The sequence below is a fragment of the Elaeis guineensis genome, chromosome 9 (genome assembly GCF_000442705.2).
Source record: "Elaeis guineensis isolate ETL-2024a chromosome 9, EG11, whole genome shotgun sequence".
Lineage (NCBI taxonomy): Eukaryota > Viridiplantae > Streptophyta > Magnoliopsida > Arecales > Arecaceae > Elaeis > Elaeis guineensis.
This window is the reverse complement of record NC_026001.2, coordinates 20344513-20405460: the sequence shown is the minus strand read 5'-3', so window position 1 is coordinate 20405460 and position 60948 is coordinate 20344513. Positions and strand designations below refer to the sequence as shown.

The 60948-nt window shown below is 36.4% G+C and overlaps 3 protein-coding genes across 11 annotated transcripts; 1 reads left to right on the top strand and 2 right to left on the bottom strand.

Moving 5' to 3' along the window:
• The first annotated feature begins 1580 nt into the window (after nucleotides 1–1580).
• Nucleotides 1581–10268, top strand: LOC105051324 (succinate dehydrogenase [ubiquinone] iron-sulfur subunit 1, mitochondrial). Its single transcript, XM_010931697.4, has 3 exons — nucleotides 1581–2201; nucleotides 7806–7816; nucleotides 9932–10268. Exons 1-3 carry the CDS (start codon nucleotides 1768–1770, stop codon nucleotides 10087–10089), a joined length of 603 nt encoding a protein of 200 aa, XP_010929999.1. The 5' UTR covers nucleotides 1581–1767; the 3' UTR covers nucleotides 10090–10268.
• A 2832-nt stretch (nucleotides 10269–13100) lies between these two features.
• Nucleotides 13101–20815, bottom strand: LOC105051325 (uncharacterized). 9 transcript variants are annotated; one of them, XR_003801788.2, is made up of 10 exons: nucleotides 20615–20815; nucleotides 18373–18431; nucleotides 17960–18268; nucleotides 17139–17199; nucleotides 15926–16050; nucleotides 15538–15600; nucleotides 15164–15288; nucleotides 14655–14718; nucleotides 13761–13867; nucleotides 13101–13471 (listed from the first exon to the last, which is right to left on the bottom strand). XR_003801788.2 is itself a non-coding variant. In XM_029266535.2 (9 exons), the coding sequence occupies exons 1-8, from the start codon at nucleotides 20697–20699 to the stop codon at nucleotides 14673–14675; spliced, it is 873 nt and encodes a 290-aa protein (XP_029122368.1). In that variant the 5' UTR covers nucleotides 20700–20815; the 3' UTR covers nucleotides 13101–13437; nucleotides 14655–14672. The 9 variants fall into 9 exon arrangements, 4 of the variants coding, with proteins under 4 accessions (XP_029122368.1, XP_029122367.1, XP_029122366.1 ...); XR_012134285.1 differs by having other exon boundaries at nucleotides 13778–13867; XR_833215.4 differs by having other exon boundaries at nucleotides 14655–14813; nucleotides 20615–20810.
• A 5819-nt stretch (nucleotides 20816–26634) lies between these two features.
• Nucleotides 26635–51086, bottom strand: LOC105051326 (trans-Golgi network-localized SYP41-interacting protein 1). The gene is given in 9 exon segments (XM_010931700.4): nucleotides 26635–26856; nucleotides 27819–27900; nucleotides 27984–28128; nucleotides 33670–33953; nucleotides 33956–34318; nucleotides 34418–35267; nucleotides 46535–49915; nucleotides 49992–50282; nucleotides 50376–51086. Coding segments are annotated over 9 exon segments (5730 nt in total). The 5' UTR covers nucleotides 50607–51086; the 3' UTR covers nucleotides 26635–26753.
• Between the last annotated feature and the right edge of the window lie 9862 nt (nucleotides 51087–60948).

The window sequence follows — 60948 nt, the reverse complement described above, 5'->3', positions numbered from 1 at the left end:
TCATTCAAAATTTCAAACAAAAAAGTAGAACTGAGGATATTAAATGAACATTAAATGTACGTTGGAAAGCGGTGGCTATGTGATCTAATAGGATGAAGCGATGTGTTCCACATCAGATTTTCTACACTGCAGACAGTGTACAAATAATTAGATTGATTGATAGTTCATTGAGGTTTTATCTTGCTCAATTAGGGCTGGAAGTGGGCTCGAGCCAGTTCGAGGCCCATCAGGCTGATGAGCCGGCTTCGAGTCGGGCTTTGGACTCGGCCTGAAACCATTCAAGTCGGGCTTGGATCAAAAAAATGAGGTTCATTTTACTTTCAGACCGGTCTCAAGCTGATCTTTGGCCTAGTCCGGACCCGATCATGAGCTCGATTTCTGGTCCTAGCCCAATTCTCCACTTAAATGCTTCCATCCGGCATTCCATCCTTCGATCTTCCTTCCGACTTCCGAGTCCTGACTTTCCCCAATCCTTATCGAGGTCTCGAAGAGCCCTAGCCCCTATCCATCGACCATCACCGTCCTCACTCCTCCATCTTCTCCCATAGCCAACGGCGATGCTGGCCTTGTTTCTTCCCCCATCAGTCATCCCCATCTTTGATTTTTCATTTTTCCCCGTCAGTTATCGCTGACGCAATGACGCCACTCTTCCGACCTCCCTCATCGGCCATCATCAACGCCGGTCTCCCTCTCGATCGGAGGGAGCCGCTATCGAGAAAAGACGATGCGCCGATGCCGGAGGTGGAGGCGGCAGTGGATTTGGCTGCAGGAGACAACGACTGTAGTGGAGGGGAGTCGGAGGCCCCTTGTCCGGATCGCCTTGCCCGGATCCTCTCGGAAGGGGTTCGAAAAGACGACCATGAGCCGTGACAGATTGCTTACGATCCACAACAGATTTCATTGTGTGGTATCCCAAACAGGCTCCGTCAGTGTGTTGGGCGGCGACCTGAAGCCATCGGCCGCGATGCCGCTGTGGGAGCTCTCGGTGGAGGGGATGCTTGGTAGCACGGCCTCCCCCTCCTCCATTCCCCCGTCGACCTCTCCCTCCTCCACTCCTCTCTCCTCTTTCTTGCCTCCGACCGTCCTCTCCCTCGCTTATCCCCTTCCTTCCTCCACAACAAGTTCGTCCAAGCCCGATTGGGTTCGGGCCTGATGCGGATTTGGATGCGGATCGGCCTGATTGAGTTTGGGTCGGTTTCAGATTCAAGCTCAGATCGGATTTGGATCTATATTTTTCAAAAAAATCAGATCTAAATTCAGCTCAAAATCTGAAAAATTATTTCGAATTAAACTCGAACAGGATAGCATCCAGTCCGGCCCGACTCAGTTCGAGCCCTATGCTCAATCCTGTCTCATCGCCACCCGCTTTTGAACGAGAGAGACGAAGGAGTTGAAGCAGTGCAACATTGTTGCCCAGCGGCTAATGCCGGCATAGCATGCCATATGAGGCCCACTACCGGCATAGCATGCCATATGAGGCCCACTACATTCTAGTGGGCCCCGCTCTGCCACGTCACCATTCTCGTTTGCATCCCCCACCACCCCCCCCCCCCACCCTTCTCTGACCATGGCCGCGGCGGCCTCTCCGCCCCCGCCTCCCACGCCGCCCTGGCGGCGAGGCTCCTCAGGGCGCAGGCCCACACGTCGCAGGCGGAGGCTGACAAGCCAAAGCGAATCAAGACCTTCTCCATCTACCGCTGGAACCCCGACGACCCCTCCAAACCCAATCTCCAAGACTACCAGATCGACCTCTCCGAGTGCGGGCCCATGGTTCTCGACGCCCTCATCAAAATCAAGAACGAGCTCGACCCCTCCCTCACCTTCCGCCGCTCTTGCCGCGAGGGCATTTGCGGATCCTGCGCCATGAACATTGACGGCGACAACGGGCTCGCCTGCCTCACCAAGATCCCCTTCTCCTCCGCCACCAGCATTACGCCTCTCCCTCACATGTTCGTGATCAAGGATATGGTGGTCGACATGACCAATTTCTATAGCCAGTACAAGAGCGTGGAGCCCTGGCTCAAGCGGAAGGACCCCCCGCTGGCGGCAGGGAAGGAGATCCTGCAGAGCAAGAAGGACCGGGCCAAGCTGGACGGGATGTACGAGTGCATTCTATGCGCCTGCTGCAGCACCTCCTGCCCGAGCTACTGGTGGAACCTCGAGTCGTATCTCGGCCCCGCGGCGCTCCTCCATGCCCCCAGGTTTGTGCCGTTTCCTTCGATTTTCTTTGTAGCTTGTAGGGTTTGAGTGGAATTTAGATGTTAGTGTTGGAAAAATTAGATTTTTCTTATGTGATACCGTCCATGTTCCTTCTTTTCCTTTGATTTTGTTGCCAGCTGTTGTGATTTGAGTTTGTTCGATATTACTTGAGTGAATTTAACTGTTATTGATGAAAAAATTAGATTTTTCTGATGGGGGATTGTTCATGTTCGTTCTTTTGCTCTGGTTTTGTTGCTAACTGATATGATCTAGTTTTTTATTGCCGATTATTCTTCATTTGGTTGTTTTATGAACTGGACCCGCTGTTAGATGTGAGATTGGTGATTTTTGTGATCAGTTGTGTGGTATTTGGGTGCCTGGTTGATGTTTATCTTTTGTTACGTCCATGGATAGTGGTCATTTGCTTCTTATGTAATGATTTTTGCTAGTAGAGGAATGTGGATAGCGTATAATGTTTTTGATTTGGTAATCAATTTCAGTAAGTTGTGGGTTGATGATAGGTTTATATGATTGCTGGAATTTGGTATTTGTTTGACTGATTTTGAATATCATTGCCAAGGTTCACCATCTCGATATAGGATCCTGTACCGTGCTATGCTATTACAGTGTCGGTATGCAATTCGATATATTACAAGACAACATACCGAGTGCTAGCACAGTACGATACACCATATAGGTAAGGTACCATTGCAGTACGGTATGCCCCGATACTAGATGGTATGGAGTGGTACACCTGTTATGGGGCAGTACAGGAAACCATGATCATTGCTGGATGATTGGGCTTGTGAGTTATTTTTGTTGGTGGGTCAATAGGTTAGTTGAAAGTGGAAAGCGATAGGCTTCTTGTTTGATGTGTAACTATGTGGTAATTTTAATTGCCAACCTATGGGATCACTAGTCAGTGATTTATTAAGTGGTAGTGCTATATTTATCTTGTCAAAATAAAAGATTGCAAATATTTTTTGGTTTGATTGATATCTATAAGGTCTTTATATATATATGTATGTATGTATATATATATTTATATATATGTAGATACACACACATATATACATATGTATGTATGTATGTATGTATATATGCATATTAGTATATAGATGTATGTATATATATGTATATGAAATCAGTTTATGAACAAAGAACTTTGAACCGAGGTTGTCGCAAAAGATATGACTAGGGGTGGCAATTTTAGCCAACCTGCAAGGTATCCGATCCAGCCTGATCCAAATGGGGCGAGTTTTATCCGACCCAATTGGAACTTGAGATGGGTATGGATTCTAGAAAAAATACACAAAGCAGATTCGGAATGGATATAGGTAATGATATGCGCCGATCCGATATAACCTTAATATATATCGTCCATTCAAAATTATAATAATTTTATATTGTTTACATATACCCGATCCGACTCAACCCGACCCAAGGCGGATACGGGGTGGGTATGGGTATGGGGTTTTTTACTTACGAGTGGGTATGGATATGGGCCGACTCGATCTGTACCCGACCCGTTGCCATCCCGAGATATGACTGAATGGCAAGGTCTTGTTAACATGTTCCTAGAGGTTGCATTTTTGTTGGTTTACTTAATCCTCACAACCCACTCTTATGAGATGGACTTTGGAGTGGTCACTATTGTGTGCTATTATTATTTGCCTATGGTACGACACATCAGCATAGGTCCATAACAAGGTATTGTAAGATTGTGGAAATCATGGACATCTAAACATGTATACTTACTGAGCACAAGTTCATGTGTCCATGTAAAATGGTTGATTGCTCTTAACATATCAACTTAAATGTCTAAGCTTATATCGATTAATGTGATATTTTGTATTACTATAGCACCGCTAAAAATGATAAACTTCACATTTAACTGCAAATTGCTTCTACACTTGTATCTATGAGTGTCCATTTGTTCCTGATTTAATTGTAAAAAATGGTAATGATTTTGCTAACTTTATTGTAGTCATGTTTTATATCAGTGCTGGTATTCGCAATGTTTCACCTTCTTCAATTAGTCTGCATTGAGACAGAAGTTCTGCTTTAAGACTTGGGTTATTTTTTGATTTAAGTGAATGCAAAATAAATGTATGGATGACATTGACGTAAATGCATGATCAGGATGAGCAATCTCTTGCAAACATTGTGTTTTGTGGAGAAGTTGGAGATATATATTGGTGTCATTAGTGTTAATAGTTTATGTACATTCTACTTTCCTTCCTTTGTGGGGTGTGTTGTGGGGTGTTGATCTTACCCTCTCTAATTTGTTCAACCATGTTGCTGCTCATAGTGAATTCATATGCTACTTCAATCCCCAACACCCTTAAATGTTAAAAGAGCAAACTTTAATATTCTCAATTACTCTGACTTAGAGGTTACAAGAAAAGATAAATTCCATTGTAGTTTAGAAGAAGCATAAGATGATAAGACAATGTAAATGATCTATCAATTAGAGTTAACAAAATAATCAACTGACAAAAAGATATTCTTGATTCGTCATGCTCTTGTATCTTCAAGAATGTAAAAGATCACATTTCACATCATGACCTCTCTTGTCATGTCATAGAAGCCGTTTGAATTATGTTACCCTCATCCATATAGATGCTTAATTTTTTTTTGATATATTATTTGATAATTCTTATTTTGGCAGCATTTCATTGTTGTTGCCAAAGTACCTTCTAAAGTTTTAGTTGTGTTAATTACTTTGTCATATGCATAGAGTATGCCTTCTAAGTTTTGGTTGTGTTAACCACTTTTTTCCCCTTAAAGTAAAGTTTGTATTTATCTTTAAAACTTTTTTAGGGCATCCCATGAATTGATTAGAGATGGTTTACTGGAATCATATTTTTCAGATTATGATCTACATGTGTTGTGCACAGATTAAGTCATTTACTAATGTATGTTAGGCATTTTCTACGACTTAGGTTGTTTAGAAAAGAGTTCAGTAAGCATGAGAAATTAGAACTATGTTTTGTTGGAAATTGCTGAATAGAAGTCTGTCCTTGCACTCAATATGGGCTTCATGATCTCAGTATCTTCATTTTCTTCCTTCTTGCCTATCTTCTTCATCGTAAATTCGATCATTCATCCTATAATTCGTGATCCTAGCCTTGGTTACATCTATGTCTCTTTGAGCAGCTCCAAGATTTTTTTGGCAGCTTGTTCATATGCAGTATGTTCATGTGAATTTTTTATGATGATCCACTGAACAATTTCAAGTCATTTATTAGTAGCTTGTCATTGTCCTTTGGAGGCATTTTGTTATTCAGACCTGTTAAATAGCCTTGTCTACTCCAAAAGCTTGCACCTAACATGATGATGATGTTTCAAATAAGTTGATCTTTGCCCTTCGCAGTAGAGAACATTCAAAGCTCTGGTGGAAATTAAGTAATTAACCTACCAAGAATGGTGTTTCACCAGTCTGTCCATTTGTTTTGAGAAACTAGGACTAAAATATTGTTACTCTTGAGTTTTACTCTAATAACATGGTCAATTCTCCATTGTAATATGCAATGTTTATTAAAGTAGGAACATGCAATATTTATCAGACTCACTGTCATAAATTTCATAGTTTTCAATACACTCGGATAGGGAGATTGAGTGTTTCTAGTTTTAGGAGGAATATAATCTAATATAAATTCAGCCAGTGCAATTTCTTGGTTGGGACTGGGAAATGACTGAAATAGTAAGAAGCAAGTTAATTCTAGTTGGGAGAGAACAGAGAAGTAGGTTCTTCCTCCTAATAACCACTAAAAGAAGTCTTGTAGAAGGGAATATTTAATACTTTGCCTTTTTTTTGGGAACAATAGAAGACCTACAGAACTAATGCCTTGGATTTTTTACTTGGTCTTCAATGTTTAGCAATGTGGGAATAAATCTGCAATGGATCATGAATTGTTTGCGACCCTAGGAACACATTGTTTGCTATATTGTTTCTTGGAATAAGAGTGGTTTAGCTTTGGGTGATCTTGAGAGAAACCATGAGTGATGAGGAGCTTGGTGGCTTTCTTTGACATATCTCCTTTGTATCAGACAGAGACGAGAGACTCTTCAAGTTTGTGAAGCATAGAGGCAGAAAGTTCAGTTGAGCTGTGTTTTTTGGTGTTGGCCAATAATTTATGGAGTACAGGTGAAAATTTTTCTCCTTGTCCTGTAAATTCATAAGTGGACTTCATGGCTCTGTTTGGGTATTTTTTGGGCCTACCAACACCCAAAAAGGGTGGGGGTGGGGATTAGGTGGATGGGGCAGGGTGTTTTTGGAAATATTTGGTATGTACCAAGAGTAGTAGGATGGACTGATTGCCTTGTAAAAAGATAAAAATGTTGACCAGTTTTTCTTTTAAGAGTAGAGAAGGTGTCATTACACATGTGATGGAAGTCTTGTCCCAAACATTGGTTAAACAATTGGACTGGCATTTCTTTGTGCTGGAAGCTATGACAAAGGATATGGAATAGCTTAAAATAACACCAGAGATAGCTTAAACTAAGGAATTAGTTGCGAACTAGGATTTGTAATGTTGAGTTGTTGGCTCCAGATAGTTGCAGCAAGCTTAGATGGTTGTGGTTATAATTCTCTAAGCACAATTTTATCTTAGAATTTGCTAGCAAGATTTCATTTATTCATGTATTTGAATCACGTGCTTCAATTTGGTTTGTGCTTGTTGAGGAGAGAAGCTTCTGATAGGCATTACATGCAGTCTTATGGATACAAATTCTAATGATATTTCAGTACTAGCATTGTAAGGCAAGTAATGGTTGATACATCCATGAGGATTATCTTTGATTGGATTTGAGGTAAAGTGGAGATTTGAATTTCAAGTCCCTGTAGAGGGGACCTAATCTTGGTCAAGCTATTAAAACATGCAGGTTATGTGCATCTCTTCCAAGTAAGGGGATTAGGGGTCGTTCAGATGATGTTGATCAGCTATCTCTGTTTTTACACACATGTGTGTAGTAGGAGCAAGTATAATTTATCATTTGTTAATTTATTTCTGTCCATTCCAACATGCCACTATAGTTCTAAATTTTTGGAGTGAGATGGGCATAATTGATCTTATGAACAGACTTTTATAAACATTATAGAGACCATTTATTATGCATTTAACTTCTGAGTCTCAACAAATGAGTTCTATATCTGGTGGTTATTATAGGATCTTTGATTTGGTGGACATTTTATTTGTCCGAAAGTCATCAGAAGAAGTCTTGAGAGTTGAGATTTGAAACTGTTTGGATTGTTATAAATCACTAAAGGATATTTAGGAATTAAGGGAGTTGTTAGAGTTTATTTTATTATATTTATTGTAGTTTGTGTTACTAGAACTTTGACATGATTGATTGTCTTGGAAAGTGAAAACTATTGCATTTTGTGTCTTCAATGTTCCTATTCTACAGCCATTGCTATCGTACAGGATAATTTTAGAATCAAGGGGTGTCTGTAGTCCACTTGAGCATGGTATACATTCACTGTGCTGCTCTGGAAAAGAATTGAATGAGAAAGATTCCTTAACATGTTTTACTTAAATTGAAATAAATAATCTGCCATCTTGATTTGTCCCAGAAAAATTATGATACAGGCAATCTTTGAGGTGGGGCCAAGGTCAAAAGGAGAGTGAGGGTGGTTACTCTGTTTTTTTCAAGCTTTCTCCCCACAGTCGAATCACTGCAGGATAAAGCAAAGGTATAGGGTCCAAGTTGAATGGAGCTAGAATAGGACTTTGGGACAATTAGGGTGGGGCAGGTGTAGATTTTGTTGGTTTTAGATTGGCAGGATGGCGCAATAATTAAAAAAGAAAGAACATATCAAATGATTTAGTGTTCTTTATCATTTATTTCTCTTGTTTGTATTATGGTTTGTGCATGTGGACTTTGAAAAGCCTGCTCGTCTTTTTACACATCGTCACTGTATCAGTTATATGATATGTTTCATCTGAGGAAGACCATGGAAGTGTCCAGGTTGATCCTGAAGTACATACTGATCTGATTATGATATTTGAGTTGCAATTTGATACTGCATGGGAATATAAGCACTGGAGGATGATGTTCATTTTTTAAATAAGGTTACAAGTTAAAAGCATGGGATTTTTTGATGCATCACTATTATTTATTCAGGAATGCAAATACGCTACAACCCTAGCTGTAGGACATTGTGACCAAGGCCGGCCGTGGGGCAGGTCAAACTGGGCGACCGCCCCAGGCCCCAGGCCTAGACCTTGTATTGATGTTCCAATAGGGTGCAAGGATGGCTTTCTACAATATTATAATAAGAAAAATAATTAAATAGGTTAATGATGGGTTTTATACACTGCTTAACGAATATATCTATAGAAAATTATTGCACGTAGATTAATTTTTCAATGATAATTAATATTTAAAGTATGTTAATTTTTAATAGAAAAGGTCTCATTTTTTCATTTAGTCCTAGGTCTAAAAAATGTCAGGACCGACCCTGATTGTGACAATGGGGGTACATTGCAAAATTTTTATTGCCTCTGCAATTATGGCCCACGTCTAGTACAACAGGGAGGTTGGTTATGAATAGAAAAAGAATCTCATTCATATTCTTTTGTACCCAAGCAAACTCTGCCATGTACGATTTTTCGCATCTTCCAAGGGCTTGTCCAAGTCCTAGCCTAATTCCTAATCTGTTAGTCTGCAAAAAGGATTATAGAGATCTTTTTATTTCTCCCACAGGATTCAAGCTGAGAGATGTGGGGTTGATAGCTTAAATGGGTGGCCCAATCCACGAATCCAATAGGAAATTTAGACAATCCTACTGAATTAGCCAAACAGATTAAGGAAATTCTTTATATACCGCACCCAGTGTAAAAAAAATACACCGCCCTATCTGATTGGGCCACGTAGCCACTGCTTTTCAATGCGCATTTAATGCTTGCAGTTCCGTTTTTTCATTTGAAATTTTGAATAATGAAAATACTCCTTTTCTGAAAAAATTAGAACATTTTGTGATCATATTATGACATCCTGCGGTCAAATTATGGCTTCCAGCATAGGATGTTATAATTTTTCTTTCAGAAGTCATAAAGAAGAAACCCTCTCTTATAACATTATGTAGCCAAATTATGACATCCTGTGTAGTTAGTCATAATTTCATCGTAAGATGTCATAATTTTTTTAAAAGAGGAGGGGTATTTTCATCATTCAACATTTCAAACGAAAAAGCGGAATTGCAAGGATTAAATACGTATTGAAAAGTGGCGGCTACATGGCCCAATCAGATAGAGCGGCGTATTTTTTGTACACCGGATGCGGTGTGCAAAAAATTTCTCCACAAATTATTATAGTTACTAGCATATAAACCTTTTTGTTGTGTTTTAGCCTTGAAATGCATCCTAGTATGGGGTTGAATATTGTCTCACGATAGCAGGTAAACTCCTTGGAAATTTTCTTGGGGAATGTGTTGAATCATGAGGAATGCTAAGAGGTAGAAATGCCTGGAGACCAGCTAATACAATTTTTTTTTCCCGTGTTATTTCTGATTGTCATGCACTTTTTGGTGATCTTTTTTCCACTTAATTCCTGGTATTCTATTGTCCATTGCAATCGTGGAAACCTTAACAAAATCCACTTGCATTTATGCTTGTTTCTGTTATATCTGATTAATTATTTCGGCAGATGTTACCTTTGTTCTTATATTTATAAAATTCTTTGACACCTCTGAGATTTGTTTCCCTTATTATGCAGGTGGATACAGGACAGCGTGACCAGCACACAAAGGAGCGTCTTGAGACCATAAACGATGAGTTCAAGCTATATCGCTGCCACACTATAATGAACTGTGCTCATGCCTGCCCCAAGGGATTGAACCCTGCAAAGCAAATTGAATCAATTAAGAAGCTCCAACTTCAGTAGACATTCATGGAGTAAAATTTTCATATTCCTGCATTTCTAAATTTAGATCTCCATCTTGAGATGTTTTTACCACTCTTTGAACTGCTGTCTGCGTCAATAATAACCAAAGATTGACCGCATCTTGCTGCAGTTCCTACTGCACGTTTTGTACTAAAAGAAACAAAGGCTTGTACTTTTAACTGCTGCTGTCAGCTTTCAGCTGTCTCATTCATGCTCTTTCTCAAATGGCTTTTCATGTTCTTCATTTAATTCTTGACTTGGCAGCATGCAGTGAAATTCTTGAACCCTACTTTCTGTCCATTATCTTGATAAATTGGAGTGGTTTGAGGATAAAAATTTTGGTGATCTTTGGAAAAATCTACTATAGTGGTTGAAATTTGTCACATTTGTTTATTAGAGTTCAATCATTTTAGTGGATGATCACAAAACCGTACTTTGTATGTGATCTTACATGCCATTTTCTGGGCCAGTTAGAATCAATAATTCCACATTTTTGATGATTTGTTTTATATCATGAGGAAGTATCTTGTGTGAATCTACGATATTCATAGAACTCTGAAACGTCTCTTAATTAACTTTGGTTAAAACTTTTCTGCCTTTCTGGGTGTGCTTTTAGAACTCCGCCAATGACATACTTATGCAGGTAGAATCATAATATGCTGTCCTTGAGAAAAATAATACGTTAAGAGTTTTTTTTTTTTTTTTTTTCCCATCTATTGTTGGTATCAGCAGTATAGATGCCTCGATAACATTATCATTCCATGACATTTTCTGCTGTTATTTTTTTCACTAGATGGCTGGACATAGTTTGAGATCTGATTTGGTTGATTTGCATGTATACCTGGGTTTTGCAGGCACAGTTTTGGGTGCAGCTTAATCAAGGTTCCGTTTATACTTTGGAGTAAGAATATTAAGTTTAATTTCCAACCTAAATAACCTCATTGGGTAGCCAAATCAAACCATTATGCCACAACTCATTCTCTGTCCAAAAAATGTCATTGAATCTTTGAAGAATTAAGGAGTAAAAGCACAAACAATTACATCACACCTGACCGTCGTTTTAATTGGTACTGGATACTGGATAATCAATAGATGCCACAAGATCCACACCAGAAAATATTTAATGTCGCAAAGAGGGATAAGTAGGTGAAATAACTCTTGTTCCTTCCTAAATCCAACCTACAAGATGAGACTAGAAACAATAACAGACCTACAAATATCCCACTAAACCCACATGACAACCCACAGGTCAAACACCAAGTGCCCGATAATATTCACAAAGTGTGGTCAAGGCTGTTGCGATGAATTCATGCAGCTCAATCGTTCTTCTTTTGGCCTTGCTTCTCAGGTCTGGCTCTGTACCAGTAAGCACTGCTGCCATCGCTGCTTCCCCTAAGCATCCTTACCTAATTAACCCTCGGGAGCTTCCTGCATCCGAATATTTACTCATAACTGGTAAGCAACCAAACTTCTTTTAATCCCAAAATCCAGAATCTGATATCTGCATCCAAGTGGCGTGGCCCCATCTTGGTTGCCACCCTCCTTTTCAGCTTCCCTTCTCAAACAATCCTTACCATGTAACAGGACACATTATGATTGCACTTGCTGACAAGCCAGCAAGTCTGCTGGTATCGATAATTCATGTTTCAGAAAATGTAGCCTGCAAGTAAACTAATATTGTCTCATCATGCATGCAACATAAGGATGTGGCTGCTCCCTGATATGGAAGGGTTTTAGACTGGTAGTCCAGGTGGATTGTGCTAGCTGATAAGGTCTTAATTTCTGAATCACAGCTGTTCATGAAGACTAAGAAGCAAAATTCTCAAAAAGAAACATTTAAAGTAGGAACAACAAGAAGTAGGTGTGGGACTCAGATGTTGGCATTCTAAAGTCCAGGCACTTAGGGCAAGATTTCAGCTAATAAGGATTGAGATTAAGAAGTATGGATAAATACAGTGGCTGATTTATTCGTCATATTAACAAGAAGCTAACATAAATGGACTCTTCAGAATCTTTTCCTGACAGTAATCGATTTTCCAAATGGCGATTGAACTGCAAAATGAGACAAAGTTGTTGTGCATCAAATCCAAAAAGAACTCAATCACATTGCACCCTCTCTTCACCCTTTGATGTTATATGGTCAGGTATAATCGATTTTCCAGGCTATCCTTGTCACCTTGGTTTGTAGGGCCTCTCCTACTCGATAACTTTGTCATGGTTTTGAGGATCTGTGCCTCCTTCCTCCTCAAAAAGGTACTATGAGACGTCAAACAGTGGGTCGGTGAATTCCACAATGCGACGGTCCTTGGGTAGCAAGCAGTCTATCATGGCTCATGCATATTTTGCATCAGCTTGTTTCTGACACAGTAGTGCCATGTTATGAGGATTATGAATTTGAGCTTTGTATAAGCCAGGGCTCACCCCAAGCTTTAGAACCTCTCCTCTTTTCAGTTCAAATTGTTGCAGGTGGAATACTCATGTAGAATCAAAGAATGAAAATTAGACACCTTGAAATTTTCCTCCTGGATTTGATTCCTCCTCTAAAATGTGGTGGTATGCAATATTCTTACACTTGATTTATAATCTAAATAGCAGCATTAAAGGTTCCTAATATATTTGTAATCTCTAATTGCATTCAGATATCAAATGTCCACCACAGTTCTAAATAAAAGGGTATTGTAACATCATAAACTCTTCTTAATACTGGTCCTGTGGATGAGGTTCTTATTATGACTACTTTCAGACGTACAAATGAAACTTTTAAACATGAACTACTGAGATAAACGGTTGTTGTTAAGCCTGTAGATTAAATCACCTCATGTTGAAGTAGTTAGAAATGCAACAGCCAATAGCAAAAGGACATGAAAGCGGCACAAAGGCATAAGGAGAGGGAGATTGATGGAGGGATGATTACCATATCCTGCAACAGAGTCACCAGGAATAAAACACTTAATCAATGAGTTATAACTCAGTTCTAGTTGATAACATCATATAGTCATCCATTAAGCCAGTTACATAACAGGAGTTTTCCAATCAATATCATGAGCAATGGCAATTTTTCAACTCAACATGTTTTTCGGGCTGGCACTAAGGCAGCCAAATAGGTCATGTTTTATGAGATACAAAAAGAAAGGAACAACTTACTATGATTTCGTAGTTGTAGTCTACAGCTGGTGTATATGCTTGATGTATATAGAGATGGTACATAATTACATATACATGCAGGTGAATGTGTTGCATCAATTTGCAAGACAATGCAAACCTTCCAGCACACTATAATTCGTTCATCTCTGGCAGATCCTGTGGAAAGATATACTTATCTGTGAATTTTGCACCAGCATCATGGTCCTGCGGATCCATCTGTTATGATCAATGCTTAGGTCTGCAAAAGGAATTTTGCTTAAACTTGTTTGTATTAGTTAATTAGCTACAGAATGTGTCAGGAAAAACCAAGTCACATAACATATGAATACAACTAACATGCTTTGAGTGTCAAAATGTAAAATCATAGCTTACAAAACGCTAGTTGGGTAGATGTTCATAATTTTGCTTCATAAATAATTGATTTCTGCCTTAAGGTTGCTATTACAAACTATCCATGTAAAGATGCTGAATGTACATGAGAGAATATATCAAACTTCCATACTTAAATGCATATAATGTGGACTGACATTTGAGCTTATCTTGCCTCATGTAGGTTGCAATAATAACTGTGACATAGCTTGCTGCTATTGTAATATCCACAAATTTCCCCCATTTTGTGAGAAGTGCTGTGCACCTTCATAGAAATGGCAATCTGATAAGTATCCGGCAAAGAGATATGCTTTTCAGCACAGCATTCATTAAGATGGTCCAAACCACAATATCAATATGACATTCCACTATCTTACTGTAACTTCCAGGTGCAGTTTTTCGGTTCGAGGTATCACAACAATGCCTACGTATGTATGACATAACCTTTTATGTAAAAGTTGCTTCACAAAATTTTTCGTTTACAAAGATATTGTAGCAAGTATGAAGCAATCAAAAAGGTTCTATAATTAGAGTTGGAAAGAGTTATAGACAAAGGAGAAAAATGAGAAAGTTTGATACAAGGAACAGCATTTTTGTTTGAGAGACTTCAATTGTGATATCTTGCATAAAGCAAAAGAAAAAAAAATTCTGGCTGAACTAATACATAAAAAAGCTTCATCTGTAAAGCAAGGCAGAGTTGATAGTTTGGAAAAAATGGGTAGAACATTAGGGTGAAATATTGAAGGGGTTGGATTTGTTTGTCCAACAGCCTGTCTGCAGTAACAATATAAGGACATACAAATAAGTTGTCATCTACAGCACCAAGGACAATGATCTGAATTATATTAGAAAGTTAGGCCAAGATAACAATGCTTCCTAATTCCCTAAACAAAAAATATCAATGACATGAGAAAAGCACCGCTCTGTAAGTGTGTGCCAGTCCAATCTAAATGGAAATAAACAGAATAATGACAGAGTATTTACATAAATGACATAATACAGTACACAGAAAATAGTACACAGTAGTGTTTTAATTGTAAAAAAAGTCTTACCATGAATGATAGAATTATTCATTTTTCTGCTCTGAAGTGGATGTGAGGCGCCACAGGAGGCCTCCTACAAGATTGTTTAACGAATGCGAGATCATTGCAACTAGAACACTTGAGGAGATAATTGTTGCTACACCATAGGCAAGGCCAACAAATGTTGCCCTGAACAATTCACAATACAAGAAGTTGTTTACAAGATTTTAATGGAGCTATTGTTTGGATGGAAGTTCGGTAAGCACCAGCTAGTAATTTTGAACAAAAAAGAAGGGCAAGGCTAAATCCAAGATGGTCAGCTTAGAATTATATATTTAATGCAACTCCTGCCATGTGTTCCGGAGGGGTGGGGTGAGGGTGCACAGTGGGTGTGATGCGACACATGCCCGTCATGAGCTCAGCCCTATCTTGGCCTTATCCAAGACATCAAGATTCCAGGAAGAAACTTCAAAAGGAAATTTTCAAATTTCTACATATTGCTAATCTCTGCAGAACCTTTGAGATGCATAACTATTTACCAGATTGCATAAGAATATCTTCGGCCACCGCCCAAGTGAAGACCTCCAAAAATAGCACCAATTGCGAGGGCACTTTTCCAGTTAAGGCCAAAGAGTGGCAGCAGTGCCCCACGGAAAAGCAGCTCCTATGAAATCATTAGTTGATGTCATATGGCCATATAATATGGGTGAAGTTCAGAACCAAAAACTACAATTCAATACATAGCTTCAGCTATGTGTTAGCAATTTTGCATGGAAGGGCAGGGAAAAATGGGTTACATGGTAATACAGATAAAAAATTATACATTTGTCAAAGATGATACATAATGAAAAGATACAAACATTGAATTATTGATTATAGGGAAACTGATTTATTTTCTTGAAAAAATGACTACCTCACTGATCCCAGGCAGAAATGCCACAATAACACAATCCAAAGGTTGTAGCGGACCAAGGATCTGAAATTTAAAAATTGAAAAGCTTTAGAAAACTGAAGCTTCACCAGATTTTCATTCAGCAGTCAGTAGACAGTTGAAATTCTTCTTTCTTGTTCTGTTATTTCTTTTACTGATATACAAATTTTCCGTCCTGATGTGTGAAATTTCAGTTATGCTCTTACAAAAAATTAAATGGAAGCACTAGGGGTTTCTTTATGCTTCTTCAGCGGATAAATGATTAAAATATTAGATATTAGTATGTACTTTCCTAGTTTACACTTAAATGATTAATGACAAATAAAAAGGAAAAAGAGAAAGAAAGCAGAAAGACAAATGCCAAGCATACTTGTTGGTTGGCGGCTTCGCTGGACTCTGAAAAATCTGGCCATATCCTCAGTAGGATATATCGACTAGATGATATCAATATAACCAATCCTATGATTAATTCAATATGCCACGTCTCAAAACCAACTGCAGCAAACCAAGTGGTGGCAGAAAAAGAGAAAGAAAATTAAAAACTCTGATCATGAAACAATCAACAATGTCGTAAAGAATAAATTGGAAACAAGTGTATGCAATGCCCATTTGAGCATAGTTAAATAATAATATTATTATTATTATTAAAGCATAAAAATCACTGACCTATAATTTAGCCACCATAATTCATACCTTAAAAGGAGGGTCAAACATTCGGCATTTTATAACACGCAAAGCTGGGATATTTAAAAACCGAAGTTGCCATTTAGTCATTTCCTTAGATGTTAGTTAAACATCAGAAAGAATTAGTCACATGAACAGCTATAATTTTCAAGTTAGTCAGGTAGAGAAAAAGCATCGCACAGAAAATGAACCATGGATGTGAATAAGATATGTACAAGAATAAGCAAACATGATTATACATAGAATTTGAATAATCTGACAGGGATATGTATAATTGTGTTTGAATAACTAAACAATGATATGTAAAAGTTGGCACACAAAATATATCCTATTCAGGCCAAGCCATTGTGGCCAGCATCCGGTATCTAGAAAGAAGGATGGATCTATTGAATCAGAAGTGCTTTCCTGCAAGGCAAAACGAAAATTTGGTATGACCTTTAACATAGGTTGAATTCAGAACTGTACAAATAATATAAAAAATGGCTTTGGCAAACACACAGGTTATTGATCAAGAGGGTTAAACCTAGGATCCTAAGATTCATTTGACAAAGTAAGGAACTACAAGTATGACAATGAACAGGAGTATGTGAGAAGGCAACATGCCATCAATCTGCAAGAGAACATGAAGCCTAGAACTCCAGTTTAGACATAATCATGCTTCGCTCCCCAGCTTAGCACCCAAATAGCGCTGATGCAGTGGCGAGTGTCATAAATAGCTAAAACAACTAGCAGTTTAATTTGTAAGCCTTTTAATGCTCCATTGGTAGCTTTTTAAACTATCTTTTGTGAATATGCCAAGGCCTTGACAAGTCACATAATTCATATAAAAAGAACATGTAATAAATGAATATTTTTTCTTAAAATTTTATATTGAAGGATCAAAGAGCATAAAAGCTTACATGATACTTCTCTATACGAGTCAAAAATTGCCCACCCTTCCATAGACGCAACATGGGAGGCCTGAATGTCAAAACAGGTAAGGAAAAGTAATCATTTATTCATACATATAGTACAATGTTAGACAATGCACGAGCACAAAGTGCCAAGTGCCAAACAACTGGGTCCAATCGGTTAGCTTGTAAGATCAGCTACAAGGTTGATAGCTGAGAATCATACAATTATGAACTGTTTTTTAGACAGACGTAAGCGCGGGGGGGATAAGGCTTTGTACATCTCACCCTCCCTAAACATTACAGTGGTGGAAGCCTCGTGCATTGAGATGCCCTTTTTCTATCATAGATTAGTTTAATCACTCATCAAATAAGAAGACTGCAGAAATCTATTGACATCTATCATACGTATCATATAAAAACCATGTAATGCCATACTAGGCTAAACCACCCGATACACCACATACAGTACCGTACTAGTCTTGTATTGGTATGCCATCTCATACCATACCAACACTTAATATACCATCTCATACTGTACTGAACCACATACCGACAGTATAATAGGATAGTACCAATATGAGGTCCGATACCGAGACAGCAACTTTGGTAGAAACTAATTGCTTATCTTTGCTTATATGGGTACATCTAGTTTGCGTACAGTATCATCTTTTGAAATAACAAAATCTTTTCTAGTAGCTTACTACTTACAATTACAATGGGAATTATTTCATTAGTTGGTCCAAAGGGATGACGACAAGAATCCCTACATCTAATAGATGAAGTAATTTAAAACATTCTAGCATAGAAAAAAAATGAAAAAAACCAACCTGTCGAATTATTGCACCCAAAGCAAGTATCAGGCCAGAGGTGACAATGCAAGCTTGAAGCACAGCACCTCTAGTAGGGCGTGCAGTTAGATCATTTTCATTCAAGTTACCACTAATTGATTCAACACTAGGGTCAAAAGTATTGTCATTTCTTGTTAGAATCTTATCTGACAAATCCACAGAATCTTCCAAAGAAAGTTGTTTGCTTTGCTGCGAAGTTTTACTTTTAGTCTTGGATAAATTCAAATAATTTCTTGCTTTCTTCTCAGATTTCTGTGATGCAAAGGCTCTAAATTGTAGCCCAAAACCCTACAGGAAGAAATTGCCAAGTTATTTGCATTAACAATGCTGATCAAATCGTGATGACCCAAACAAAATGGCATCAATCAAACGAGATGCAGAGTAGCACTTACACTGCACACATTAGCAGGCAGAGATTTCCTTGTAGAAATGAGGACATTATACTTCCTACCTGGTCAAATACAAGTTGACCAATTAAGGAAGCCAGATCAAGACATAATGAATAATTCTTTTTTTTTTTTTGCAAAATTAAAAAAGAGTTTTGAGAAAAAAAGACCTTCAACTGTTGGAAAAAAAAGATGCAGAAGCATGTTAACAGTGCATTAGAACATAATCAATGTAAATTCTCAAAACTGTAAATTGCATAAATCAAAGCCAAAAAATATGATTAAATGCAGCTCATGTTTTATAGCAGCAAACATCTGATCATGTGATAATGAAGGTAAGTTGTAATTAGGTAGTTGCAAGTAATTAAACCACTTCTTTGCAAGCAGGGCCTTCAAATTGCTTTTGCTTTTTCCCTAATGGAATTGTGTTAATATTTTTAATCTAGTGATGCAGGGATCCAAAAATCATGCTATACATGTAGAATTTTCATGGCTACCTATTCCATATAATTACAGTCCAAAAGGTACCTAAGACTTTCAAGAACTAGCATACTACCATAAAACAACTAGATACAACCAAGAAATCAAAGACCAGCCTTCTGCTCCTAAAAGCATATGTTACAAGTACACCCTTGTCTTCTAGTGATTTCTGCTCTTATTCAGTTGTTCTGATTTCCATTTGAACTCCAACAGGATTTAACAATGTGAGTCAACAGGAAATTTTGGTCTCAAAAGCAATGGTTGTCTAAGGGCCAAGGGTTGCAAAGCTTTGAAAAGCCTTCAGGCTTCAGCAATATGATCCATGTCTATTAACTATACTCATACACAACTATTTCTAAAAGAGGGAATAAATGTGTATCCCAATGAACCATGTACCATCTGAAATTCAATAAACCTAAAAAGTAATGAAGTGTAAGAGTTATGTATCGAAAGAAGTATATGTATGTGTCGCTAATTGTTGCTTTCCCTTTAACATATATTTAGCCGACACAAAGCGGAGGACAGATAGATCATTAAATTAATAAAACCAAGGTTAGTGTAGGCTCCAACAGCGTCACGATTTTGCAACTAAACATGAAAAATCCTTCCTAAATTATGGTGGCACTACTGAAACTGGCAAGTTATTGTTCCTGATGCAGGACTTCAACTAGAACTTTCAATTTTTAGTTTCTATGAGTAGGATCATATCAGCCAATTTGATTCTTTGCATTATTATACAAGACTTTGGATTTCATGTCAAATCGCCAGCTTTATCTTTGAATAACTTGGCAGCAGTTCAGCATTGTACTCCTTGAAGGTAGTGTGGGCAGACAAGTTGTTAATGTGGCTTGAATTTTGGATATTTTTTATGGGCTCGAACTATGATCCGATTCGAAAAATCTGCGTTGCGACTTGAATAAAATTTTTTGGGAGGTCTGTGGTGGTAGTGGAGGGCATGGCCCAATCTCGGCAGTTTTGTGAGAGAGGTTTGGGAAATCAAATTGCGGTTAGGATTTGGAGAGTTCTGAGTGATTGTATCTCTTTTTTCATCATAGTGAAATTTTTTTCTCGTGTCTTGCCCGTGGACGTAGGTTTTTCAGCCGAAGTACGTAAATCCTGTGTTTATTTTTCTTCTCTTCTCTATTTTGTGTGATTGTACGAATCTGTGTATGTCCTATTTTTATGCTTGCTGTAACACAAGCAATATGTAGAGTCTCATTTATCAGTGGTATCCCTTCTTTAAATGGGACAGCTAGCTGTTGGCTGGTATTTCTTAATGAATTTTCCATCCAATACTTCTATACCTTGCTAGAATTCATCATATTTTTCTCTGGGAGAGAACAAGAAAGATTTTACAATTCCAACCCCAACAAAGAAAAATCCATTTCTTAAGTCAAATTAAGGTCACACCGTAAAATGGCAGAGTTCTTGCAATATGAAAGGCTGAAAGCTCACAGCTTAACAAAAACCGAGCCCCTTCAACAAATTCATCGCAAATAACAGCAAAACTGACGCTTATATCAATTTTTACAAAGCTGCTTCAGAATACACAAGACATAATCCAAGTCTCTACAATAATAGCTGCATCAAAAAATTTATGTGCCGTTGGCCAACAGATTAAAGAAAAAGGAAAAATGGAATCCAGCAAATAACTTGTGAAAGCTCCAAAGAAGGAAACAAAAGCCATCAATGCTTCTTCCAAATAAACTGCTTCAAAATAAAACGGCACGGTTGAAATATTTTGAGTATTTGAGCTCAAGCGACTAACCTTGTTGCAATGAAAACAATTGATGGCTCCACACAAAAGCAGTCCCGTAAGTCCCGTGTCTCGGTGATGTATTCGCTACAATCATTCTCGTAAACTCTAAATTTCTGCCAGGATTTTTTTTTTTCTAAGGTTTGCAAGCTCTACAAGCTCGGCAGTCCAGCCCCATTACCCACCGCGAGTCAGATGAATGGAGGAAAAAAAAAAGGGAGAGACAGCCATCCGAGCGGATGCGTAGAATACCAGTATGCGGGCGTCTAAGACATCGTCGTCCAAATCTTGAATTTTTTATCACAATAAGGTTTATTTTAAAAAAATTATAAAAATAATATTTTTTAAAAAATATTTATAAAAATATCGCTCCACACAAATTCGTCGTAATATAGAGTGATTTTGTATGCTGAATCATCACTTTACCCTCCACCTGAAGCGTGGAGTCGGCAGCAAGAGATCTGTCTTATAATAGGGCGGCTCTACGGTGATTCATAGTCGCCTTATGAACCGTACTATCATAAGGTGACTCATAAAATCATCCTACGATAAGACGACTTAATCGGGCCTAAACATCGATCCACACCCCTTCCTCCTCTCTCTCCATCACTTAGGAAAAAACCCTTCCCTCTCCCCGAACTGCTCCCCACACGCCTCCCCAACGACCCTCTTGGTCCCCGGCACGAGAACTCCCCCTCCCTCTCCCTCTCAGTCCCCGGCAGCCCTCCCTCCTCCTCTAGACCCGCCCCCACTTCCTCCCCGACATATCGTCGCTCCTCGCTCCTCCTCTCGGCCCGCCCGCTGCCCCTCCCTCATCCTCTCAACGGTCCTCGACGCCCCTCCCCGCCCCCCTTCCACCTCCCTCTCGGCGGTCCCCGATGCCCCTCTCACCCTCCGGTGGTCTCTGGCGCCCCTGCCCTCTCGATGGTCATGTTGCATCGCCTGACCCCCCTATCAGGTATATTTCTTTATTTTAATTTTTTAAGTTTTTATATAAATTAATAATTTATTTTTTCATATGGTCTGTTTAGAAGAAAGATAAATTTAATTTATAAATAATATTAATTTTATTTAAGTAATATTAATTTATAAATAAATTATCAAAATATTTTTCTTCTCAATCGTTTGTTTTTAAAAATTTTGCATTGCATAGAACTATAGACCTATTTTTAATTAATGCATATATTCTAAAGCATCCGTACAATTATATTTTTTGTACAGATAAAAGAATTATGTACATTGGTCAATTGATTGTCCAGTTTGGATAGTTTGAGAATTATAATTAATTCTATAGATAATTATGGTAATTAAACGATGCACAATAGGGGTCGAAAGAAATTTTGGACAATATTTTTCTTTAGTTCTCCTCACATATTTTCACACAGGAATGTAGGTATTTAATCAGTAGCACTGATTTTATATGATAAATGACTGCATATTTTCACACAATAACATAGTGACTTCATTTTGGACAGATGGAGGATTCCACTGATCGGTGCTAACAATCTGATGCCGCACACAGTCATATATTATAGGGATCAGTTTGACCAGCAGCGCGATGATCAAATGGTGTGGGTGCCTTATACACCAGAGATATTGACCGTATTGTCCAAGGTATGTCGATCAGATCAGTATGTATGGAGGATATGCGCACCTCTCATTTGCTTCGATATTGTGGAGATCTATTATCTGGAATGCATGATGCGATAGTTTAGCATGCATCAAGACGTCCCCTCACTATGTGATACTCATGACACTCTCCACAATTTGGATCGACGAGGGCGGCATCGCTACGATTGGGTTCGAGAGCATCGGGAGCATATTGACGTATGGGAGCAACGAAAGGATTTGATTGTGGCTGGTTTACTCATATTCTTCATGATGGATTATTATGATCCATATATGCAATGGTACAAGAGCATCACTAGGCGATTCATCTCGGCATTGATGCGTGAGCGGCCCGAAATGAGGTTCCATCCTTCGGACAGCGTGATGAACATTGTGGTAAGTACATTTTACTTGTGTCTCATTTTGTTATGTTGTTATTAGTATACTTATGATAAATATTTATCTTCCTTTCATACTGACAGTTTCAGAGGATAACGTCGCTATACTATACGATAAGGAGTACCTTTCATTCGGTCACTATTGAGTGCAAGGACCGAGCACTAGCCAATATTATGGATGGTCTTATTAATACTATGCAAGTCGTCTTAAAGGATAGATGACTTTAGACTGTGCCATCAGCGGAGGATCCGAGCATCTCTTCATATACCCAGCACACCTCATATCCTAACTTCTCGGACATTAACCTCTCCATAGATGATGCGTCTATATCATTGAGGATGAGTGAGCCGGGAGACACATCATACCGATCTAATGAGTAGTACGTCGATCAGTATGGAGGACCAGAGGCAGAGGTCGACTAAGAGTTTTTCGAGGTAGACGCCAGGCATATGTTGATAGGTCGAGGTCGCCATCACCTCCTACCCCATTTATCGATATCGTGTCTGAGCCATCACGCCAGTAGCCAGAGATGACAAGTGTTTATGAGAGGCAGACGTGGAGGAGGCCCCAGTATCTTGATACATACGTCTCTCAATAATTGTGATACTTGTACATTTTTTTCTGACTAAAAAATTTTATAATTATCAACTATTGAGTTACATTATTTTGAAATTAATGTTACAATTTTTTTTAATCTGAAAACACATGTTGCAATTTTTGCTAGTTGCACAAAAAATTAATTGTTGACCTTGATACAAGTTATATAGTTGGAGTTTGAGATTGTCCATCATTTTTCAGATATCCTACCATGTTAATTATAAAGAAAATTTAAGAAATTTTAATTTGTATCTCAAAAAAATATATTTAATATAATAATATAATATGATACTATATAATAATATATATTTATATAATACAATATAGTATAACATAATGTAATATAATATAATATAATATAGTATAATAATATATAATAATATAAATAATATATTATATATTTATATTTATAATATTTTACACTATATTATTATAAATAATAATATTATATAATAATATTATATTATATTAAAATAAAATATTAATATAATAAAATATTCTAATATATTATATTACATTATAATAATATACAACGAAAAAATAATATATTGATATATTAATATAATATATTACTATATAATTTATAATAATATTATTATATATATATATTATATTATATTAACATAAATATTAATATAATATAATATTATAATATTATATTATAATATTATAATATTATAATATATAATATTATAATATATAATTTGCTTATAGAGTCGTCCTATATTAGGGCGACTTATAGAGTCACCCTACCATAGGGTGACTCATACTATGTATCCATCCTAGCAGTAGGGCTGCAGTAAGAGTGCTGAGTCAATGCACAAAGTCGTTTTATGATAGGACGACTTTGTTTCGAATAATAGTTTGATAAATACTTTCGAAAGAATATTATTTTGATAATTTTTTTAAAATAAATATTAAATCGATAAAATTTTTTCAAATTTTTTAGGGCTCATTTGGCTTACAGAAAGTGAATATAATTTCTTCGAAGCGAAGACTTTGTTTGGCTGAAGTTTTAAAAGGAGAGAGAATTGAAAATTTCTTCTTACAAAAAAATTTTTCTATTTAGAGAGAGATGGGTTATAGAATTTTTCGTGGGATGAAAAATGATGATTTTTTTTAAATATTCTTTAATATTTCAGATTGAAATTTTATAAAATATCAATGAATAGTTAGAATGTAATATTAACAGTGATATTAATATATTATTTATATTAATATAATAATATATTTATATTTATATTTATAAATTTATTATATTAAAATATTAATATTATATTAATATAATATCAATAGAGTAGGTTAGAATCAGATCAATTGAATTTACACTTAGATCTGATTAGATCAAAACTCTATAATAGAGATCCTACATCAATTATTTAAGCCGTTGAATGTGACCTACTATCTCAAAACTGTCTGCACACAAAAAATCATATGATTTGGAGATCTATAGCTTATGCATCAAGTAATCAAAAATTGAACAATGTAAATAAAATTGAATTAGATATATTTTTATATCACTTGATGTATAGGCTTGAGGTCTTCAAATTATATGATTTTTTATATACAAACAATTTGAAGTAGTAGATCACATCCAACAGTTTAGATCATCAATATAGGACTCTTATTGTCCAATTTTGATTTGACTAGATTTGAGCTCAAATCCGATCGACCTTATCCAAGTTTGCCTCATGTCAATATATATATATATATATATATATATATATATATATATATATATATATATATATATATATATATATATATAATAAATTAATATAGTCTAATGTTATATTATAATAAATTAATATTATATTTATACTAATATAAATATAATATTATTATTTATATAAATTTTTGGAGCAAAAAGGTATTGTTTTATATCCACTAAGTATATAATAAGTATTTTATATAATTTTTCTAAAAAAATAAATGCTCAACCAAATAAAAATCACTTTGTAATAAACTACTTTTTCATGATCAATCAAACATGTTAATATCGCCTTCTCAAGAAATAACTTCCTAAATAAAAAAATTTTTACGAACCAAACGAGTCTCTAGCAAGCCAGCCCAAATTAATTACTTATCTACCTTTCCTTGTTGTACCAACATGTAGGTATTTAGGATTTATGTTTTGTATAGAAATAAAAATATAAAATATTACATACAGAATAATAGATTAAAAAATATTTGTTAGTTATTAAAGCAGCTAGGAAATTTTAAAATTATACAATTGCAATCAAGAAGATCATGAGTTAAGCTATATGATATGACAAATATTTTGGACATTTTCTCGAATGATTGTTATGTGAAGAAGATTGATTTACTGTTATTGTGCATTCCGTTAATCTTTGGCTATATTAAGTAGAAAAGTAAAACGGTAAGTATTTAATAAATAGAGTACAGATATAAACTATGACATATCAAGAATTAGTTTATTGCGCTCTATTGCTTTGTTTTCGTGGGTTGTAGTAAAGTCCAGTCTGACTCAATTTGCATCCTGAGATCTGGATTCCGAATACGTTTTTGCAAGAAGGGTGATTGTTTCCCAATATTTTCTGTTTCCCGATTTCAAGATTTTCTTATTCTCTCTTCTATCAGTCCCAAGAAAAGAATCAGGCCAACCTTTCACTCCTAATTTTAGTTGTTTTTTTTCCTTTTTTCCGTTTTTTAAGGAAAAAGCAGTAGAATTAATGACATTTAAAATATTACTAATAAGATAAACAAATGATTAACTACATAAAGTTGATGCTAACAGCACCTCGCTTGGTAAGGTCCACTAATGTTGCGACCAATGGGAGATAAATATATAAGTTTAAGGTTTAATCTTAGTTGGAGCTGGTTTGACAAGGTTCACATAAATCCATATTTAATTTGGTTTTTCTCTCTCTCTCTCTCTCTTTTTTTTTTTCCTGATCCAAATCTGATCGAAACGACTTTGGTTTGGACTGGACCAGATTATTTTTAGTTCAGATTCCACATACAAAACAATTCAATCCAATTCACTTGAAGCATGATCTAGAGGTTTCAAAAAGGTATGCAAACCACAAACCTGTTTCAACCTGTTTTAGGGTTTACCTTTCCACATCCTTGCATTGAGAAGCTGTCCATTTGCCTGACCCATTTAAGTCAAAGACCTGGTCAAGACGTCTGTGACTGAATTTGGCAGAGCCAGAGAAACCTGATGCATATAGACCTTGTCTCTCACATGTCATCCATCTGATATTGGTCCATGCCAAGATATGTGTCCAGATATTTGACTTCAGCTTTAGGTAGAGTGGTTGCTAGAACCATGACTAACCATTAGATGAAACCAAAGCAATCCATCCCCAACTTGAACATGCTAAGTGATATTATTCTTATGAACTTATATCCTTGACTTGTATGATATCCAATGAATGACCGGATACATATTTAAGTGGATGGGGGAAAAATGAATGACTTATAGACCATATATAAAATAATAAAATAAAATAAAATAAAACCATAATCATGCATTCTATGGTACAATTTGTGAGTTATAAGCGGTGGATGCTACTCCGCAACGTTATAAAATGGTGCCCAACAGCCATAGATGCAAGAAGATCCAATATGCTATGAGACCTAGCCTTGCTCCTGGGCGACTCATTAATATCCGGCCTCCAGCAACCCTGCAAAAGCACCAAATACAGAATAGAATAACTTCATCTGCTTAAATTTAGAAAATCTGATTATCTTCAGCTATACATAAGGGCCTATTTGGATGCCCAATCACCTATATGTAAGATGTCATGTTGGGAAAAGAAGGGAAGTTAAAACATGCCAGTAGTTAGTCTAAAAGCTTAAAGCCCAAGCAAGTCAGCTTCACAGGAAATAAGAGGTTGGTCAGGTCCTGGATGGTCGTTGACACAATGAAAGAAGCAGGGACATCTGCTTAAGGAAAGAATAAGCACACCAAACACTTATGAAAGAATATTCATATAGCACCTGAACATGGTTCCATAAGAAGAAATCTTTAGAAATTGAAAGGATGCAACACTTGGACACATACCAGCACCTAAGACATGAACTCGAGTCTGTGTAACATAAGGTGGGAATAGCAACCCAGGGAAAGGGAAGAAAGAGAAGTAGGAGGGACTAGAATGTCTTCCATGCTAGATGGGTCCCGCAAGACAGACAGAAGGAAGAGATGGGAGGAGCCATCATCCTACTCTGTTTCGAGTTGTTCGGAATATCGCAATCCACCTAAACAGGTAATTCTGGAATACAAAAAATCAAGGTTTGCAGGACTCCAATGATCCCCATCCTATTTTTATCCTTCTTTCTCATGTCTTCACCTTGCCACTTGGTGGACAATAAGAGGTAAGCTAGTTGGCAAGCCAAATAGATCTACTTTTTGATGCTCTTAAACAAAGGCAGCTTTATCTTTATATCTATGTTTGGTTTTATCAAACTAATGTTCAAAGAACAGCGGGTAGACAATCTTATTGGAAAACTGATTCCCAAATATCTGAATCAATAAAATTTTGTTCTGGAGATTTACATCTCAAGCATCAAACATTGCATGAATATAAAAACAAGTAGAAAGCATAAGCATCAGTGAAGTTATAAGATGACAAATTTAATATCCTACCAGATACCATCAACCCTATCTGCAATCAATTTTCCTTGCCTTGGAATGAGACCAGATGTGTTAAGAGATTTGAAAACGTGACCTGACAAAAACGAATTGATATTCCATCAGGAAGGTACTGCAGATAGAACTACTTTAAGATCACAGAGGCTGACAATATCAAACCTTTATCATCAGTTTCCCCGGCAGCAATTAACCGATCTGACTCAGAATCAATACTAAGAACAAGATGATCATTTGAGCCCTTTCGCATTGTTCTCACATGTGCAGCAGTTGGTACAGGTGATATTGAGTTCTTTCCAATTGGCCCCTGCATATATGAATATGCAACTTCAAAATCTCCAGTATGAATAGTTCAAATTGCATGCAGGTTAGTATTTCAATGATAAATTAAAATACCATGTTGCAATTTAGTTTCATAAATCTGATGATCTATGATGTACTGGATAAACTGATATTGGCCCAATAAAGATACTATCAACATAGAAACAATGACCACAGCCATTAACTTTGGGAAGCGTTCGGACACAGGGATATGAAGGAAGAGAAGATCAAAGAAACGAGATGGTTTAAGTTGTAAGAAAAGATTAAGACTTGATAGAAACAAACAGCAAAGGATGAGTCTCGCTGGTTATGGATTTGTGGTTACAATTAATTTGTTTGTGCTGTGTCCGGAAACAAGAAAATATAGATCAAAGTGTAACTAAGTACTTGAAAAGGCTTGGTATGATAATGAATGTAGCCATAAGCTCGAAATTTCCATGGAAATGAATAAGCACAGAATAAGGCTTCTTTGTTACATCTTTATGACTACGAATATTGTTATCCCTGCATACTCAGAACGTGACTAAAAACATATACATTCAGTGCACATGTTTACTACTTGCATGGAAGAGAACATGCTTGTGATGTTCGTTTATAATTAAACAGCAACAGTGTTGCCAAAATTGGGCACCTAGGTGGTTCAATTAGAAGCCTAGGTAAGCTTGACTGCCTAGGAACATTCCAGGAAGATCTTTTTATAATCCACTATACATGCATGCCTATATTATGAAGCTATACTCTCATTCTTTTGTTTATTTTAGTGTGACTCTTAAAAAGGGTACATTTACCGAAAAATGAAAGGGAAAATAAAAAAGCTTATGTAATAAGTTATAACCCTCATCTTGAACTCATCCAAAGCCAACACTCTCCCTCCATCGGAAGTTTAAGGGCTAGTGGCAGTTCTAGAGTCACTTCACTGATGACCCTCTGCAGTTCCACCAGTCCACTGCCTACTGGAGAGACTCTGGCAGCCCAAACAACAGTTATCTGCCTGCTCAAAAGCCTCTGGACAGGTATTTTTCCATCCCATTTCCACACAATTCTACCTAAAACATCCCCTTCTCCATTCTTCTTTCTTTGCTCTTTTCTCCTCTTCTTATTCATTCCATCATTGTCTCTTTTCCTATCCCTCTTTAATTCTTGCCATTTTTTTAACCCTCTGCCAACACCCCCCCCCCCCAACCCCACCTTTAAGTGTATCTAGAAATAACTTGCAAAAATAGCTGACTCCTACTTACTAATAACCACTCCTTGTGCTCAACAGCCTCCAGCTTAAGTGCCCTGCATAGCCTACTGGTTGAGATCACAAAAAATTCTTTCATTTCTTGAGACTTCTTACATCTTACACTAGAATCTAATACATCAATATACAACCTCATAAAATAATATTTCGCACTCCCTCCCCACTCTGTTGAATTCCAAGAATTCTTCTAGCGGATATCACAGACATGATGATTAGTGATATGGATCTTCACAAAGGGATCTATAAGCTCTCAATGGATTGGATGTTCAGAAGCTATTCTGTAGATGATAAACATGGAAAGCTAAGTGATAATAAAACTCCAGTTGTTTTACTGTTACCAAAATCCAGACCTGAGCTCTTAAACAAGCATCATGATGCACATGGTAAAAGTAGGAAAAGGAATGAAGATAGTCACCATACCTAGGTCAGAAAGAAGGAAATCAAGACAAAAAGCTTCTCTAATGACATTAAGCATTGCCCCATACTATGCCAAAATTGTGAAGAGAAACTATATACTGCTTGCTTATCTGGGAGATGAGAATCTCCAGGACATGACATGCAATATCTAGAAATAGGGCTTTCACTAACGCTCACTAGCTGAAGCATCCACTAGAGGCTTTGAACTTGCATAAGGAGACCAAGAGAGAATATTAGAAGTGATGTTTCCTGAAAGGCAACCAAGTGCAAGGTGCACCAAACGAGAAGCATGGACAGGATAGCCATCACATCAATTAGATGAGAATTTACAAAACTGCAAGCAGATCTGACCACTCACCAATTGAAAATATGTACCAGGAATATGTAAGGGGATTACTATCAACAACATTAAACTTCAGGTAACCATCAAATCAATAGAAGGTGAATACTCCAACAAGATTAATTGCATACTATTAATCAAGTTGGATTTGCACTTCTATTGTGGCAACACGGCCCACAAGACTGAGAAACCTCAACACCCAAGTAGGGAAGGGCTCAAAGTCTGTCCATCTATTGCTTTTGAAGGGCAATGAATCATAATCATTCCCAACAACAATGATGCCATCTACATACAAAAGAAGTTGGGAATGCTAATGGGAGTATCAAATTGGGATAAAATCTCCATGACAGCTTTTGGTGAAGCAGGCACTAAAACAGCCATGCTGGTTTGATCAATTCAAGAGTTGACAAACAGATTCCACAGGAGATTTAGAGGAGTTAACTATACACAGCAGTCAATGAGTACAGTGGTCAACTTCATCACAAGGCAATGTAATAGCATAAATGATGTCAAGAATTCAAGTGGGGATACGCATAAAAGAGACAAAAATGCATTGGCTAAACCATCTGAATGGGTTGTTCAACTGAAACATCTGAAGGGATCTTGATTTGGTAATAGTGACGTTTCTATGAGGAAGATGAGACAAAATTAGGTCCACTAAAGAGCATATCGCTCCAGTACCATGGTGAACTTCCACTCTAAATGTTTAACTTCTTCATAAGATTGGAGTTCATGATGACCACTAATGATTAAAGTACCAAATTTTTCACAGCTACAGGTTAAACATAAGAAAGCCAACACATAAATTGTGCGTGAAGGATTACAACCATGCAGGACATGAGTCACCCATATACATGAGATAAGGCTACGGGTGAAGGATGCATCGGACTATCAGAGAACATTACTAATGGAGGGATCGCAATACAGGAAATGGTAGTAAATGCTTAAGCTTGACATAAAATAACATGCACAGTAATGGTTGAATATCAGATAAGAGGATGGAAAGGCCTAGGATGTGTGGGAATGACACAGAAAGGAAAAAAAATTGAACCAAAATGGAGAGCAATAACGATTCAGCAATGATATTCAAGGCAGAATAGGTATGGACTAGTAATATTAAAAAATAAATGGAAAATCAAATGAACCAAAACCAATATTTATAAGGGGACAAAAGAAACCGCATTGACTTGGCGAAGGGAAAGGAGCTCACATGGACAAGATCCATTGGAGATCCCATAGGTTAGCCCAGAGAATCAAAATGGTTCAAACAATTCAATAGATAATGCCATACTAACTTGGATTGAAGCCAGCATAGAAAATGGATAAACACGATTTATGGAGGGACCAACAAATAGGAGTCTATAGCCATAATCCTAAAAATAATATGACAATATAACAACATACATCTTGAGCTGCTTGATAAGACAGGCCAGATCCCTATGGCTTCGAGCTGTTATAATCTTTTTATAAAAACTAATGTTATTTTTAGCAAATTTAAGATTTAATGAGATTTCAGTTGATTTCATCAATATGGAAAATATGCAGATTAATTTTTTGGGTTTAAAGGTTGGCCAATCTCCCCATCCTTGATCAATTAATAACTCAGATTAGTTCACATCTGATATGTGATCATTGAAGACTAATTCATATTCCACTCAATCAATGCTGCTTCCTAGTTTTTTCTTCCAATCCAATGTACCAATACACAAATCAGCTTTCCTCCAAAATTAATTAATCTATATCTCATATTTCCATTTTTAATCATCCTTGACTTAATTGGTAACCAGCAAGCTCCATCCCAACTAGATAGGATCTACTCATTTCTACTATACAAGCCTTATAACAGCCAAATTTACCATTAATTTCTACAGCATTTCCTCCATGCAATTTTCGGTCTTCCTCCTTCCTACACCACCTTACAAGTCCAACCACATTCTTGTCACAAAAATATCTTCGGATAGGATACACCTATACAAACACCAATTAGAAACTCATTGTCATTTCACATGCTCTTTAGTGTACTCCTTTTGTAAATGTATCCTTTCTTATCTTAATACACACCCAATGCAGCATTGTCAACTTTCCACACCACCTTATGTGCTTGGAACATGGTAAATATATTGCTGAACATGTTGAACCAGGATTTGTTGGCCTATCTTTTTATTTCTAAAATTACCACCCAAGTATAAATGGCATACAAGGATTACATAATACTCTAGAATGGCCTCTCTGGTTCATCCAACCTATTCTTTTCCTATTAGATATCTATCCCTCCATTATCACATAAGTCTTGTCATATATAGTTATTGATAAATATCCTTTCCTATCTGAACCCATCTACCCCCTACAATATATGATGACAGAAATGAAAAAAATATGGTTAATTGCTAGTAAAACTGGCTGGTGCATTCCTGTACTAGCACAGCATGGTAAAACGCTAACTCTGTTCCCTTAAGGATCGGCTTCGGGAGGAACCAGAACTATGCCCAATCTGAAACCATAATTTTCAGTTCGTTATGGTTGGTATCAGCGGCTAGAGGTAATTAAAAATGGATCTTTCTATGATTTGTACACTCTAATGGAACATATTTGAAGAATACAGAGAAAAGGAGGGACAATAGCAGGAAAGAAGGCGACTGCAAATAAATGTCCATGTCCTTTTGTAAGTCATATTTGACATTTCTTGTTCGGTGGAAAAGGAAAACAATTTGCAACGCTAAAAACAACTTCAGTCCATTGCCTTTAAGGACTTTGGATAACAATCAAATACACGTGCATTAACTTTTGTTGGATCGATGCATTTATATATATATATATTTTTATTACAATCTGGAAGTTTTATTCTCATTCAAAAAGTTCATGATTGAAAAATATCTAAGGCATCAATATAGGATTTATGATGTGAACAAATTTATGCACTCGATATGCAGAACTATACATGAGAATTCCGCAGCATACACTTTCATTGCAAGCTTCTGTCCTCATTAAGTTGTTGTGCCTTGACTCTCCAATGTTAGATTTATGAATGTACAATCTGAAGTTCTGAACACAGTTCTAGTTTCTTTCACTCCATATATTTTCAGAGCTAAACATGCTTAATTATATTCTAAGAAGAAATAGATAACATAGCTTTATGAACTCAAGTATTAATATCTACTCATTATCTGTTTTTAACATCTGTTTTATGTTCAGATATTTAATGAGTTCTAAACTTTTTATTGATTTTTATATATGTAACATTTTTCATTTGAGAGGAATCTAGTTCATTGTGTGGCGACCAGTGTATCACTTAGAATTGGTCTTGTATCCTTATCAGCTTTGGCCAACAAGTCAAGTAGTAGGACTTTGATCCCTCAAGATAAAACATTTTTAATTTTGTTCCTACCCATTTAAGTTCTTGTAAGGATGCAATAATCACTAATCTGAGGCATGCTTCAATCAACTCTAATCATTTAAACATATTCGATAGTAAAGATAAAATATGACTCTCCAGTCAACATCAGAAAGGACATAAAAATGACTCTTACCACATCTTCGATCTCAGATATTTCTGATCCTATTGCTGCTGGAGATGCTTCAAAGACAGTCCTTTCTTTTACAATGTCAGGCTGTGCAAGCCGAGAATGAAATGACTCTTCAAGCATCTTAATTTTTGTTGACAATTCATCCACAGCCTTTTCCTTTGCCTGCAACTTGGCTCCCAGTTCCTGTATCCTTGACTTGGAATTTTCAGAATCCATACTGGAAGCTATTGCCAGTCTTTCCAAAACTGTTACAAGGGCTTTTGCCTTAGGTTTCTGATCTTCAATCGATCACTTCCTCCCAACCTCTGTATAATTTTTTCCAGACCAACAGTCAACTCAAATAATTCTGACCTCTTTGACTCCAGTTCCTGATAACTAGTATCAATGGCTTCAGCAGTCTTTTTCAATTGTTCAATTTCATGAACATGGGATGCATGAATCAACTGCATATCCTCATTCTCATCAGTCAGGGTATCCAACCTATGCAGCAGCTCACTGAATTTATCTACAATATAAAAGAGCTTGTCACCAGAACTTGAGAAATGAAATTCTTGGCCCTGTGTTTCCAACTTGCTGAAAGGAATCTCTATGTTATTGATTTTATGAATAAGGGTTTCCAGTTGGTCTTGTGAGAACAGCTGATCACCTATCCCTGAAAAGACAAAAGAAGCACACACAAGATGAGAACTGAATAAGCTAGCAAGGACCAAAGTCTAAGAAAAAAAATGCTGGTTTGCAGTTTGCACTTTACCTCTTTCTTTTTCAGTTAGAGTGTGTCGTACAGACAAAAGTTCTTCTTCTTTATTCCTCAACATCTCCTCTATAGCCTGATAATTCTCTATCTGAGAGTTCATTTCATTGCAGGTAGCTTGCAGTGCTTCAAGATCCCTCTCCAATGTAGAAACTCTTTCTTGGTTCATATGCCGATCCTGAATGGCAGTTTTAGTAGTCAACTCAGCTTGTTTCAATTTATCTTTCAGATCGTCTATGGATGATACCCAGACTGACTTGATATTTCCTAATTGTTGGCACTGAGTTTTGACTCTCCTGGCAGCATGTAATAAATCATCTGCCGCCTTAGCATAATCATCAGCATACCCCCTTTCTACCCCACCTGAAACAGGTTCTCTGGATCTCAAGTCCAGGTTGGAATTCATTATGTCCTGCTCTGTGTTAGAGTCTAAATTCATTAAATAATGGAATTCAATTTGAAGTTCTTGGGTAGCATCCACGCATGCTGAAAAAAGTGCAGTCATCACTTTTTGTAAAGAAACAATTTTAGCTTCTTGAGCCTGGTTGTGAGCTTCCAACTTAACCACATCTGACTTCAAAGATTCCCCGAGCTCAAGCAAATGAATGAATTCATCTCTTGTTGCTTGCAGACCTTGCAACACTAGTGCAAGATGGTCATCCATATATTTAGACAAAACTCCAAATCTGACATGGAGAAGTTTAGCTTGAGCATGAAGTCCTTCTACGATTGAAGTCACAGAAGGAGTATCTTCTAGGTCAGGTGTGCTTGTCACGTTATGAAGTATGTTATCATTGAGAAAATCCTCAAATTTTGACAGGGAGAAAAGCTTTGTAAACTCATGATCATGCTGCAGATTTACACACTAATAGACCCGTCAGATGGGCATTCAATGGTATGAGACTGCTTAAAAATAATTACAGAGAGGAGCGAAATAAATGCGACTGTTAATATGTCACAGTTTAAGATACACAGAGAAACAAAATTTTGAAAAGTACTGGAACATCTCTAAAATTTCTAAACAAGAAAAGTGAGGTCATGATAATTTTATCTGAAATGCAGAAAGGCCCAAAAAAATCATCAGATCAATCTGGTGATCATTTTCAGCAATGTAAGAAACTTTTAAAAATTAGGACTTAGATTACGTATATACTTGTGGAAATACTCTGTCATGCTCCTTTATAACTTGAATAAAATAACTTGAATAAACCAGTAAGTAACTCTGTTAATGCCAGCCTCATGTCCAGCTATAAAGAAGGGTTGACATCTAGTCAGGTGTCGATAAGAAACGTTTCACCAAAATGAAATTTTTGACCCCTAAAGAAGAATGGCACTATGATCTTATACAATAAAGTATCTTCCCAAATTACAAACATAACCAAAAAATTCAGCGGAACACCTTTTTTTTTGCCATCATCTTTGATTGGAGCCCTCACCTTTCACTTTTATTTTCTCTAATTCTTATGCCAAAAACAATCTTGTGGACCCAAGACAAAGTGAAAAAAGGATGGTGAGAATGTGACACTGTTAGTAGCTATAAATATATATGATCGTTACTGTATAATGATCATATCCATGACAAGACTAACCATACGAGAAATATATCATCGCCAAAAATGAAGCTCTAAAGAATCCAAGAGACATATCATGATGTGATGTGATAACACTACCACATGACAAAGGTGCAAAGACCACTTGCTAAAAATAGCATAATTAAATGTATGGAACTGCCATCATACTTTGGATGGATGTCTATACCCTTCAAGTGCATACACTTATAACCACATAACTTCTACTCATTAAACCAGTTGCATATAACATACCAAGGATAATAAAGAGAAAAGCATGGCAGAAAAATATGACCTTGTGGCTGGTCCAAAATCTTATTTTTTATAATAAAGGAAAATGAAGATTCCTTTAAAAATAATTTTTGTTGTATATTTCCATCTTTACAAGTGATGTAACAATTCAATATCTTATCCATGGAGAATCGAGTTCATGCCTTATTCCATAAAATCATATTTATAAAAGATAAATTCAATCAAACAGTTGAATTGCATTATCTTTTTCCTTGTTCTACAACAATCAGCAGCAAGTTGTTGTAATAAACAAAAAAAAAAAAGATCAGAAAATCAAAAGAATATGGGCTGTCTTGTTCCCATAACATGAGAAGATATTAAGTCTAAAGATCCCAATTAAAGAAACAAATGTACAAAAGAAAAGAAACGAAACAGGTAACTACCGAACAAATTTCCCCCACAAGATCAAGACTACATCACTAAGGATGGGAAAGTGGTTTTGCGAACCTAGCAAAAGATGAAAGACCAGCCCTTTCACCATCTGCATGGCATCTTATATATTATTATACTTTTCTCTCCCAAAAGGAATAACTGAACAATCTGATGGTACACAATGAACCAGTACCAAGCACCAACCATGCTTATGACTTCCAGCATAATTTACCAAAGAAGAACCAAGAGCTCTCAGTTCATTTTCCAATATGAAAAGGTCACATCTGCCAAGGAAAATGTGTGAAGTCTCCAAGCAAATGCACATGAATGGTTGAAGAAAATTCAAGATAAATTGAATGCATGGGTTCATAATCAACTTAAGCATGGTTTAAGTTGGCCTGAATAATCTAATTCATGGATTGAAGAGCTGATAGGCACATTGATATGACATGGACACAAGGTCATGCCTATGCTTGCCATGCTGCGGTGCCCATGTGTGCCTACCAATATGACACAGCTTGGTACGTAGCTGCCTATATATTGGCAGGCATGGCAACATGAGATACGTCACTCCTTGAAGAAACTTTGCTGTCAAGTTTGAGAACTGCTTTGTCGAATGGCATGACTTTTGCATGCATAAGGAAACTAAAGATGCACCAAAGGATGAAGGCTTGGCATTTTATAGACTTCAGCTTTTAAAAGATTGAGCGTTTCAAATATGGTAGGATCAGTTTATTGCATATTTAGTATAAGTTGAATAACCAACAAGAGGCTGGTCATTCCTAAATTTAGTATAAAAATTAAAAAGTTCCACTAAATCCACAGGAACATGTACCTGAACTTTCCTCAACCATTTAATCACTTATCAATTCCTCATGCTCACGTGACATGACCTAGTGTAGGCTAATTTGTTAAGTGCTCATGCATCTGCAGAACCTCTCTTTGTATGGATGTAATGTGGGATGATTAATTTTAGATAAAGTGGCTTATTGCAATTCGACCAACCCCAAGTGAATCACATAAACACTAGTAAGTCACAACAATTCCCTCATGCCATGTCAGGATGAAAAATTGATACATGACTAAGTGGAGCCTTATAGCATTATGCTCAATAAAGATTTAAAATCTCAGTCCTGAAATTGGTATTGCAATATTGGATGATACCGTACTGTTAGTTGGGACAACCTGGTGCCTAGTAATTCACTGGGATGCCAATTTTCTCTTATTTGTAGGTTTTAATGATTGTTTAAAGGATTTTTTTCAGGATTTAACATTATTTAAGATGACATAATTTAAGGTTTTGAGCTTATGAGTTGCTCTATGGCGTTGGCACTAGAATCGTCACCAATATGTCATTATTTCTATTTTTCTGTTTTTTAAGTGTTTATTTGGATGACTAGTGCTATTTGGGATATATTTTTTGGTTTATTTCTTTCATTGTGTTATAAGTTTTTAAAGTGGTAGGTTAAATTTCCTTTCCCTTTATTTCCTCCTCTTGAATGTGTTTAAGGAAAAGAGAGAAATTTGTGCAGCTCCTTTTGGTGCATCCATAGTACCAACTAGTGTCAGTTACCAGCCCAATTCATAATGCCCAATACCAACTAATACCAAATAGGAAAACCTAGATTCTGGTGCCGGAGTAACAAGCAAAACCCAGCACTCATCATTTGATTGGAAACAATAGGGATGGACCGATACATTCTAAGTATTCGATCCTTGCTCTTGATTATATTCCAAATGTTGTGGGATCAGATGTCTAGATTTAGTAAAAATCTAGAAACGTAGAGATCTTGTTTTAATCATAGAATAATACATCGAATTTAATTTAGTAAGTAGTGACTTGCTATAGTTATGTAATTTAGGAAAAATATTCTAGAATTCTATGTATGGGAAAAGTTGGGTTCCTGGGTAAGGTGGTCACCTCTGTTAATGATGATTGCATAGGTTACTTAATAAATGGAAAGAAAAGATATTTCAAGGTTAGATTTTTTGAATGAATGACAACAATTGCTAAGTCTTGTTTCCATCTTTTTCTATCATTTCTAAACCAAGGATTGTGGACTAGTTTCTTTTTCATTGGTATCAATTGTATTATCAGTGAGAATCAAGGTCTGTACTACTTGGCCGTGGTACGATACCATGCCGTACCATTCAGGCATGCATTGACAAAGGAAAACCATAGAGGGAGGGGAAGAGGAAGAAGAGAGAGAGGGAGGGTGGGATGGAGGGAGAGGGAGAGGAAGGGGGCAGAATCAAATCGGTCCACCCTTGCTACGGTTTAGTATGCCCTAAACCAGAGGATTTGGGATGGTATTGTGTTCCTCAGTTAGGAGTGAGATCTAGTCACCCCAACCAACCAGAAATGCCAAACTAAAATTTAAAAAAAAAAAAAAAAAGATGGAGAGGTGGAGAGAGAAGGCCAATAGGATTGATTTTGGGACTTATGAAAAGGGCTCAAATCTCATTACCAGGACCCATCCCGATCTAGGGCTGGCCTAGGGTCAGATTGATATGGTTCTAGGACAATGTTGGAAAGCAATATAACCACATTAAAAAGAAAGAAAAAAGACAAAAAAATATTTAAAAAAAACTAAATTTAAAAATTGGTGTCCATGGGACAACAAGTATCCCAAGTCTTGGGACCGCAACTATCTTGGTCCATCCCAACTGGGACAAATTGGGACCACCTACTCTAGAGAGACTCGAAGTCGCAAATGCATCCCAAGACCTAGCATCCTAATTAGGCATGGTACAATCAGCACAAACTAAGTCCTTAATTCTTGATTATGGTCTATTTCCTCAAAACAAAAACACAGTAATTGTTCATTATAATGGAGGCTAACTAGGAACTTCTGATTGAAACTAACCCAATAAAGAAGGCTTTACAATTATAGTTAGATTAAAGAATTAGAAACATTATGAGAGAGACTTGTTCCTTCTCACCAATTGCAAGAATTCAATGAATCCCTTATTCACTAGTACTACTACCTTAGTTACCAGAAGCAGGTGCAGGTGTAGGACCAGATTCATGAGTGAAAGGGGGCAAGTGAATCTCTTAAACTTTCTTGGTGTGGCACCCTAAGTGGAAGACTCTTGCTGCAACACCAAACCTCTATTCACTATAATGAACTTAATCAACTCCAGAATTTTCATTGAATTAGACAAAAATTCTTGCTCTTGTTCGTTTTTAATAATTCTTTGAATTCATTCAGACTTCCATGCATACAACATTATCATTCTCCCCTCAAAATGTGGTGGCAAAATTTAAAATGTTATTAACATAAATCCTTTGACATGTCTCGGTCGAAGTTAGGTAATTTCTCAACCCTTCATCATGAAGTGCTCCCCTAGTAGCTATATTATCTAATATCAATCACCCTCTTTCGGAAAAGTTCTAGGCTTTAACATGATGACATGTGTATATTGTTTATAGACGATCATTCATCATATCCAGGTCATCTATTAGCCATAAAATTTTGATCAAAAGGTGATGATATGGTAATTCAAGCTGGGAAATAATTGCATCACTAAAATTTATTTTGTAAATGGCACTTTGTTTGTAGTTGGAAAGGTTCATCAAGGATGAGTTTTGTGTTGTTGAATTTGCTTTGTTTGAAGAGCAGAAAACCAGCCACCATCAACAGAAATACTTAAATTTGTTGTTTAAGGTTAAAATTGAAGGAAAAACTGTGGAAGTGTCCAGGTTGTCCATGGCCTAAGCTTTGAGGGGTTTCAAAGGACTGGATACTTTGTGTTTGTGTGGCAGTGGTGGAAGTCCAGCATATAAATCATCTAGCTTGAACTAACAGTCAGATCCTTGATTTATCATGCGGACCTATTGTTCTATGCCTAAGGAGAGGATATAGACTAGTAGACTATATTTTGAAAGGCTCATCGACGTCTTTCAATTTGTTTCTCTAAACCTTCTAGGAACTTGCGCTACTAATTCAAATTGGCTAGAAGGATTGGACATACGTCATCAACCACTAATATAGCAGCATTCAATAAGGCCTACATTTATTTCAAACAAACAAGCACAAGCAGAGAGCAGGACCCAATGTCCTTTGTACACATACGACATTTTCTTTTCTTACTCTTTCCATTGTATGTTAAAGTATACTAGGTTTTCCAGTTGATTAGCATATGATGCGGTAGATGCTTCCTCCCCAAAATGTATTTATATAAATGGTCGCTCTCAAGCCACAGTTGATGCTTCCAAGCCCAAAATTTGTTGATTTAGTCCCAAGACAAACTCTACGTTGGATAAGTTTAAGACTTCATTAAGGATCACCAGAGCATACATTTCGACTGTCACTTCGTTTAATTAAAATTGTTATACACATATAAAACCATAGGTTGAACCTATTATGAACCATTGATACGGTCCTAAGAGTTATAAATTATCATGCTTTAAAAATTTGAAATTATTTTCCCAAAAAGAAAAGTTTAATCCATTACAATGATTGCTATCAAACATTATACAACAACAATAGCAAAAAAGATGCTTAACTCGTTAAGATGTGGTCCACTATGAAAGAGGGAGTGAGGGACTAAAACCAAAGGCTCCACATGAGATTTATGACTCCACCATCTGGCAAATTTGAATCTCCCATGAATTTGGCCAACCTTCTAGATTGTGTCATATGGCAATTGTGAGAAACAAACATCAAAGAATGTTAAGTAAAGGGGATGACCAGGGGAAGGACAAAAGGAAAACTACATAGAAGAAAAATGAGAGACCAGAATAGAAATATTAAGGGATATAATCTGCCTATCCCCCACACTATTACCCAACATTTTTCTATCATCAGGTTAGCATGGATACATGTCAAAACACATATGAACACAAGCATGAAAATATATATATATGATTTATTTCATAGGTTTTATTGCAAGAACAATAAGATCAACATACTAACCAATCACCTATAAGGCATCACACTTACTAACTTAACCACTGGATCAATAGAATAGTATGTTTCAGTTCCATCGTAACTTTAAAAACCAATATTTTTTGCAAGCACTAACGACATCATCACTCAAGCCATAAATTGTTTTTGTACTTGCTTTTTCACTTGCTTTGTTTGTATATGAATATAGACTATGTGCCAGAGAAGTATCATAAGGTGTTGTTGTTCTTCAAAGGCTCCACATGAGATTTATGACCCTACTATCTAGCAAATGTCAATCTACCCATGAATTTGGCCAACATTCTAGATTGTGCCATATGGCGGTTGTGAGAAAGAAACCTCAAAGAATGTTGAGTAAAGGGGATGAGCAGGGGAAGGACAAAAGGAAAACTACATAGAAGAAAAAAGAGAGACCAGAAAAGAGATATTAGGAGATATAATCTGCCTATCCTCCACTACCATGCAACATCTTTCTATCATTAGGTAAGCATGGCTACATGTGTCAAATCACAATATGGATACAAGCATGAAAATGGCAGATTCTTAAAATTTAATTTGCATTAGTAACATTTAAAGTAACAAGTTTGCTTTTCTTTAGAGAAAAGAAGCATTGGAAAAAAAAAAAAAAACTAAAATCATAAAGTAAAGTTATTCCATAGGTTTAATTACAAGAACAACAAGATCAACATACTAATCAGTCACCTATAAGGCATTGCATTTACTAACTTAACCACTGGATTATTAGAATAGTATGTTTCAATTCCATCAAAACTTTAAAAACCGATATATTTTCCTAGCACTAAAGACATCATCACTCAAGCTATAAATTGTTTTTGTGCTTGCTTTTTCACTTGCTTTGTTTCATATGAAATTATGAATATGGACTACATGCTAGAGAAGTATCATAAGGTATTGTTCTTCAAGAACTAAGACTAAATGAGAGAGAAATTATATGTAAGATGGATATATGTGAAAACTTTTAAATCTATATCTTATATCAAGAGAATATACTAGATTGCGAATAGAATTTCACAAAAAGAGATAAAGATGAACCACTTGTGATTTATGAAATATTTATCCCAGGTCAAGCCAGAAATAAACGCAACTTACCGTCACAATTGATCAACCAGAACATATTTTCATATGGAAGCTTAGCTAGATCTATGTCTAAAAGACATGCATGGTGTTTCTTAACTATGCTCTAGTTAGATATCAATTAGTTTTAGACAAAATAGCTAGAATTTCATAAGATTCTTCGAAAGATTTTATGTTCCGGCGGGATGGGAGGCATCTTGTCCCATTCCTATGAGAAAACAGGATCGGAACGGGGTTGGAACTCTGAAACCTATCCATGCAAGGAAAAAGAAGAAAGAGAAAAGAAAGAAAGAAAGATGGAAAAAGGGAAAAGTAAGAGGAAAGAAAAAGGAAAATGAAAGAAAGAAAGGAAGGAGAAGAAAAAGAAAGGAAGGAAAGAAGAAGAAAGGATAGAGAAAGAAGAAAAGGAAAAAAAGAAAGAAAAGAAGGGATGACAAAAAGAAAAAAAGATAAGAAGGAATGAAAGATAGAAGAAAGAAAAAAAAGAAGAAAGAAAAAAGAAAGAAAGAAAGGAAAAAATAAAGGGAGAGACATGGAGGATATCTATCAGGATGCACGACCAAGATGGCTATTGGGATAAGATGGGACAGCGGAGTGTCCCATTCCACAGAGTTACTAGGACATTTCCATCCCAAGGGATTTAAAACCTTGGTTTAGAGACCAATGAATCATACATCTATTGATCCTCATGCAGTTGTCGATACTCTCCAATCCTAACACCTCAACCATGTAGAAGAATCCATCTAACAATAAAGCACCCTCTTAAGTTCCTTCAACGACCTTCACGTGAAACTATGAAACACCTCTGCACATTCACTTTCTAGGTTGAAAAAAACCATGTGCGAGGTCCATCCACCTATTGAACAAATGGCTAGGCAAGAAGAGAAACGAACCAAGTAGCAACTGAATTAGGAAATTGTGCATGATAGGTAGATGGGTTACCTGTTGAACTGCAAGCTCTGGTAAGGGTTGACTGCATTCCAATACCCTATATCAGATAATGATAGCCTTAGAGTTCTTTGTGAAAAAAAAAGAAGCCCAAGCAAGAATTTGCCTCTTTACTCAATTGGCCCAGCAGAAAACCAAATTTGTCCCATAAAATGCTTATTAATTATACTGTTCATTTCTCTACCACCCTTTGCATAATCTGGAGATGTGGCTTGCTTTGTTCTTAAAATTAGTGTACATTTCTAGATCACCTTTATAAATATAACAGGATACCACAACAATTCTCTGTAATATAAACTTCAGGCATCTTCTTTGGTCTTAGACTTTTTAACAAATTTTGTTAGCCAAACCTCTTCTAGCTCAACCATAATATTCTGCACTTTATCATATGACCCACTAGTCTTAAAGCCATTACTCTTCCATGCCTTTCAAAGTCTTTCATTACTTTTGATTGTACTATCTGTCAATCTTCATCTGGCACCAGTTAAAAATTATCTTAATGGAGATCTCAAATAATGGGAACCAATGCAAGTCGTGTTGCTTCCAACATATTATGGCATATCTTTTCTACCCTTTTCTTTTTCCAATTTGTGCTCATAAAAATAATCAACAATGATTCAAAACCACTCATGTAAATATGAGATCTTTGAGAAGAGAAATAAACAAGCATATAAAAAGATCTAATAATTATAGCAGAAAATTGTAGCAATAAAGAGTATGCTAAAAAAGAGATTCCAAAAGCCAATTATGGACAAGTCAATATAAGAAACAGCCTTGCCTGAACAATTATCCTTATACTTTGCTTTTCAGGGATGCACAAGAGTTTATCATACCTAAGCAACCAAGTGAGTCCAACAAAACAAGTAGCTGAAAATAGTCAAAACAGTTGTTTCCTATATAATTTAAGCTTACTTGATGACTCCAGCATAAGCTTAAATCATTTCGCAAATAGTAATATAACTGCAATTAATTCTCCTATTCATGCCAGGTTTTCTAAAATTGCTATAATTGTCACTAGTCATTGTGAAAACATGTATTGTCTTATAACGGTCATAGAATTTCATGGAACTTTTATTAAAAAACTATATGTTATATATGCATCAAAAAACTCGTACAAGAAAATGCTAAATATGGAGAAACCACGAATGATTCATTACCGTCATCATGAATAATGACTTTAGCACACAATAGACAAGCATAGCATAACAAAGGGCACCTGGAAACATAAAATGGTGTCGTATATACCAAATAGTACAACCTAACAGGGTTTTCTGCTGACAACAGCCAAGTCAGCCATCCAAGATTTGTCTAAAACTTTAATTAATTGGGTTTTAGTCGACATCAGATCATCTCTTCTTTTTTTATTTTTTAAAGAAAAATATTTTTAAAAATTTTCTCGACCATATGTACTAATCCAACAAGAGAGAAAAAAGGAAATCCTAAAGAAATCTACATTGGATGGTTAGGTTGGTAACTGTTTTGGTCTGGGTTAATGCATTTGGGAAGTAAATTAGGAAACACTAAATTCTTGTACTTGTTTCCTCTCTTCTGCCCCTTATCTATCCTAGATGGCCACTAAAGCCATAGCTAACTTTCAACAATTTAAGTTGTTCTGGTGTACTAAACGCTAGTTTCTTGAATAAAGCATGCACATTCAGTGTTGAAAAATGATGAGTGACTGTTTTCTTAGTCTTCTGTTTCACTAAGTTCTCTCAAAGATTTGGCAAAAAAAGAAACTAGAGACTTTACACTTCACAACAATGTTCTTGCAGTGGATCCAATTATGTTATAATCTATATTCTATATTTGAAGCCTGTGTGAGGCTCCTTCCTGGCCTCTTCACAACAGAAATAGTGCAACTCGATGTATCAAAAGTTTTCTCATTGAGCAATTAGGAATATAAGCTCCAACATATCGTAAAATGGTATAACTGCATTCCTTTTGGAGTTCTCATCAATCTAAATCTAGGTCTACATCATGATGCATGAAAACTAAATCCAGAAACAGAAAGCTAAGCCACATTATTATACAACATGATAATGTCTATAGTATTATTTTCTTGCCATTTGCTGTATATTCCTATCCTGTCTCTTCATCCCTTGGGCCTTCTTATGTAAATCTAATTCCTAACATATGGATGCATTACATGCTTTTCCATCTTTATTATATTTATTTGCTTATAAGTTTGATAAAAAAGAAATTATTTTGAATGAAGACCGGAAACAATAAAGATCATGTACAAACATAACGAGAGATAACATGTCAAATGGACATAGCTAATAAAAACAATCACAACTAGCTCCAGGTCAAGATGAGTACGTAATCCTCTCAAAGAACGCTTTCAAGCAATTTTAATAAAAGGTTCCTCTATCTCAAGGCCTCAATCTTCCCTATGCTTTTCAGTGATTAGATCAAACAAAAAAAAGGCCAGAGACATATTTATACCATAAGGATTTTCTTCCTATTTGGTATATATTCCTATTGTGCCTTTTGCTTCTCCCTTGGGCCTCCTTGTACCAGTTTGGTATGATATTGCTTCCTACCCCACGGGGCTTTTAGGTAATTTTCCAATTTTGTTGCTTCATCTGCTTTATGGTTCAACCAAGAAAATAAATCATTGAGAACAGAAACTAGTAACCGATGGCGATACTAGTACCCACAATGGTTGGAGATGGGGACAGTTTGGCAGTGGTGCATATCGCACCAACATGGTGTGCTCATTGGTGCTGGCACAACAAAAAGTGACACCAACTACAATGTGTCAATAAAGTATGGTACCAAGGGACATACCAAGTACCAGTTCTCTACAGATACAATATAGCACAGCTGGTACAGACTGGTATGGACTGGTACTTCAACCATTTACAGTAACAAAAAGCAGTAGAGATAAAAATAATGAAAAATAACATCTAACAAACACAAATATTAACTACCTCAGCATGAAGATGTAGTCCCTTCTCAGCAAACTTCTCATGCAAGTTGTGAATTAGAAGGCCCATACTTCTCAAATTGTCAACCTTTTTCCTGAACTCTTCAGTCATTAAGGATAGTAGGCCTTCATCCTTCATAAGCATCTGAAGATGTCCTAAGTGGCTATTCAGCTGAGCTGAATGGTTTTCTAAACTGCTATGAGTTCCTGCCAACTCTTCCATGCACTCAGCTAGTTTGGCATTCAATGCAATGATCTCCTCTTTGCTTTTGGATTCTGCTTCAGTCTTTTCAGCAACCAGTAGAGAACTGTTCCTTTTTGCCTGTGATAAGGCATCTTCCAACGATTTTATAGTTGCATAAGCATCTGCCAACTTGCTAGCCTGCATACAATGTTCCTCTTTCATTTTCTCCAACTCTTGCTCTATAGAAGCTCTACCAAGTTGCAGGTCCTTCTTTTCTTCAGCAATGAAAGAACTATGCTTTTCTGCATCAGCTATTCTGTCCTCTAGTGATTTTATAGCTGCTAAGGCATCAACGAACCTGCTAGAATGCAAGGTAGCTTCCTCTTTAACTTTATCTAGCTCTTCCTGTATATGAGCCTTAGCAACTTGTAATTTTTTAATGTGCTCCGCAATCCAGTTCAGCTTTTCTACAGGCCCCACAAAGATATCATCTATAGGAAGGACAATGTTTTCTATAGAATCAACTAATCTTTGTAATGTGCCATTGCTTTTCTGCAAGATCTGTTCACTTTGATCTCTTTGATTTTTCAAGGAAGCAACATCTGACTCTAGCTTCTGAATGTGCTCTGGGAGTGCAGATAAACTCTTGATCTGCTCCTGGTAATCATGGATTGCAGAATCTTTTAGCTGCAGCTCATGTTTTAGATTCTCAATTTCAGAATTTTTTTCATCCAGAGAGTGTTTAAATCCTTCACGTTCTTGCACCAAACCCTTTCCTTTCTTTACAGCCATTGACAACTTCTCCCTAAGAAGAGAAGATTTTTCCTCCGCTCGCTCAAGCTCTTTTTGCAAGGAATCTTTATCGCTTCTCAAACTAACCAGTTCCTCTGACACTCTTCCCAACTCATCTGATAGCCTCATCATTGTGGACCTATCCATCAGATCTTCTTCCAGAATCATCTCACAAAGCTTCAGCTCCTGACTGCTTACATACAATGAACTTTGCATCATCTCCATCTGTTCTCTCTCAGCAAAAGAGGTTTTTATCCTTTCTCTGATTTTAGCCATGCATTTCTCTATCATCACATTCATGTCAACATATGGTTGATCATCAAGCGTGATTTCGGAGACCTCTAGTAATACCTTCATCAACCCATCCTTCTCAGAAGAAAGAACAGACAACTTTTCAGCAATCTCCTCATATTTGCATCTGAGGTCTCCATGCTCATTTTGTAGATATTCGTTTGCTTGTTTCTCTTCCAAGATAGACTTGGTCAGGCGATCTATTTCCCTGTGTGTTTCCGAGAATTCTGATTCATGTGATGCTACAGCAAGCTGGGTGCTAGCAATTTCTTCCTGCAGCTTGATAATATCATCTTTAGCCTGCGTGAATGAGTTCACTAGCCAATTGATTTGAGAGTCCAGTTCGCTTGATGAAATGGTTTTTGGTAGCTCGATCAAGGACAATGCATCCTTAGCTTTGTGATTTTCCAGGAAGATGATATCTGCAGACCTTTTTTGATTTACAAACCACCTTACCCTATCTATGGCCTCCATGGAATGCAGCTCTTGTGCGGAATCAGTTGACGTAATTTCTTCTATTTCCTGAAGAACCATGTCCCTTTGTGTGAGTGACTCTCTTAGGGAACTAACCAAACTGTGTGTTTCACTCAGCTCCTTAGTTCTAGCATTAGCTGTCTCTAAGGCATCAGATTTTTGTCGCAACTCTACCAAGCACCTCTCGAGCTCACTTGTCTTGTCCGTTAGTAACTGCTTTAACTCCTCAGCAGTGGTTTCTTTAGTTTGTAATGTATCGGATTTTTGTTGCAGCTCTGTCAAGCAATTCTCAAGCTCACTTGATTTTTCAGCCAATAACCGCTTCAATTCCTCAGCAGTGACCTCAGTACTTCGCAAAACATCAAACCTTTGTTGCGAATCGTGCAAGCACCTCTCAAGTTCACTTGTCTTCTCAGCTAATAACTGCTTCAATTCATCAGCATTGGCCTCTGTAGCTTGTAAGGCATCAGACTTTTGTTGCAACTCCTGCATGCACCCATCAAGCTCACTCGTCCTCTGAGCTACTAACTGCTTCAGCTCATTAGCACCAGCTTCGCTAGCCTGTAAGGCATCAGATTTCTGTTGCAGCTCCAGCATCCACCCCTCGAGCTCACCCGTCTTCTCAGCTACTAACTGCTTCAGCTCATTAGCACTGGCTTCACTGGCTTGTAATGCATCAGACTTCTGCTGCAACACCTGCATGCACCTCTCAAGCTCACTCGTCTTCTCAGCCAATGACTGCTTCAAGGAATCACGATGTTGAACCAATGATTTCCCCTTTGACACAGCCATGCTAAGCTTCTCTCTGGCTGCCACCAACCTGTTCTCTGTCTGCTCAAGTTCCATCTTAGTTTTGCTTGCTTCTGAATTTGCCTCTTCTAAACTTTCTTTCATCCTCTTGACCTCTTCAGCCAGTTTCCCATTTTCTTCCTCAAGCTTAACCATCCTCTCCTGAAGATAAGCTTCCTTACTCTTGCTTTCAAGCAACTCTTCACGAGCAACACTAAAAACAATCCCTGATTCATTCTCTGGTGAATTTGCAAAGTCAGGCCTGATCTCTGCCAAGCACTGCCCAAGTTGTTGGATTTCTGATAAGAACTGCATGTGCTTTTTTATCAACAATGAGGCCTTCTTCTCAACAAGAGAAATTACATCAGCAGAAGAATCTTCCAAAGACCCATGTTCTCCTCCAACTATAGATGAAAGGGAAGCTAACAACCTATTGGAAACAACATCAGATGACTCTTTCAAAGACTCAGACCACGCCTCCTGAAGTGCATCCAAGTAAGAAAGGATGACATCACGAGACATCAAAGATTCTGAGGCTTTCACATTGAGGTCTTCGATCTCTTGATCTTTGCCATAAAGAACGGATCGGAGCTCCTTAATTGTGCTATCAGAATTTAATTGCTCACCTACAATGCCTTTCAAATGATGTATAAACTTGGAGCAATCACCTAGCATCATGTGTAGTGGAGTGAGGGATGACAATTCTTTGTCCTCCTCGCGTTCCTCTGTCTCCAGCGGGTGAAGATGTTCGACCAATTCAGCATTGTTTGCAGCAAATACTGATTGTTGATTAATCATATCTTCAATTTGTTGGCGTAGACCGACCACTTGCCTCCCAAACACCTCCCTCTCTTCCTGAATCAAATATACTCCTTGATGAACAAAAACAAAAAATCATTTTTTTGCTAGACGAACAGAGGGGGCACCTCACCTTATACTTTCTGCACTCGGCCATGGTGTCCTCAAGCCGAGCCCGCACCTGGGCAAGATCGCTGGTAGCCAATCTCCCTGCCGAGCTCTCCCCAATCTCAATTACGGCCATTGACTCCTCAAGCCCGCTGCTCCGACTGCCCACCATGCCCAGCTGGTCCGACGCATCCTCGAAAGTCTCCTCCTTCCCCGCATCCTCTCCCCGGTCCCCCTCATCCGGCGACTCCTGCATCGACCCATCGATGTTTACCAGAATGCCACCGTCACGATCCCCTCGCAAACCCCTGGGTTCCTGTATTCCGAGTTTGTCAGCATCAATTCAACAACAGAACCAAATGTGAACCCACAAAAATCCCATCCTTAACCAAAAAAAAAGACAACCTACCTGATCTGGATTGCCCGGGAGCTCGACCAACACCCCATCGCTGCTCCCACTCTCATCAGACGATTGCTGGCCGGTGCTCGGGGACTCGGGATCAGCGTATGCGCTCGGATCCTCGCCGGCCTGCGCCGGCGTCCGGATTGCGCCAATTGGCTTCTCCTCCTCGCCGCCGGAATTGGAATCCGAACTGCTCGAAACCTTCGGACTGGAATCGGAATCCGAGTGATCCGCCATTGGCGATCAAGAAGAACTCCAGAACACCACCCACTTTCAACTCAAATCAGAAGCAGCAATCGAAAGAACCAGCGCAAAAATAGAGCTGGAATCGACCAGACTATCCGCAGAAACCCTAGATCCAATGGATTCGATCAAATTCGTGCTGGATCCGATGGATCAAAGAATCGAACAAATTAAGAAATAAATAGAGTTGAAACCAAGAAACAGTATCGAAGAGAGGAGGAGAAGGATCAAAGAGGGAGTACAGAGAGAGAATTGAGATCCTTTATTAGGATTATATATTACGGACAGAGTTATACGAGCCTTGCACGAATCGGAGAAGCGAGGGGAGAGATCCGGGGCGCGTCGGCTGGGGGTAAACTTACGTGGGCTCACAAGTAGGACAGGAGGAGCTAGGATTCTGTGGCCCGGGAGGTGGGAAATGGGCGTCCCTGGTGGTGGGGCCGGGCCGCCGGGGGTGCGCTTGGAGGGTGGTGGAGATTGGGACGACGCCACAAGTGCATAAAAGCTGGTTAAGTCCTGGTCAAGTTTGGCTTGCTGTATCACGGACGTTATGAAATTCGGCAATTAGCATCTTTAGACTGCTTTTAGCATCATTGTCATTTTTCTAAAAAAAATCTGAAAATAAAATTTTAATTTTTTTTTCAAATTTTTAATAGTAAAAATTATGTTTGATTCGACTAGTGGTGAAGGAGAAGGAGGGAAGATGGGGCCGGCATTATAATCAAGGACAGATGAGAGCTTGATGTTAGGTACTAAGACAGTTGAGGGAGTGGTAGAGAAAAAAAAAGATTATTGATGCAATCGAAAATGAGAAATAACTCAGCATCGAATAGAGAGATGGTTAGCAAGACTCGAGGAGCTAATATAGTTAGATGGGAGTAATATAACTGATTGGATAGAATAAGAGGGACCGAAAAGAAAAGGATGAAAATCTATTTTTTAAAAAAATTGAAAGTGAAAAATTTTTATTTTTATTTTCTCTTCAGAAATAATAGAAATTATTTTAAAAAGAAATAAAAATAGGATAGCCAAATATTTTTCTATATTGGATTTTATGTTTCTATGTAAAAAAAAAAACAAACTATTATTTTATTATTTTTATTTGTACTTTTCGTATAGCTCTTTATCCATAATTGGTTTATATGAAAAGTCCAACAATAGAAAAGATGGGTTAAGCGGCAATCCTTGAAATTGACTATAATCCTACTATTGGAATGTACATGCGTATTTGAAAAAAGACTAATTGATTAATGAATATAATTTCGATTGGTTGGCAAAGTCATTAATTTTTTTCAGATGTATATGAATTAACAAATACACCGTTATATATTATTAGTGTAATTATGATCTTATTAGATTGATTGTATTATCCAAATAAGCTAAGATATCACAACTAGAGAGCCTGGCGAGTGGCATCAAGCGAAGTTGCACACTACAAAAAAATAAAAATAAGTAATATGATATTTTGAAATTATATCGACATGGCTCGTAGCGATAAAAAATTTGGCGGCTTATGATATTATAGCCATGCATGAACTATGTATTTATGTTTATTAACTTAAATATGATAACAATCATCTATCATTGTTCAATCTTAAATAATATATTTTTTGACTAAAATATAGTTTGATTGCACATAAAAAATATATTGATAAAAAATCTTAAATATCATATACTTCTTCTGAAATCTTCATGAACTAAACATACGAGATGAATCAAGTAGTCAAGTAAATATAAATAAATCAAGTGGTCAAGTAAATATAAATAAAATAAAGGGCCATGAGAAAAAAAAATAATTAGAAAAAAAGATTGTTGAAAAATATATGTAAAATAAGTATAATTCAAAAGCGTGATTTCAAATAACAACAATAGATTCACCCTCACTTTCTACAACATTATACAACATATAACCACAAAAAAATAATGACTATTAGGATAAGTTATTTAATATTATAATAACTTATTATGATACAAACAACAGCCATACTTTGACAATTGCATCAATTATCATACTATCCTAAGGCATTTACTATAGTCATAAATTATTCTAGATGACCACCATAAAGTATTTTTTTTTTTTAAATCAAAAAAGAATATGACGAAGGAACCATCATTTCTTGTCAAATTTCATTATGTTGATATAATTAAAATTAAAAGTACCTCATGTTTTCAAAGTTTTTTTTTTTTTATAACATGTAACTTCTTCTCATGATTTTATATATGCAACTCTTTTTTTTTGTGATAATATATCATTTGGTCATTAAAGATATTAGCAAAAATGGTTTGTTATGATCACTTCTTATTTTCATCTAAACAGGGGCTTTTAGTAACTGACTTATATTTTATCACTAAAAATTTAAATTTTTATAATATTTAATTTTCATCATCCCACAAAACTTATTTATGGCATTTTCTCCATTGGCCAATCTGCTTGATCCATGGTAACAACTTACCTTTTTTCTTCATAAAAACTAGAATAAATTACCTACTGACCCTCAAGTTTATTAAAAAAAAATTATCTATTAATCCTTCTCAAGTTTACTCGAGTTTCACTCAACCCTTCTCTTGTTTAAAAAACTTCAATGAGTACATTTAGATTCATGGATGCAATGTGGTTCTCAGTCCCACCTATCATCCAACATTGTTATTATGTTATCTATAATGGCATAATCATCCATTATGCCACCCTACTCACCTACATGGAGACATCTAAGATCGAGGCTTAGGCTCCTCATTAATTTATTATCTCTTAGAGAAAAATAGTTTCTTCTCTTATATCAAAGGAGAGATTAGCCTCTAAATTCATCTAGGCTATTTTGATGGGCCACCATCATGGTGGTTGTGGCTCTACATTAAAACTTCTTTGACTGTGGCTGGATAAACTAGATAACTTAATTGTTGTTAATTAGAAAAAAAAAAGTCAAAAAAAATGATAAGCTAACGATGATAATAATGAATAAGAATAAACTAGTTGAGGTGGAAGATAAGAGATCAAAGAACACACCATCGGCTCTTAAAAAAGAGGACTCACCATGGAAAAACTCAAAGCCAAAGCCATATGTTTTTAGAGAATATGAAGTTGGAGGAGGCCACTCCGACCGTCGATGATCAATCGACTTTTTAGAGATGCTAATAACCAACTCCATACTCTTATAAATCCAATATATATACCTGTCCATCCATGGCATCACCACCGATCACAAGATTAGTTATAAAAGATAGAATTTTTCTTGAGCATATTGGCTTGCTCCACTACACATGAATCTTTCTAGCTGAAGCAAGAATCATCTCCAATAGCCCTTTTTGATTTATAAGATACTAAAGTCAAATATAAGAGTAATATAAAACTATGAGAACTAGAAAGTAATAGTCTCTTGAAAACCAATTTCAGTAAAAACAAGCATGTCTTTATTAATCAGTGCAGTAAGGATGGTTTGCATTTGAACTAATGTAGATATCACATAGCCGATAAATTTCAAGATTTTGTTCAATCTTCTAATAAAAATTGCAAGAAGAGAAAGACTAGATTACAATAAGAATAGAGTTCTCATTGGTATAAACTCCAATTTTGCTTTTGAAAGATTTGATCTTTTAGTGGATAACGATTGTGAGTCAAGCTTATTATCATCTCTAATATAAAATCATTCTTTATTGTAGATATTATCATTTGTCATATCACAAATATATTCACCATAATATCCAGAAATAGCACAACAAGGCTATCTTAAAAGGGTTGTCCTCTACTCTTGGTATCTCTCTTTAATAGGACATCTTATGATAGAATTTAACAAATATATTTAATATTTGCTCTATTAAAAAATGATTTTATCCATATGGTGCATAGCAAATAGAGACCAAGTGAAAAAAAAAAATAGTCTTCAAGCATACTTTTATAACTCAAAATTCTGGCAACTTGGTAGTCTTGTTGACTAGAATAGTTACATTAAACCATATAATTCCAAACATGAGGACATGATAGAAAAAATAAAATAGATTCCATGATATATATTCAAGTGAGATTGATGATTCCAATCAATTTGTCAAGAAAAGATGAAAATAAATGATAAATAGCCAAGAAAGTTGATTTTTTTTTTTTGAATAGAAGTCAACTGTATTATAAGAAAAAAGAAAGTACTACAATAGACTTACATCCCAAAAAAGCGAAATAGTAATGTGATAGGCTGCCACCAAAACTATAAAACAAATAAGTAGTCAAACCAAAAAAAATTAGATCTAAATGTACATGATATTGCTGAGTAAAAGATGATACAAAATCTATAAGTGAATATATCAGCAAAACAAATGCTGAAGAGATTTTCAATATAACTCATATAAATAAGTGAGAGTAGATAAAGAATAGGATATATAACTAAGAATAAAAGTAGTCCATCCAGAAAATATGTACAAAATGAAGCAAAGTGGCACTGTAGATATATCTTAAGTATATAAGCAATTATACCAGCCTGATAATCAACCATTCGTGAGCACATATAACAGATCTAAGGCACTGACAAGGCACATGGAATCAATATTCTCCATCTTTTATGATTATCCTATGCCACTAAATTAAACAAATCAGCTGCACCAGTGTATGTAGTAACTGATATGAGAATGATGACTCCAAATGGTATATACGAGCGACCTTATTACTTATAATGTTAATATCCATTAATGAAAATAGTTGGAAGAAAAGAGAAGCATCATCACAGCAAGTGGGTCTGAAGAGTAGCTGCTGTTTAGTAAAAACCATATGAACTGCCAATACAAAAAATTTTCACAAATAATATGAAAATAATATATTGCCATAAGTATTAACAAGGCTCCATAAATGATAAGACATTGCAAATATCCAGCAAGCTGTAAAAAAATTGAAAATAAGCCAAACTAAACATAAGCAAGCAAGCATTGGCATAGTAAAAGCCAATTCATCAAATAACCCCTGGCAATCCAATCTTCTGAACATTACAGATGGCAAGTTCAATAGCATGAGCCACCAATAGTGGATAGTAACAAGGCCTTTTGCAAGTTGGTATACCATAATAAAAATATGTACCATCCTCCATATCAAGTGACAACTAATAGATACCCAAGGATAAGCATAAGGTGCTGTAGCTACACCACACATGGATATCAAGCACAGGGCTGCATCACCACACATTAAGAACAAACATTTGGAGTAGTAAAAAAATATCATGCCCGAACTAAAGATCATATCTAGAAAAGGCAATAGAGTAAGCATCAGCCTATAATATACATAGCAGGTCAGAGTATTGATGTAATAAATTAGAGTCAAAAGAAAAATCACCTGATAAAGTATGAGTGGTAACTCAATTAGCTGCTTGATTTTTTTTTCGACATATATGAGAGATCATAATAGATTAAAATCCAACAAATCATAATTTAATGTCTTGCATCTAAAGAAAATGACTCATTTTATTATGGTGAATGTGGGTCGGCCAAGAAATAACAATAGAGGAGTCTCCTTGGATCCAAATTTTATATGCATGATAATAAGAGGCAAGATATTTGATCCCTAACCAAAGTATGATAAGTTCAACAAAGGAGACTGAAGAATAAGGGAGGGACTTACCACTAATAACAAGCATAGAACCTTTATAATTTTGGATAATAAAACTACCAGCAACTCTCTTCGAAATGACTGCTCCATCAAAATTTAAAGAGAGTGTCCCAAAAGGAGAAGGCAATCAGAGAATTAACTTTGAGAAAGAATGCTGCATATATAGCTGATAGTTTTCTCAGTTCCTTACTTGGGATGACATTGCATAACCGGAAGGAAGAGATGAAAAGAATTGATTATTATAAAAGCAGACACATAATCTAATAAGGTACATAGATGAGACATGCTGAGTTTTAAAAATTTATTGATTTTTAGCATACTATATGAGAGATGCCATATAAGCTGCAATTGCTTTTTTCCTCTTTTTTATCCTTGAACTTGATATATAAGCTAATAAATCTATCAAAGAAGAGAGAATAGAATAAGCAAACTGCTAGGCCATATGATACCAGCACTATTAGGCAAAATCACTAGTGATAATTACATGTGGACAATCCTCCATAAGAGTCAGACACAGACCAAATACAGGAGCATCACCATGTAAAATGTTTCCATATAACAATAACTCTTTCGTAGGTAAACGCTGTCAATAGAGCTTCCAACAGAAATACTCCATCCTTTTGAAAACTTATAAATACCAAATCCACTTAGTATGAAAATTTGAGAAAAAAAATGTATCAGTTTGAAAAAGAGTAGCAATATCCTAAGAGGAGACTGATACTGATCAAAAGTTAGCCCAGTCCAACTGATCAGGCTATTTAGCCAGCATAAGAGGCAAAGCTATAATGATAGTCATCATTTCAGTATGAAATATAGAAGCTGAGAGAGACATATTCCAAATATTATCAGGCAAAATTAGATCAGCAACTGTGTAATCTTTCAAGTTCATTTCAATATTGATGAAACAAGACCGTCGAGATAGAGGTACATTAGATAATCAAGAGTCATTCTAAACATTAATTGAAGCACCATTACTAATTAACCACATAAATTGAAATTGAATGTTGTGTTCAATAGTTGATATTTTACGTCAGATATGAGAGCAATGGGTAGGAGAATATATGGTAAGATATCCAAGTGCGATGAAAATTATACTTCGAATAAATCAATTAAGGCCACAAAGAAAAAAGTTGCAAAATCAATTTTGTAGCCAACTTTCCCAACAAAATAGATTGCCTTTGATGAAGTGACAGAAATCCGAGCCCACCAGCATCCTTGGACATACAAATAGTCTTCCACGAGATAAGATGAGTACGATGATGACTAATAGAGTGACCCCATAGGAATGCTCGAAATTTTTTTTCAATATAATCCAATACAGAAAGTAAAATAAGTATAAAAGTCATCGCATAGACAGGTATAAAAGCTAGAATAGATTGAATAAGGATAGCTCGACTTGCAAAAGATAGAGTCCTCCACTTTCTAGATTGTAATTTAGCCAGGATCTTTTCAATGATAAAATTAAAATCTGATGTGTACAATTTGAAATCTGTAGTAGAGACTCCTAAGTACTTTCAGGCACCATGTTTATAAGTCATGCCAAAAATAGAGGTAATAGTTTATTTGATATTTTAGTTAATCGAAGAGCTAAGTATAATGAAAGATTTAGATGTATTGACTGATTGGCCCAAATAATGGCAATATGCAAATAACAAGAGTTTTAGAGTAAGGACATCATGAACCTTTTCTTTGGTAACAAGAAGACAATCATCTGTGAAGAAAAGATAAAAAATATGAGATCCATTCCACCTTGAGACGTAAGACTGAAGAAGTTTTGAGCGAACGACCGCTTGTAAAGAAAGAGAGAGCATCTCCGAACAAAGCACGAAGAGAAAGAGAGATAACAAATAGCCCTGTCGAAGACCACAAGTAGCTAAAAATCAATCTGTATTAGATCCATTAACAAGTAAAGCATATTGAGGGTTGAGAACACAAGCTGTTATCCAGTGAATAAAACAATCCAAAAAGTTGAACTGTTTAAGAACCCTAAAAAGAAAGCCCTGTTGCACCCAATTATATGCTTTTTTCATGTCAACTTTAATCATCAGAAGTGCTCGAGATGGAGTTGCACGAGCGAGCGAGTGCATGATTTCTTGGGTAATTACAATATTCTTCATAACAAATCTACCCCCAACAAAGGCACCTTGATCGGTAGAGATCAAATTTGCATCAGAAGTTTCATTCGATTCGGCAAAATAGTAGCTATTATTTTATAAACCATGTTGCATAGATTGATTGGTCGAAAATCTAATGGCATAAAGGCATGCTAATTTTTAAGTATCAACATCAGGAATATGTTTCTCCAAGAACTTGGCATAAATGAAGTTTGGAAGAAAGAAATAATCGCTTGTATAACATCTTTTCTAACAATATGCCAAAAATCTTGAAAAAGAAAAGTTGAAAAACCATCAGACCTAGGAGATTTATCCAGGCTCATAGAATACAAAGCAATAGTTATCTCATCTTCTATGATAAAAGCCATGAAATTTTGCTTTTTAGAAGCTGATAAAACTGAAGGTGACTGTGGAAGCCAAAAATCCTCATGCAAGTGTGCTAAATTGTATCTAGATTGAAAATGTCACTGTAAAATTGCTCTAATTTTCTCTTCCTCATGGCACCACTGACCAGATTCTAATTTGAGAGCAGAGATCCAGTTGTGCCTATTGCGAATAATGGTACTTCAATAAAAAAATTTAGTATTCATATCATCCTCCTTCAGTCATTGAATCCAAGATTTTTATCTCCAATAGTATTCTTGCATGGTTAACACATGATTATATTCTTGGAGGAGATGCAACAAAAAAATATGATCCTCATACGAGAAGGACCCAGATTGAGATTCTGAATTCTGTAAATATAGAATTTGATTATACAACTCCTCTTCTTTTCTGAATAGATTATGTATCTTAAATTTACTCTACTGTATAATCTTCTTTTTGATTTTTGATAAGAGAAAAGAAAGCCTCTCAGTGGGAGGTAACTCCTCCTTCCCATTCTAATGGTTTTGAATTAAGTATTGAAAATCCAGATAACACCTCCAAAACTTAAAATACCTAAAAGGTGGATGAGATCTATGATGATAAGTGTTGGTTGTGAGTAAACAAGAAAAATGATCAAATGCAAAATGGATAAGATGTTGAATGTCAGAGATAGAAAATAAGTCAAACCAATTTTTTGATTCAAATTCACTTACACCAAGTGAATTTAGGGCCAACAAAACCAAGATCAATTAGACCATTGGAGGAGATAAAATTTCAGAACTTTTTAATATCATGATCAACATAGAAAGGCTTTCCTCTCATTTTATCACTAGAATGCAAAAGACAGTTGAAGTCACCTAACAAGAGGGAAGGAATCCCTAGATCAAGAATATAAGTGACCATTTGCCAAAGATATCAACAAGTTAAACTATATGTACTCACATAAACCAACCCCAATATCCAAGATGTAGAATTAGGAGGAGAAATAATGCCAAAACATACTTGTCTATCAGCATGTGTCAAAGTGATTTGACCAAGATCTTTTTGTCACAAAATGACTATTTTTCCTGATAAACCATCAGAGGGAACCATATAAACATTCCAAAAGAACCAAACTATTGCTGAATTTGAGCTAAAGTATTCAGCTCTACTTTTGTTTCCACAAAGCCATAAATATCCGATCTATACTTATTTAAGAAAAGTTTGGAATACTTGTGAAATGAGGGCTTGACAGCTCCTTAATAATTTTACATAAGTACCTTCATTGAACTGGCAAAGGAGCTGATAACATCTTATCAACACGCTGAGATAAAACCATAGAGGAGGACTCAGGTTGAGCATCACCGGTAGAAGTAGTAGGATGAGTAATCAATGCTTGTGATACTTGATTCACCAGTACAGCATGATCAATAGGTGGCTCAGATGATGAGTGTTGTGCTATCTGAGGTCCAGACTTAGGGATAGTAACCAATGATGACCCATCCAGCCTATTGGGGTTGGTTCTCACTGACCGCCAGACCTCTTTTTTCACTGAAGCTTTAGGGTATAGGATTAGAGCAGTAGAAGATGAAGATTGAGAATCCTTAGCCTCTGGTTCTTTACGAGCAATTACCTTAGTTAGCGAAGGAGAGATTGAAGATGAGGATATTCCATTAGAAGTAGATTGAGAGGGAGATCTCTTTTGTTTCTCCTTGAGGTTAACTACATTAGCTTGAGTAAAGTATATAGGTCCAAATTGCAGCCCTTCCATAGGACTTGTCTCAGATGGTAAGTAATCCTGCTCAGGTGTCAGTGGAATAAACCTTAAACCCCTAATAATATTCTCCAGAGGCATAGCATCTGCATTAGACTAAAGCACAGTCTTAGCAGTCACTTTCTTAGGGATAATCAAAATATTTTCACCAGAAGTAGGCACTGAAAAAGAATCAGTCACCTTTGTATCATGATTTTGAGTGGAAGGTCCAATTGAAACCCGAGCAGCTCTAATCCAGGGTCCATAAAGCACGTAAGTTGAAACTTGCAAATTATGTTATGCTGTGGCCCATCTAATTTGTTTGGAATCTAGTAGTTTAATTATTCATTACCAATCAAGCTGAAATTCATCCAATTTTTTGTAGCTAGATCTGCAAATATTATCAAATATTTGCAAATTATCCTATAGTCATTTGAGTTATGCGAGGGGTATAAATACAGTTATGCCCTATAAGCATGTGTAACCTCTAGTTTTGAGAAGAATTTTGAAGCATGCTCATCCCCTCCATCCCTCTCTTTCTCACTC

Bases quoted from the DNA above. Each gene is read 5' to 3' on its own strand.
- LOC105051324 (XM_010931697.4), top strand. From the start codon at position 1,768: ATGGTTCTCGACGCCCTCATCAAAATCAAGAACGAGCTCGACCCCTCC.
- LOC105051325 (XM_029266533.2), bottom strand. From the start codon at position 20,699: ATGATTGTAGCGAATACATCACCGAGACACGGGACTTACGGGACTGCT. The intron at 15,601-15,925 runs GTATGCTTGGCA...TTTAAATTTCAG, and splicing joins GCGAAGCCGCCAACCAACAA to ATCCTTGGTCCGCTACAACC. The intron at 14,814-15,163 runs GTAAATAGTTAT...TGAATTGTTCAG, and splicing joins AGATATTCTTATGCAATCTG to GGCAACATTTGTTGGCCTTG.